Source organism: Cannabis sativa, chromosome 8, assembly GCF_029168945.1.
Source record: "Cannabis sativa cultivar Pink pepper isolate KNU-18-1 chromosome 8, ASM2916894v1, whole genome shotgun sequence".
Taxonomy (NCBI): domain Eukaryota; kingdom Viridiplantae; phylum Streptophyta; class Magnoliopsida; order Rosales; family Cannabaceae; genus Cannabis; species Cannabis sativa.
The window spans coordinates 34083436-34155524 of NC_083608.1; the positions used below are offsets into that span (position 1 = coordinate 34083436).

General features: G+C 35.2%; 5 protein-coding genes and 1 long non-coding RNA gene across 8 annotated transcripts in view; 2 read left to right on the forward strand and 4 right to left on the reverse strand.

Annotated features, from left to right (window-relative positions):
- Nucleotides 1–2980: 2980 nt before the first annotated feature.
- On the reverse strand, nucleotides 2981–4929 carry LOC133030274 (uncharacterized). The gene is made up of 2 exons (XR_009684115.1): nucleotides 4196–4929; nucleotides 2981–4093 (listed from the first exon to the last, which is right to left on the reverse strand). It is a non-coding gene; the product is annotated as an uncharacterized LOC133030274 (long non-coding RNA).
- A 5241-nt stretch (nucleotides 4930–10170) lies between these two features.
- LOC133030069 (uncharacterized) lies at nucleotides 10171–10865 on the reverse strand. The gene is made up of 2 exons (XM_061102282.1): nucleotides 10588–10865; nucleotides 10171–10480 (listed from the first exon to the last, which is right to left on the reverse strand). Exons 1-2 carry the CDS (start codon nucleotides 10857–10859, stop codon nucleotides 10288–10290), a joined length of 465 nt encoding a protein of 154 aa, XP_060958265.1. The 5' UTR covers nucleotides 10860–10865; the 3' UTR covers nucleotides 10171–10287.
- An 11121-nt stretch (nucleotides 10866–21986) lies between these two features.
- LOC115699386 (subtilisin-like protease SBT5.3) lies at nucleotides 21987–29116 on the forward strand. Of its 2 annotated transcripts, none has more exons than XM_030626766.2 (12): nucleotides 21987–22267; nucleotides 22388–22476; nucleotides 22667–22776; nucleotides 22914–23011; nucleotides 23137–23301; nucleotides 24647–24755; nucleotides 26111–26645; nucleotides 26960–27057; nucleotides 27149–27394; nucleotides 27633–27747; nucleotides 27889–28102; nucleotides 28256–29116. In XM_030626766.2, the coding sequence occupies exons 1-12, from the start codon at nucleotides 22060–22062 to the stop codon at nucleotides 28789–28791; spliced, it is 2523 nt and encodes an 840-aa protein (XP_030482626.2). In that variant the 5' UTR covers nucleotides 21987–22059; the 3' UTR covers nucleotides 28792–29116. The 2 variants fall into 2 exon arrangements, with proteins under 2 accessions (XP_030482626.2, XP_060958821.1); XM_061102838.1 differs by having other exon boundaries at nucleotides 22045–22123.
- Nucleotides 28567–32391, reverse strand: LOC115699387 (cytochrome P450 724B1). 2 transcript variants are annotated; one of them, XM_030626768.2, is made up of 9 exons: nucleotides 31926–32378; nucleotides 31495–31819; nucleotides 31213–31365; nucleotides 30765–31016; nucleotides 30583–30669; nucleotides 30414–30492; nucleotides 30094–30200; nucleotides 29829–29950; nucleotides 28567–29659 (listed from the first exon to the last, which is right to left on the reverse strand). In XM_030626768.2, exons 1-9 carry the CDS (start codon nucleotides 32138–32140, stop codon nucleotides 29569–29571), a joined length of 1431 nt encoding a protein of 476 aa, XP_030482628.2. In that variant the 5' UTR covers nucleotides 32141–32378; the 3' UTR covers nucleotides 28567–29568. The 2 variants fall into 2 exon arrangements, 1 of the variants encoding a protein (XP_030482628.2); XR_009684116.1 differs by having other exon boundaries at nucleotides 29643–29659; nucleotides 30040–30200; nucleotides 31926–32391.
- Nucleotides 32392–58154: 25763 nt separating this feature from the next.
- Nucleotides 58155–58826, reverse strand: LOC133030566 (uncharacterized). The gene has a single exon (XM_061103354.1). The coding sequence runs from the start codon at nucleotides 58824–58826 to the stop codon at nucleotides 58155–58157; it is 672 nt and encodes a 223-aa protein (XP_060959337.1).
- Nucleotides 58827–70840: 12014 nt separating this feature from the next.
- The window catches only part of LOC133030275 (eukaryotic translation initiation factor 3 subunit C-like), a 1604-nt gene continuing 355 nt past the window's right edge, over nucleotides 70841–72089 (forward strand). Inside the window, exons 1-2 of the mRNA XM_061102839.1 lie at nucleotides 70841–71214; nucleotides 71319–72089. The exon at nucleotides 71319–72089 is cut by the window's right edge and continues 355 nt beyond it. Coding sequence (XP_060958822.1) covers nucleotides 71191–71214; nucleotides 71319–71519 — 225 coding nt within the window. The 5' untranslated portion in view covers nucleotides 70841–71190 and the 3' untranslated portion in view covers nucleotides 71520–72089. The remainder of the gene's footprint in view (nucleotides 71215–71318) is intronic.

A 72089-nucleotide genomic window follows, 5' to 3' on the forward strand; every position in this document is an offset into this window, starting at 1 on the left:
TGATTGTAATCCTTCTATTCTCTCTTGTAATGAGAATTTTTCCAACAATCTAAAAGTCATTTCGATGGCATATTCTTCTTTCTAAAAGACTTGCCATGGAGGTCAAACAATCAAAGAAAATTATCCATGGGGGAGAGCATCAATCAAGATCATGAGAAGAAAAATAATGTGGTAAGAAATTCAAGCCATCCATGGGTAAGCATGGTGGATTTATTTGATAATAATATATTAACATATTCATATGATGAGATATGATATTTTGGTATAAATTTTTTATATGTTAATATATATTATATATGTGTATATTATATTATTATATATAGTGATATATAATATTATAATTGAGATTATAACATAATAGTATATGTATATATGTGAGAGAGATATATATCATATAACATGTGACATATGTGAGTTATATGTATGTTATATGATGAGCATGCGATATAATTACATATATATTTATGAGAATAAATATGTAGAAATAGTGATTTCTATATACATGCATATATGATATATATTATGTGTATATGATATATATATTGTGTATATGCATATTAATGTATTTGTATGTTATATATATATATGATATGTAACATATATATATATATTTAATTGTGGAATTAATATTGATATTTTGTATATGTTATTTATGATAGTATGATAATATATATACAATATTAATTAACATAAAATTATTTGATAGTTATAATTGTATGGGAGTTATATATTAATTTTGTGTACTAATATATGTATATAAATTATCATATTAATATATGTACTATATGGTATGATAATGGAGATGATGATAAAGAAAATGGGTTCATTCTATCATTATTATTATGAGATTATATCGTGATTAAAGATAATTACTTAGAAATAAAGTTCCATTTTGGTGATAATCATCTCATTTTATGAGATAAGAAAAGTGAACTATGTGAGCTACACTTTTTTGTGTTTTTCTTGTCATAGCAAGAGCAAAGTGATCAAAGTGGATCTAAATTGTGAAATGAGCTCATAAAATTGGAAGGACAATTTTAGACTCAAAGAAAGTAGATCGTTGTGGATTCAAATAATGAGATAAAAGATTATAAATTGGAGAAGCAATTTTGAATCTTTAAAAGTAAAGTGGTGAAACAAAATTGATGAGAAATAATTTTGTTAACATTGGACTAATCTCAGTGAGGAGATAACCATAAAATTGAAGAAGCAATTTTATGCTATCTATTAACAAATTTTAAGTATAATTTTGTTAATAAAGGACAAATAATGGATAAAAATAATTCTATTAATTTGTAAGTGGTATTTTGAGAGATTATCATATGATATCTAAAGGTTCATGATAATTTTGAGTGCACATTATTTTGAAAGATAATGTATAGAGAACAAAATAAAATAAAGAGATTTATTTTAAAGTGATATGGTATTTTCACTTTATAGTCAAATGTGGGGGTGAGATTTGAGTCTAATCAAATTTGTTGAGAAATTATTGATTATCTATATATATATATATGTGGTTTTGAATTTAATATTCTAAATTAATATTTTGCTATGTGCATATAAACATTTAGATATATTTGATGTCAAAAGTTTGGTGGTAATAATTTCAAGAAGGAAATTAAATCTAAAATTATGGGGGTGCATACTCCAATATTAGAAGTTTAGACATGTTTGGTGTTTAAAACTAAAAATGTGTGTATTTGAGACATGCTTGGTGTCTTAAATAAAGTGTAACTTTGACATGTTTGATGTCTAAAGTTAAGTGTGTAATTTAGACATATTTGGTGTCTATATTAATGTTTAATTTTGATATGATTGATATCAAAATTATTGAGAATTTGAGTTGTGTGAAAATTAATCTTTTATGATTGAATTTTCAAAGCTTAAGTACTTAAGGAGAAAAGTGGTCACAAAGTGAACACTATATATTTGGCTAGCATGATTCGTTTGGAATCAAAAGTGTGAGGTTAACAAATCGCTTAATCTTCATACAAAATTAAAGCATGAATTTTGAGGGATGGGACCTAAACTCCCTTAGCGTTTTGCTCATTGATGGTAAGGTGTATAAATGGTTCAAAATCAAGTGGGAATGATTTGGAACACTTTGGAAAAGAATTGGCCAAAGCTGAAAAAATGGTAACTAGTAACTAGTTACTGTTTTTTTCAGCATATTATTGCCCACGTTTTTGAAAGTTTGAGAGTCTTTGTAACAGCCCAAAACTCCTCCAAATCACCCAATTAATAACATAAATGCCCAATTTATGATTGGTAACATCCAAGGGCTTTATGGTGGTCATTCATGTTCATATGAGAGTGAAAACTCTATAAATAGAGACCATATTGTTCACTTGCATAAGTAGTGGTTGAAATTGAAACCATTTGTTGTGGTTAGAACCTTGTGAGGATATGCTCATCCTTAGACACTAGGCTGAGCATATGAGGCTTGATAAATCCTTAAGAGCATTTCTAGAGTTTCCCTAAGTGTCCATATGAGGGAGGAAATGACTTTTAGGACAAAGGTCCTTGAGCCTTAGTCAAGCTTTTTGTGTGTTATCCTTCTTCATCTTCTCTAGCTTTCTTGCAATCTTGATGAAATACTTTTATTTGTATTTTGAGTATTTTGATTGTAGTCTATTCTCTCTTGTAATGAGAATTTTTCCAACAAATATTTCACCTATTTTGTATATATACAATTTACAATGTATATATACATCATACATTATATAACATGGAAAAAATTTGGTACACATGTGAATATTGATGCCGCACGTTGTCAGCTCCAGTGGGGGGAACAAGGTTTTGTGTAGAAGCAATTTAGGGGATTAGGATTTGTTATTATTCCTAATGTCATGCCATGCAAGTCTGGAGGCTCTTATAAGACGTTCAAATTAGAAGGGTTTGTCATTCATGCTATTTAGAGCAATGTATTAATTATGTATACATGGTGCTCAATATTTGATAAACCATTTTGTGATCACTATCATCAATCAATATATTAAATTGTGTTTCATAATCTTAATATGTATTTTAAAATAACAAAAAGCAAACAAACTTCTTAATGAACTTTTACTTTTGGACAGCTGAATTATAAATTAATTCTTAATGAAATTAAACCTGCATGACTCCCGTGATGCCAACTACGAAAGATCAAATATTTTTTGACTAAGTTTCTTAGATGGCATCCAGGGAGCCAGGCAGAGATTATTCTTCGTTCCCTTCCCTTAATTGGTAAATATGTACTCTTTTTGGATCCATAAAATGTAAAATCTCATTACTCATCAATATACAAATATATATATGATGTTACATTATAATGCAATAAGCAATCATGCAATAATTTAATTTGATGATCAATGTATATCTAATTAATTAATTACTCTAACAACCAAGAGGGTCCGGAGAGATAATATGATATGACATATTCATATTTCACAATCAAATTAGATATACGTTCATTAAAGCAGTATGGTCTTTCTACGTGTAAGAAGGATCATGTACGCGTTCCAAACGTTCTCTCAACTTTTAAAGTAATATAAAGAAAAAAAGTTACTTTGCAAAAGTTCTTAGCTAAAAAATCAACTAATTATAATTTTAGTTTCTATGAAAATTGGTTTTTCTTTCTCTTTTTCAAAGTTATTACACTTTTTTTTAAAGAAAACGACAAAAAATATGAATATCAATTCCTATCTTATGCCGTTAACCACGTCTATAAAAACAACAATTTTTTTTTTTTTGAAACAGTTTTTTTTCCTTTTCTAATAATGAAGCATTGAAAATATTTACAGCTCTAGAAGATAAGTATGAACTACATTTATTTGTATAGTAGCATATAACAAAATAATAAATCACAAAGCATATATCATTTTCCAACTAATATGTAACAAAGCATATGTATCAGTTTCAGCAAAAAAACTAATGTAACAAAAACAAAAATGTATGCTTGACAATAATTGTAGCCCAATTAGATCACTTACCATTATTAATGAGGCAATTAAAACCCATGAAAATGATGTAAGAGAGATGCAATACTATATTTTGTGAAAGGAGGAATTAAGTTCAACAAAAGTGGCTCCTCTTTCTTTATAATATGCTCCTGTGTAGAGAAAGAGAAAGATTAAAATTCCAAAGTAAGAAATGATCAACGCAGTAAAGTACAGTGTGGAAATTTATAGGAAATTGAGTGATGATTTTTAACTTTAGGCAAAGACAGCACAAAATCCAGCCGGAGAATTTGTGATGAGATGGGACTTTGTAGAGACGGCTGATAAATTTTTTCTCTTATTTTTTTTCCAATCTTTTTGCCACTTACCATATCATTTCCTGCTAATAATAATTTTAGATTTTGAAGGCAAAGATGTATAAAAACATGTCAATAGCTGTGGCTTTTTATATATAATAAATAATGAAAAAAAAAGAACAAACTGTGAGACGAGAAACAATACTGTACATTAGATGTGTGTGTGTTGTGTGTCCATATATCTGATAAGTTGGCAGCTAAGCAATTTTGTGGGATTATTAGTTTGGCTGTTTCGTGCATTGGAAAAGGCGACCCCCTATGTGCCAAAGCCACTGCATAAGACAAACTTACAGCCTTGGATTGGGTGGTTCTTCCGGATTGTTTCATGGCCGTTTTTGGGCTTTAATTAAATATAGATTTCAAATATAACATAAATATAATATTATACACATTGATGCACTTTGGCTTGGCTTTCTGTTTATAATATAAACTGCTCCTCTCTAATCTCCAGATATATATATATTATTCATTTTGAGAAATACTGAAAAAGGTGTTTAGCTAATGCACCTTAATTAAATATTTTATCTCGTATAATTTAATATAATAATTTTTATAAAATATTACTAGTTACAAAATGTTACCTCTAACAAGTATTAAATACCACTAGTATCTAATAGCTAGCCATGCTTATATATTTTAACTTCATGACAATTTATATAAATTTAAACTCATGTTAGGAATACACTACATTGAAACTAAATGTATAACTTATAAAAATGTTAAGAGGTGTCAAAAAAAAATGGCATTTTGTTATTGATATATTTTAATATTAAATCGCACATATTTTAATTTAAGAAATAATATCTAAATTCGTTAATTTTAAGTCAAATAGCAATACTTAGAGTAATATAACTTCATTTTTACCATTGTAGGAAGGGCATAATAAATTGATAAGCTTATTACATATCCACACGACACATCGCATTGGGCCATATCCACCATAAATTTGATTGGATCATGTTTTCAGTCCGCCACAGGCCTTGCCATAAATTTAAGAAAATATATATTTTTGTGGGCTATTTAAAAATGAAGATAAGTTTTGATATATATGGCATAAATACTTAATTGTACTAAATATTGTATTTTTTAAAAAAATTACAAATATGAAAAAAAAAGTCATGAGTAGTGCCATAAAAATTTTAAATTTGTGTTTCTTTTTATTTATTTTTTTCCTTTTTAAAAAAATAAAGGGAATTTTACAAAAATACTGCTTTTGGACCAAAACTTTACATTTATACTGGGACACGGCAAAAACAACATTTATACTGCCCCAGCCCAATTTCATTACTTTTGTACTGCCCAAGCCCAACATCATTTCATTTCTACTGTGAACAGTAAAACACACGGGAAACAACCTTGTTCGTGTGTGAGGAGACGCCGGAGACGGAAATCACCAAGAAAAAACCATTAAATCCGGCGAAGAGTTTTTTGAAAAGGAATCAGAATTGAAGAACAAGACGTACAGAAAACTGTCCCAACAAAATAACAGAGGTAAACACAACAAACTCAAAAAATAATTTAATTCTTAAGAAACCAAAAAAAATTAAAAATAAAAAAAAAGGATTTAGATCTGAAGTTTTAAACAAAAAAACGAAAACACAACTGTGATATTCTTTAATTTATGATGCAAAAACATAAATGAGGGTTGTTCTATTGTTAATTTGACGTTTGCAACACAAAATGATTTCGAAAAAAAAAATCGATAAATTGGTACAATTATTCAAACACAACATCAGGGTTGTTCAAATGTTGTTTTGCGGTCAGTACTACAACAACATTCATACATATATGTATCAGACAAATATAATAATAAAAACTTAAAAAAAAATAATGGGTATTTCTGTTTGGTTGTTTTTGTGTTGTTTTATTGTTGTTATTTTATTTTTTTTGTTGATTTTTTTTTTGTTGTTTTGCTATTGTTTTATTGTTGTTGTACAATTGTTTTAACATTAAATAAGACCCTGGAATGACAGGTAATGGAACGTCTACCAGTACTCATCAAGAGCAATGGACAATAGAATGAAGATCACAATTATGAGAACTATGTGGCTAGTGGAGAATTCATACCAACAAAATGCAAGTACGAAGAGCTACTGCAAATACTGGTTACTTCATTGGGGTGCGAAAACACCAGCACAACACTACAAATACAGTACCAAGCTAAAGAAGGAATACCACCGATCAAAATATGCAACGATCGAAGCCTCTACTTTTACTTGGAATTGAAAATGAAGGAAACAGATTTCACGACATATCCACTATGTGTGAACCAGCAAAACAACAACACAACACGTGCTGCAACACCAAATTCGATATCCACAACAACACCGAATGAATATAATGTGGCAATGATCGAAAACAACACAACAACGCTTGAAAACAACATAACAACAACAGAATCATACACAACGGGACAGCAAACGGAAGAAGGGGAAAAGTCAGAAACAATAGAAGATGAGGAGGACAAATTCGACATAATTGACTATGCAAATCAAGTTCTTTGAAGAAATGGTAGAACAACTTGAAAACACCAAGAAAAACCGGATCCGTAAAATTGACATCAACAATGCAAAGTTAATAACAGACAAGCAACACCCCGAAGTGGAAAAAGGACAGGCATACAAAGACAAAGAAACTCTAAAAAATGTCCTCAGCTACTACGCAATCAAAAACAACTTTCAGTACAAAGTGTGGAAGTCCTGCTCTCAAGAATACAGTCTGAAATGTGTTTACGAAAGCTGCAATTGGTCACTAAGAGCATCGAGAAATGGGCCAACAAACACATTCATAATCAGGAGGTTGGTTTTTAATAGTTTTTTAATGTTGTTTTTGTTGGCATCCTTAACAAATTACCTGTTTTCACAATCTGTACTGAAATACACATGATTGGTATCTGCAACAGATTTGTTTTAATAGTTTTTTAATGTTGTTTTTGTTGTTTTTTTTTTTGTTTCAATAGGTTCTCAAATATGCACACATGCCCCATAAATATAAGGCATGAAGACCAAAGGCAAGCAACATCGAAACTGATAGGGGAATGCATAAAACCGAAGTTCTTGAACATAAAGACCAAGGCAACAGCGATGGACATAAAAGGGGAGTTGAAATACAGATTTGGCATCAAAATGAACTATATGAAAGCTTGGAGAAGTAAGGAACATGCAGTAAACGACTTGAGAGGTAATGCTAGTGACTCGTACAGCCTAATACCGAGTTTCTTACACATGGTGGAAAAAACAAACCCTGGATCATTTGTGGATCCGAAAACAAAGAAGACAACGGCTTGCTCTTTGTTTTCATGGCGTTGGATGCATCCATAAAAGGGTGGGGAGCATGCGGACCGATAGTTGTTGTGGACGGAACGTTCCTCAAAGCGACTTATGGGGGAACTTTGTTGTGCGCATGCACACAAGATGCGGTCATATTTTTCCACTAGCGTTTTGTGTTGCAGATTCTGAGAATGACCAATCTTGGAAATGGTTCTTCAAAAAATTTAAAGAAGCGTATGGTGTACGGGAACACCAATGCCTAATTTCGACACGAAATGAAAGCCTCATCAAAGCAAGAGAGAAATCTATCCGTAAATTGCACACGATTCTTGCGGTTACCACATTTTGAGCAACCTTAAACCAAGCTTCAAACAACATGCTGCCAAATACACCGCCATTCTTTGGAGCAGTGAAAGCCTACACAGAAAAGCAATTCGAGTTCCACATGGCTGAATTGGATGGATTGGACAAACGCATAAGACCTTACCTCAAAAAAATCGGGTATGAAAAGTGGTCAAGAATTCATAGCCAAAACAAGAGGTATTCCACAATGACCTCAAACATATCGAATCACCGAACGCCGCAAATTTGGCGCAAGGAGCTACCAATTACAACGCCGCTAGAATGCTTCGAGAGCATTGGTGCAACAATGGACGCATACTAATAGGACAAAAGCACAAAACACCTTCACTAAGCTATCACCAACTGGAGAAGACATACTGTTGAAAAATTACACATACTCATTGAATCTGGAGGTAAAATATTAATTATGTTTTTTTTTGTAGTGTTGTAGTGTTGTTGTAGTCTTTGTTTCAATAGTTTTGTATTGTTGTTGTAGGAATTACGGCTATGTTTGATTTTTTTTCAATAAAATTTAAAACAGTTAAAGCAACAACAGATTACTTGTTTGAGGTAACAAGAATGAAAGAATCGTGGGAAGTAGACCTAGAAAAAGAACATGCACGTGCAACGAGTTCCAAATAGATGAAATGCCATGCGGGCACGCGATGGCCGTGATGAGGAGATGAACATGGACCCGTACACCTACCGTTCGATTACTACACAAAAAAAAATTGGCCGGCAACTTATTCGGGGACGCTTACCCAATAGGACACCAAAGTGAATGGGAGGTACGGAAGAAGTGAAAAATATTACGATCTTGCCTCCACATGAAAGAGTAAAATCAGGAAGACCAAAAACATTAAGAAGGAAGGCTGGATGGGAAAGGGATCAACACAACAAGTGCAGCAAATGTGGTGAACTGGGGCATAACAAAAGAACATGCAGCAGAAGACGTAGAAGGGAATAAAAACAACAACAACAACAACAAGTGGAAAAACAAAAGAAAACTACACATACGTTATGAGAATTAGATATTGAGGAATTTAAAGTTCTGAAATACACAGGGAATACGAGCTTTTTATTTGAAAAACATTGATTACATTGGAAATTGTTGATACTCTAGATTGGATATTAAAAGATGTTGGATACTAAATTGAATATATATATGAAGTTTGTTATTGAAACAGCTTTTGTGTTTTTAATACCGAAATGAATATTTGGATTCAAAAACAGAGAAACTATAAGAAAAAAAAAACAAAAAAAGAATGGATTCGAAATGAAAAAACAAACAACTTTAACATACCAACTTGTTTGTACATAAAAATAATAAGAAAAAACATACAAAAATAAAAGATTACATATTGTCCACACAAAGCGTAAGGAAAAACAACAGAACACCAATGTTTGTTTACGAAAAACAACATGAAAAACATTAAAACAACATTAAAAAACTATAAGAACAATGACAATCGATTGAAAAAGCAAATCACTTCTTGGGAAGGCTAGGAGGGGCCTCGGATTCACTTTCAATGTTCTCAGTTTGCTTCTTCATCCCATAATGATAAAATAACGCAGCCAAACGATCGCGGTGAATTTCCACATCAAAATCAGAGGATGGGATGGGTTTGCCATCAATGAAATACTCAGCAAATGATGCAACAAAAACACCACAATCACTGGAAAAAAAAAACAATAAAACACAAAAAAAGACACTATGAGAACACTGATAAAAAACAAAGTCAACAACAAAAAAATAAAAATACAAACAACCAGTGAAAAAACATTGAACACTAAACATAAAACTTACGCTGTGACCTGCTCGGGTAAACCATCAACAACAACAATAGGGAACGGTTCCATAGTGCTAAACTTAGTTTCGTTGCGAAGGCCTTTGAAGTCTAACATAGAGAAGTAATATGGTAATATAACAGAGAAAGGCTTGCAAGCCTCTTTGGCGACGATCATATACCTCCCAGAACGCAGTGAATTGTACAGATATATGCGCCTGTCAACTATGTTAAGACGACCACAAATCCAATGATCCTGTAATTTTACATTGATAGGCATAACAACATGATCAACCAAATGCCAAGGAGTGGCACATAATATCTTACCACCTTGAATGTACTGGGCCACATTGTGAGAAAGAGACAACACCGATATATCGTTGTTTTTCTCAACAAACCTCTCATACAAAGTTGTTATGCTAGAACAAAAGAGGCAATCGGTTGTGGTGACTTTGATTTTCAAATTTGAGTACATTATTTTCTTACGAAGATAATAGAAAATGATGTCAATGTGCTGAACAAACAGATAAAAAAAAGTAAGTGAAAAAACATTCAAACTTATAAAAAACTAACAGAACAACACTTAAAAACATTAAAAAAAATAGATAAAAAAAATAATATGTAAAATAATAATAATAATAAAATAAAAACTTACAGAATTGGTAAGGAAACAATTAGGGTAGGCAAGGTTGTGAAACCACATCTTGTTGCTGATGTCCTCAACACCAAAACGAAATGGCGGAAATATAGTGTCCTTACCCTTACAATACACATTAGTTGTTGTGCTAAAAAAAAAACAAATAAAAAAATATCAAAACAGAAATGAAAAAATAAAAAATAAATAGAAAACAATAACAGATATACAACTGAAAACACCTACAAAAATACTTACTTAGATTTATGCTTTCTAAGACCTGAATCAACCCACTTGACAAACTCAGCTTCCAATTGCGGATCAACAGGTTCACCAATCTTGTTGTCCAACGGGCACAAACCACGCACATATTTAACGACCTTATACACAGAATCATCAGGAGAAACCGAGGATGAACCTGATTTAGATGCACCAGAAGCAAGCTCAATGAATGGGGATTTCAAAACAACTCCTTTCTTCCGATCCCTCTTTTGAGGACGTAAAATAGGAGTCTCTTGAAAAACAACCATTTCAAGATCAGTCTTCTCAGAAGTCTCGAGCGGGAGCAGGGGCATGAGTTGAGGAACCAATCTAAAAAAGAGAAAGGATAAATAAAAAGACTTATTTTTAAATTTCAAACAGTACAATAAAAACACCATAAAAACAACAATATAATACCAAATAAATACAAATATAAAAAAAAAACATAAACACAAACCAAATTCTCCACAGCTTTAACAGCAGATGCAATTGTTGCATCAACATCAATGTTCTCCTCCCCACCTTGAGACTGATCAGCCGATAACAAAAACAAGAAAACACTATTAAAACAAACACAAAACACGAAACACACAAAAAAAAGCACAAACCAAAAATGATGTCCAAACAAGAAACACACCTGTTTGATCTCTGCAATAGGTTCCACAGGGTCAGAATTCTTGGCATCATCGACCTTGCCGGTATCATCATCCCTCGAAACAACCGCGGGGACAACAACACCCTCATCATTACGAACATCGCCCGTGTGAGCCTCATCCTGACCAGCACCAACACCATCTCCACCCAGATCATCATCATCATCATCAGTTTCATCGTCATGATGATCATCTCCTTTGTCATCGTCGAATTTATCATCCTCGTCTTCCTCCGAAGTGGAATCTTCATCATCCTCATTTTCTGAAGTACGAAGAGCATCTTCAGACTGAGATCCATTGTGAGTGGGACCACCTTGGGATGACTGAGAAAAAAAAATTAAGTAACTGTATAAAACAACATAAAAACACTACTAAAAAAATAACAGAAAAAGTAATGACAATTTAAAAAAAAAAAACCTCAATAAGAATGTCCAGCTTCTTGTTCATCTCAAAGAACGATTTCATAAGAATTTCTTGCTGGCTGACAACAACAGATACACACTTTTTAAATTCCTCAAACTCAACTCGGGAGACATTCTCATGAGCGGTTGATGAAGAAGAACCCATCAAGCCAGTTGACCGGCGGGCTTGGAACCACCTTTAATTTTGAATTTCACGGCCTCGGGAGTAGTCTCACCGGAGAAAAATCGGTGAGGCTCAAACTCAATCTCTCAACGGAAGTTGGAGTGAGGTTTCTTAATTTTAACTGAAACAACAAAAACCAACAAAAAACAATATGCACATGAAACTGAAATTATAAAATAACAACAACAATAAAAACATAAAGTATAAATAATGTATACAAAAACAACACTAAAACAACAGTGGAAAAATAATAAAAAACAACAGGATTACCTCTTTCAAAGACCGATCGAAAATGAGGGTGTTCATGACATCCATTTTCACCATACCCTCCTTGTCCTTGGGTAATTTAGGCCAATTCAAAATCCTTGGAATGCCAACATTTGAGTACAAGGATAGTTTCCCAATAACATACGGGCAACACTCGAAAAACCGAATTGAATAGCCAAAGGAAAACCCAATAACCCGTAATACCCACCATCCTCGTCACTACGAACTACCCTCTTATAACCAGAATCTATCTTACCCTTCAAAGAATGCATAGTGATATCAAAACAATGCTTGCCCCACCCAAATTCATTATATCGACCACTATCCACAACATCTATTTCCTCAGACGAAATAACTTTACCCGAGGGACCACCTAACAAATAACACTGCACAAAATACAATACAGCCAACTTGACTGCAAGATCGTCGTTATCCTTAAGATTGTCAGCAATAAAAGTACCGAATAGCACCCTTGGTAATTTTTTTGTACCCGCTTAAAACAAGATTTGACCAATTCATTATCATCTTGCTTAAACCGATAAAAATCGAATCAACATGACAATCTAACCCCGTGACCAACGCAAACTCTTCGATACTAAACCTAAGGTATTTCCCTTGGACACAAACCCAAAACTCCAACCCATTAGGCCGCCGAACCTCCTCAACAAAGAAACAATGCAAAGAATTGGTAATGAATTATGTACTCGGGAATTCGAAGAAAATAACCAAACACGATTTTGAAAAAATTTCCAATTGGCTTTCAGTTAAAATTCTCTTAATGTAACCAAGTACAGAGTAATAACCAGATGTTACTACTCTAGAATGATAAAATTGAGATCGAGTGTACTTGCATTCCCAATCCTAAAAAACAGAACAATGAAAACACTGATAAAACACCAACAAACACTACGAAAATAACAACAACAAAAAAACAACCAAAAAACATAGAACAGAATGCATAACATGACAAACCTCAACAATCCTATTAACAGGAATTTCTTCAGAAACACCTGATGATGGCAACACCTTCACAGGGGATTTACCCTTGCCCTAAAATAAAAAATAACAACACCAACAAAACAACAAATAAAAAATTAACAAAAACACATAAATAAATCGAACAATATATATAAAACAATTACAAATACATAAACAAAAACAAACAAATACCCAGATATATGAACCTCAAATATCGAATTTAACAAAAAAACAAAAAACCTCAAAAACAACAACAGATAAATAGTAAAATACCTTAACAGAAACAAAGCGACTTAAGAAATTCAGAATCCAACTCAAAATCTGAGTCTGAATTTTCAACAACAGTTCGAGGTCTTTTTCCTCGAGTGTTCTTCGAAGGTCCAACAATGGTTTTTCTTTTAACAGAAGGGGAAGTGGGGCTAGGAGGGTTCTCTTTCAGATTTTTTTTACCCATTTTTGATTTGGGTCTGGTTTTCTGCGATTGTTTTCTGGGTTTTGTAACTTTGGCCGGAGATGGTGATGAACGAGTAACGGCCATTATGAAGAACTATGAAGGTATTTATAGACAAAAATAATAAAAATGGGAGGGAAAATGAGAGGGAAGTTTAAGATAGTGGGATGGGATTTGAAATTTTTTAAAATGAAAAAACTACCCACTATTACAACCGTCTAAGCAAACTGAAAATGGGGAAGAAGATGAACAGTTGAGGTGAGAGAGAATACCAATTACAAAAATTAGATTCGAAAATAATATAAAAAAAATAAAAGAAAAATACATAAATACAACACTTTTTGATCAGAACACATAACCGTCAAAATCAAAACAATTAATTTTTTTTTTAAAAAAAAAAAAAACGTGGCAAAACCCTATCGTGACAAGTGGCAATGAAAATCAAACACACGGCTAAAGTTTAAAAGGCAGTAAACTGCCAAAAAAAAAAAAACAGTATAAATGTTGTATTTGCCGTGCAACAGTATAAATGTAATAAAATGGGAAAAAACAGTAGTGGGTGTAAATTTCCCAAAATAAAACATTAAAATAAAAAAAAAAAAAATATCTCAACTGTAGATGCTATTTTTTTTTCAGAAATTAAAACTTTTTTTTTATTTAAACTACTATTTGTTTTAAAAAAAAATTAATTATTTCATTAAAAGCAGAAGAAAAAAAAAACCAGTTTCATCAACATCATCCTGGAAAAAAAATAATATAAAAAATTATAATCTAAAAATAATACAAACTTTAAAAATCAGTTTCATCAACATTGAAAAAAACTAATAATCTCATTAAAAAAATAAAAAAAAAATAGTTTCATCAACAAACTAAAAAAAAAAAATATAATCTAAAAACAATACTAACTTTAAAAACCAGTTTCGTCAATATTAAAAGAAACTAGTTATTTAATTAAAAGAGGCAAAAAAAAAAAAATTCATCAATAACATAATGAAAAATATACAATGCCTAATAACTAAACTTTTACAAACGATACTAAATTTAAAAACCAGTTTCGAACATATAAATTTTATATCAATACCTAATAACCAAATTTCTAACTTTATTCTTTATTTTGGAATTTAATTTTTTATTTGCTTGCTCAAAAATCAGAGTTGATTTAAGCATACAATCTGCAGCAAATATAACAAAGAGAATCAGAAATTAAAATCAAATAGAAAAAAAAGGAAACAAAAAAAAAAAAAATTATAGAGACAAAAATGCAATAAAAACCATAAAAGAATAACAAAAAAATAAATAGTTGAATGTAAGAAACCAGTTAGTAAAACAACCAAAAAAAAATAAACAAATAAAAACAAGCTTCCTAAAATAATCAAATAAAAAAGGGCGAAGATGCAAAATGACCCTAAATCTAACAATAAAGTTAATAAATGTCCCTTTTTTAAAAAAAATTAACAAAATGTCCATTCTCTTAAAAGTTTGATAATGAAATTACAATTATAACCTTGAATAATTAAGTGTTTGGTATAGTTATTTTGCACAATAGTATATCGTTTTTATGTGCAATAATATATTAAAAAAAAACTCAAATGTAGTATATATATATATATATTTTGAAATAACTGAAAGGTAATATATTAGTTTAAGATTGTAGTATATTATTTTAATGTGTTATGGTATATAATGAACGAAAGACAGAAATTAAAAAAAATATATGGAATATTAGTTTAAGTTTGAGGTATAGTTATATTTCACTAGGAAATATTGTCTTTATGTTCATTAGTATATCATGAAGGAAAGAAAAAGAAAAAAAAATGTGGAATATTAAATTAAGTTTTTGGTATATATATATATATATTTTCCACTATACTGGTGGTATATTAATTTTTCACTATAATATTTATGCTTATGATTGCAGAATATAGTTTTTATATGCTATTGTATATCGTGAAAAAAGAAATCATTTAATAGTATATTAGTTTAAGTTTATGGTATATTTATATTGGTCTAAGGTATATCGTTTGTATGTGATATGTATATCGTAAAGGATAGAAAGGAAAAAAAAAACTATTAAATATTAATTTAAGTATGAAGTATATTTATATTTGACTGAGGTATATTGATTTTATATTCATTGGTATTTTATGAAGGAAAGAACAAGAAAAAAAAACTTTTGGAATATTAAATTAAGTTTTTTGTATAATTATTTTTCACTGTGCTGGTGGTATATTAATTTTTGACTATGGTATATCTGCTTATGATTGTGGAATAAGTTTTTGTATGCTACTGTATATTGTGGAAAACAATTCATTTAATAGTATATTAGTTTAAGTTTGTGATATATGTATATTGGTTTAAAATATATTGTTTGTATATCATACGATATATTAATAAAAAAACAAATTATATGCTTAAGTAACATAACCTTGAATAATTAAGTGTTTGGTATAGTTATTTTGCACAATAGTATATCATTTTTATATGTAATAATATATTAAAAAAAACTGAAAGGTAGTATATATATTTTTTTTTGAAATAACTGAAAGGTAGTATATTAGTTTAAGAATGTAGTATATATTATTTTAATGTGCTATGATATATAATGAATGAAAGAAAGAAATTAAAAAATATGGAATATTAGTTTAAGTTTGAGGTATAGTTATATTTCACTAGGAAATATTGTCTTTATGTTCATTAGTATATCTTGAAGGAAAGAAAAAGAAAAGAAAAACATGTGGAATATTAAATTAAGTTTTTGGTATATATATATTTTCCACTATACTGGTAGTATATTAATTTTTCACTATAATATTTATGCTTATGATTGCAGAATATAGTTTTTATATGCTATTGTATATCGTGAAAAAAAAATTATTTAATAATTAATAGTATATTAGTTTAAGTTTGTGGTATATTTATATTGGTCTAAGGTATATCATTTGTATGTGATATGTATATCGTGAAGGATAGAAAAGAAAAAAAAAACTATTAAATATTAATTTAAGTATGAGGAATAGTTATATTTGACTGAGGTATATTAATTTTATGTTTATTGGTATTTCATGAAGGAAAGAACAAGAAAAAAAATAAAAAACTTGTGGAATATTAAATTAAGTTTTTTGTATAAATTTTTTTCACTATGTTGTGGTATATTAATTTTTGACTATGGTATATCTACTTATGATTGTGGTATAAATTTTTGTACGCTACTGTATATTGTGGAAAACAATTCATTTAATAGTATATTGGTTTAAGTTTGTGATATATGTATATTAGTTTAAGGTATATTGTTTGTATATCATACGATATATTAATAAAAAAACTAATTATATGCTTAAATAACATATTAGATACCAACAACAACAGCAAAATCTAAAAGAACAAAACATATAATATATTTTATATAATAAAAAAATAGTTGATAAAAATTTAGTAGAGAGGTTTTGATCTATTTTTTTTCATAATTTATATTAAAGGAATAAAACATACAATACATTTTATATAATGAAGGGTATTTTAGGTATTAAAAAGTAAAAAAGAACATTTGCTTTATTATTTTAAAAAAGGGACATTAACTATCTATAAAGTTAAAAATAGGGTCATTTACTTGCATTTCTCAATAAAAAAAATTGAAACTTAAAACTTAGTTATGAACAACAATAAAAAAAATCACTTATCAAAACTAGTTACTTAAAAAAATCAATTATAAAAATAATAAAATAATATGTGTGTTAGAAACTGATTAATTAAAATAAAATAAAAATTGTTGACAATTTTCTAGTTCCGGGAACATACCTAGTGGGATCGTATGCCCCCTAGTCTCTCCTTCCTGTAATGGTCTCTTATTATTAGTTCTTTTGAAGTTCCATTCAAGAGGACCTCTTCTTATATTTGGATCAGTAGATTGAGTCCCTTGGGAATCTTTTCCAGGGCAATGAACGATTTCTTCTTCCTGTTCATCACGAGTGTCTTGAGGGATATTATTCATAATAAGAAAATTTAATTTTTTCTTTTGAGTAGGGATGTGTGTTTTTAGAGTTTAATTATCAAATGTTCTAATTGAAAGCACCAAACTGTTAACGTAAAATTTAATTAACATAAATGAGGCTTGATAATTAATGAATCTATAATAAAAATTTAAAGGCAATTAATTATAATAGAAAGATAAAGAATTTTTTATGAGGTTTTGTAGTAAAAATCTACATACTCCACAAATCACTCTTATTTCTAGGATTTTTGTTTACAGAATACAATTCGGTAGAATTTCTCTAAGTCAGGAAATCGGTCGTCCCTCTTTCAATGCAATCACTGCTATTTGTAGGATTGAAATAGCAATACCTCAATCTAATCTAAATTACAGTTATGAAACGTGGACATTCTCCACGTTTTATTTATCTATAAATAGATGGGAATGGTTTATACTCCATATTTGGAACAGGTAACTGTTATTCTATGATTGAGCATGGAATTCCTCGTAAATAGACTCTTCCTCGTGATCACCAGGAATAAGATTTGAATGAATTATTTTTCTCCTCATAAGTAAGCCTTTTCAAGTTGTATCTCTTGTGCGAACTGAGTTAAAAGTATTAATTCTCACAACACGCTTGGTCTTCCTCTCCTTTTTTAACATCTTTTCCATTGTGATATGCAAGACGCTCGTTATTAATCTTACATATGTCTCATTGATCACCTTGATTTTCTTAATGTTTACTGAGAGGGTCCTTGCATGTCTTCTTACTGCGAGGAGATCATTTAATGTCTTTTTTTTGTACATGTGTCACGTAAATAGACCCGTTTATTTATTGCTCGAATTACGGGTATAATAGATAAAATAATATAACACTTTTGGGGTAATTACCATTTTTGACCCTCTATTTTGCAAAAATTATTAACAGGACCCTCTATTATGTTAAACGACAATTCAAACCTTTTATTTTTTAAAATGATCTTGAATTTATTTTTTGTCAAATTAAAATTTAATAATAACTTGATTTAGAGGTGTTATATATATTATCTATTCGTGTTAGAAACTGATTTCAAGTTGGTTATATTAAAAAGAATATTTAAAAATAGATTCTATTGGAAAATTTGAAAAACTATATTTTAAAAATCCTAATATTTTATTCTTAAACCAATACATTTTAAAATAAACATATATGATACTTTTATAAAAAACTCAAGAATAACCCTGTAACACCCTAACTACCTTAGGCGTATTACGTGATTTTTAAACGTACTGTGCAGCTCGTTGCTAATCAACGAGGTTTATGGAAAAACGTGATTAATTAAAATTTTGCTTTTTGATTAAACTTGTAAAACATATTATAAAAGACTCGGGATCCCGATTATAAAAAATAGTTACAAAAAGTTTCACTGTTTAACTATTACATCAAAATAAAAGTCGTCTAACGACAGTTACAAAAATCTCAGCCTTGCTGTCCCGAGGATCGTACGCTCCAGGCCTAACCGCCCCGACATGTACAATCTCATAAGCTCGCTCACGGTCCATCAGCTACAGCCTTGCCTTTACCTACACATGAACATAAACTGTGAGTCGACAGACTCAGTAAGAAAAGCATAATAATATCATACATAAAACTAACTGCCGTGTCCAACACGATACTGAGTCCCGCTACTGCCATGTCCAACATGGTACTGAGTTTTGAACGTTCAGGGGACGGTACTATTGACAAGTATCCTCCTGATCGGTCGAACCGGTCATACTCCGGCTGCTGGTCATACTCCAGCCTGTACCGACGGGATAGGTCAATAGCACTGAACCACCAACCAAGTGTCAGCCTGATCGGTCGAACCGGCCATACTCCGCCGTCGGTCATACTCCACCGTACCGACGTGACAGGGGTTGGATGGTTCGAAGCCTAAATACATAACTAATGTACTCTAACAGGCTTCCTACCTGCACGCTAAACATGTAATCTACATATGCATACTGTTATACTAATCTTACCTGGATTCCGATTTCGTGTGTGCCGTCCAACCCGACCGGAACCGAAGCCGAGCTACGGACATCGGCTCCTAAACCATAAAAATCACAACGCTATAAGTGACACGCTAAATCACTTCCCGGGGACTAAAACTTGGAACTAAAAGTTTCCCTATCGATAAAAAGCATGGCAATACCCCTAAAAACATAAAAACGAGGAAAACTAGGGTTCTGAAAAATCCCCCAACCTAGATCGGTTGCCCAACCGAATTCCGGTTCGGGAAATCGGGACCCCCATCCGAATTCCGGATGCACAACCGAATTCCGGTTCCTCGCAAAGAACTTCAAAAAATCATAACTCGACCAATTCAACCCCAATTGGTACCAAACTTTCCAGACCTGTTCTAAACACCCTAAAGAACAAATCTAAGGCCTCAAAACCACCCAGAAAACACAGAGGCAAAATTCACCATTAGAGACCAAGCTTTGAGTTCCAAAACTCAAACTTGGTTAAATCCACTAACATGCATCCAAACCTATTTAATTCTACTCAAATAAGCATGAATAAGCTTCTGAAAACATACAAGAACACCCAGCAATTTCACAGAAACAAAATGAACCATTTCACTCAAAAATCACATATTTGCATAGGAAATTCAAAGCTTTAAACAACACCACTAGCATGCATTAAAACCTATATAATCCAACCATTTAAAACCTAATTAAGCTACTGGAAACAACAATTAAACACAGCAGCAAGAACTTCAAATTAACATGCATTTTCTCAACTTTTTCATCAAACAAACTCAAGAAAACAAGATAGGGAAATTATATAAAGAAATACCTCAACAAAGGGTTACTAGAGCTTGCAATCCAAGCTTGAATCACCACCAAAAATCCCAGCTCTTGAACCCCAAGTTTCAGCCGAAAATAGAGAGAGAAAAGGGAGTGTTTCTTTGAAATTTTCTTTCTTTTTTACACTTAGTCAAATTTTGTAAAAATTGGAGAATAAAGCAAAGTCATTTATCTCATTTATTTCAGCCACAAAACAATTAAAATAAACATTTAATTTCCAAATAAAAGTCACTAAAAGACAAAAAGTCATTGGGGCAAAAAGACCATTTTGCCCCTCCATCATAAAATCACATAAATCATACTAAAGGGGTATTTTAGGGAAATTCTAAATTCCCGGCCATTCCCGACATTCACAATGTCTAAAACCCGTCCCCAAAATACTAACATACTAAGTTGTGATTTCTACTGAGCCAAACGCCGAGTTCCAAAATACCGGACACCGGAAATGCGAAATATAAAAGCTACTGATGACATATTCATGCATTTCTGAATTCCGTAAATAACAGTAATAAATTATTTAAATAGCTATAAATAATTTCATAATTAAACATAAACCACTGCTAATTTCCAAATTAACTAAGCGGGCTTTACAAACCCTCAACCCAACCGAACCCTCAACCTCCTCACCCCCACTCCGACCACGAGACGACCCAGCCCCCTCACCCCCACTCCGACCACGAGACGACCCAGCCCCCTCCTCCGACCGAGACGACTCCGACGGAGACCCACAGCCCCGATCCGACCGAGACGACTCCCACCGCCCTGACCCACATAACCTTCAATCTCAAACTTCAATCCACAACACCATCGGACCCGACTGACATAACCCATCGGACCCCAACCCCACGAGAATGACCATCAGACCCCAACCCACAACCCCATCGGACCCAACCCACAGCCCATCGGACCCAACCCACAACCCCATCGGACGGCATCGGACCAATAGGAGGTCCGATGTCTTCAACCTCAAATTTGAAAAAACCCAAAATCAACCGAGGAAAAACTAACCTTCGACATATTTGCGACTCCGGGTGGTGGTCGTGCATGGTCGGGGGTTGCTGTCGGTGGTGGTGGGTGGTCATCGGTGGCCGGGCGTGGTCGGTGCTGAAGCCATGGTCGTGCGTGGTGGGTGGTCGTCTCTAGTACTGCTTGTGATTAGCTGTCTTAGGTGGGTAGTTTCCATACGATATACATATGCATATGGGCAATTAAATGGGATTTGTTTAGAATTTATTTTTCAAATGGGAGGGGTATTATGTGGGAAAAATTAAATGTAGTCATATATAAGCAATTTTAATAGATATAGATTTAGGGAAATAATTTTAGAGTGTTTTATAGATAGTTTTTTAAATTTTCTATTCTATTTTATACCATTTTTTTAAAACACAGTAAATCTGAATTGTGATTTAACAAAACAAATAGTTTGTTAAATAACTTTTACAAAAACACATGTTCCAAAAAAAATATTTACTCATTTTGTAAACAAAGTCAAACAAAAAGTAATTGAATTATACAATTAATCAACTTTCAATTCCCACTTGAATCTTTCATGGACTTCCACGATCATTAATTTATGTATTTGGACTAACTACATAACAATTTTAATAATAAATCAGGTAACACAATATAATACAGCTGATATCCAAAATATGAAAACTATGTAAGAAGATATATATAAATATTATAATGAGCGCAGCTCCTAAATAATAATATATTAATAACGATATTGATACATAATGTGCCAAGTTAAAGATTATAATAACATTTCTTGCCTCTCCCCATGTTCACAGTTGACACTAAGTACATATCAATTCTCTCATATAAGAAAGATTTTCTTTTTTTATTTTGGAGAGAGCTTAGCAAACCCACTCAGTCAAGTACACACTGTTGCTCTGTTCCATTCGAGAGAGAGAGCAAGAAACAGATCAAGAAGAAGAAATAAATGTATTATTACTATTGTTATTGTTATGGCTTCTGTAATTCTGCTAGCTAATAAGTACTAATTAACATTGTCTTTTGGCTATAAAAGCACATCTGATTAGCTATTCTATTTCTAATTTGTAGCTATGGACCAACCAAAACTTGCCCTTTATCTTCTTTTACTTCATTTCTCTCTACAATTGCAGATACCTACTTCTTTAGCTATTCAAAAGGTGAGTAAATAGTTTTCATTTTCACTAAATCTCTCTTCTTTTCATTACCATTGAATATAAATGAAATATAAATATTAAAGTCAAAGTTTATAAATATATACATATTGAATAATGTTCTGATTGATATTTCGTTATCTGAATATATATATTTATATATTCATATAACAACTCCTTTATTGTGTTGTTTCAGTCTTATGTGGTTTACTTGGGAGCTCATTCTCATGGCCCAAATTACTCACCACTTGACTCGGAGCGTGTGACTCAGTCTCACTATGAGTTTCTTGAATCGTTTTTAGGAAGGTAAAAAAAATAACAGTACATATACTTTGTACATTTTTCTTTCTTTTCTCATATAATACCATATCTCTTCTTAAAACCTTATCCAAACTATCTTATATTTTGTCTCTTTTCTAATTTTTTGATCTTATTAATGCTAGCCATGAAGTTGCTAGAAATTCCTTATTTTACTCTTACACAAAGCATATCAATGGCTTTGCTGCAACCTTGGATGAAGAAGTTGCTGCCAAGATAGCTGGTATGGGTTTTATTATTTTATTTAGATTATAATTAAAGATATAATATCCTCTGTTTTGAGATGTTTTCTAATTGATTCCCAGAAAAAAAAAAGGTTTGATTGATTATGTGAAATTTGTAACGCAGGTCATCCGAATGTGATATCGGTATTCTTGAACCAAGGAAGAAAACTGCACACAACTCGTTCATGGGATTTCTTGGGATTGGAACGAAACGATGTCGTTCCTTATAGTTCAATTTGGAAGAAAGCCAAATATGGAGAAAATACTATTATCGGAAACCTTGATACTGGTTAGTGTTTATTATTATTATGATTAATTATTAATTATTTTTATTTTATTTTAATTTTGTGACGTTTGATTTCAAATATAATATGTTCCTCCTTCTCTTTGAAGTCAACCTCACGTTTATGTGTAATCATTTTGATAAAAAAAATGGGAATGGGATCTTTAATCGTTGACTTATGTATCATACAAAGCTATTTTCCTACATCTAAAATTTTCCACCGAAAAAAGATAACATTATTAAAATTGTGTATTTATCAGCAATTGGTTTTAAAGTTCACAGCCGTTGTATTCAATTTTTTATTTTAATCCTAACAATTGGAGGCAGACCAAATTTTTGAACTTAACCATTGGTCATAAATGTCTTCCATTAAAATACTAAAAAAACTCATATATATGTGTTATTGAGTTCAGGATTCTTATTAGTGTTAAACTCATAAAGTATTGGATTTGGACCACCATTAAAAATTTGTGTGTACAGCTACTAAAAGATTCTTCCCTTTTTAACTTTCTTTATTCTTCCCATGATTTCTTTATGGAAAAAAAAAATTCAAAATCAACATAAAGAAATGAAATGAAACTACACACTTATTAAGAAATTTTGTTATTATTATTATTATTATTACTTCTAAGTTAACTATCCACCACTTAATTACTTGCTATTAGTGTTAGTGGACCCATAAGGTACTGTTGATAAGCCAGTACTAAAAAATTCTTAAGCTAATTATCTAAAATGCTGCCTAATCCAACTATAAAGTAGTAATCACTAATAAACATTAAACCAGTACCTTACACATGTACTTTAGCGTAGCTAGAATTAGTAACAATATTAGTTGGAGTTACATTTATTTAAGGCTTGCAAGGGCCAAAGGGAACATATAATGGAAGCCTAATGAAGAGTTGCCCATGTGAAATTAAGCATACTATTATTACATATCATTATTAGTTTTGCGTGTGGGGATGCTTGTTTAAAGTTTAATACTGTACTAAACATTGATTATCTAAATTTATTAAAATAAAAATGAAAGTGAGAAATGATTGAAAGCTTCCGACAATTTGAATTGGGAAAAAGTGCTTCTGTGCTAGCTCAGTATCTGTAAGAACTAGTTGTTATAGCAAATAACAACAATAAGAATTTAACATGTGGATAGAATTCTTATGACACTTGGTATATATTGCAATATTCATATGATATGATAGTTATTTTTTATTTTATTTTTTTTGGTATAGTTTGGAAGATGAAGTGGTGTGATATTGATTATATGTTGCTATGTATGTATTGCTTTATTGGGGTATAACTTTCTGGTGCTTACTGTTTGTCACAATTGGATTATTGCTATTGCTATTGCTAGGTGTATGGCCTGAATCTAAGAGCTTTAGTGATGAGAAGTTGGGACCAATTCCCTCAAAGTGGAAAGGAATATGCCAAAAAGGCATTGATTCTTCTTTTCACTGCAACAGGTATCCACTATTTTACCACATTATCTTTCTTTTCCAATTACCCTTTTTTAGTCTTTAGTTTTTCTTGGATATTTTACTAGAATCAAGGTCTTACAACCCTTTTCATTTGGTGATTAAGAAACATAGGGTGCAATACCCATGTGATAAATTATTATACAAAGTTACTTTCCATTCTGGCAAAAACCTTTGTCCAAACTTTGGTGATGGTGATTTGTGAAACTTGTGATATAAAAAGTGGTGAATATTTAATGTTTTACTTAGATAGTGGAGTGGGATGGGTTGTCCATCTAAAGCACCACCATTTGGATTTGTCTGACCATAGAGATGAGGTAATACTTATGTCAGACTAGATTAGTGTTTTAATTTGTTTTCTGGAGTTTATTTCTTGAGCTTCACTACGAAGTTCCCTTGATTTGTTTCAACCATACCATGGTAAATATATTGCATTAATGGCAAAGCTAGTTGTCATGTAACATAAAACAAAAGAATCCCATCAAGTTGATCCTACCCTGGTTTAAAAAATTCGACTACATAATGCAGTACTGTTACTCCAACTCTTTAATTTTTTTTGTAGCCCATAAAGAAGACATCAGAAAGCCAAGCACAATTCTTCTTCAGATCAAAACGTCTTTATTTTTTCATCTTTCCATTGCTATTAACATTGTACTGTAGTCTTTGGGGAAGACCATTACATCATCATAACGATTTAGCAGTATCAAAATCTTGAATATATTTAATGTACACTTTTTAATAGTGCAAGAGAAAACAAATTTGGCAATTTCTGAATCTCAATCAAATTTCGCTTTGACATTACCTTAGTTTTTTCTCTCCAACTGGTTTTCATAGGGGTTTTTCACAAGTTAAGAAATCTTATTTCTCAAAATCATGTATAATTGCACACCATAAAGCCTGAAATGTAGATAGTTTTGTCCACATTTTTTCTAGTACGAATATATTATTTATGATCTCATTTGAATTCTTACTTCGCAAATTATCTCACCATATTTTCTTATTCGCCATTATTTAACGGCTAACCTTTTGCCTAAACTTTACATAGAACTTAAGATTGTGTCTTTTACCTAAATATCACTCGGCAAATTATTGCTCAGAAGTGGTGAATGTTGTCTAATCAAAGTAAACTTTTACCTTTATCTGCAAATATATGAGAAATTATTGGTTACAAGTGGTGAATGTTGTCCAATCAAATGAATCAATTATGTAAGCGTCAGTCTGCTATGGTGTAACAGCTACCCTCTTGCCTAAATTTCACATAGATATTGAAAATCTTATCTTATGTACAAAGCATTACAGCAAACTTATTGGTAATAACTGTGGTATATTGTCTTCTATCAAAGGAAGCTAATTGGAGCAAGGTACTTCAATAACGGTTATGCTGCAGTTGCTGGTCCACTTAACTCCTCTTTTAACTCACCAAGAGACAGTGAAGGCCATGGTTCTCATACCTTATCAACTGCAGGCGGTAACTTTGTCCCTAAAGCAAGTGTTTTCGGTTTTGGCAATGGAACAGCCAAAGGTGGATCGCCGAAAGCCAGGGTTGCAGCTTACAAGGTGTGCTGGCCTCCAGTGGATGGAAACGAGTGCTTTGATGCAGACATCTTGGCTGCATTTGACATAGCCATCCATGATGGTGTGGACGTTTTGTCTGTCTCTCTTGGAGGAGCTCCAACGGCATATTTCAATGACAGTGTCTCCATTGGATCGTTCCACGCTATCAGGCGTGGTATTGTGGTAGTTTGTTCTGCTGGGAACTCTGGCCCAACCGATGGCACTGTGTCTAACATTGCACCATGGGAGATCACTGTTGGTGCCAGCACTATGGATAGGGAGTTTCCAACCTACGTTACCCTTGGCAATAAGAAGAGCTTCAAGGTTGGTATCTGTCCCTTTTAGCACTCATAAAGCTTATAAGAAAGTCAATTCAACATTTTTGTTTCCATGCTTTTCTATTTGTGTCCAAAGAGAACTTATTTGGTTCCTTGAAAAGAAAGAAGAGAGTGATGCTTTACCAACAAAATTTGTTGCCACACTACCTTACCAACACATTTTCTTTATGTAGCTCAATAGGGGTAAAGGAAAAAAGAATAGGAGGATTTGATATTTGAGAAATTGATCATTGTCAAACATGGATCTCCAAAGACTAAATTACAACATTGACTAATGGTTTCATTTGTTTTATTCTAAAGGGACAAAGTTTATCAACAAGAGCTTTGCAAAGTGGCAAATTCTACAGACTTGTTACCGCTGTAGATGCTAAAGCAGCTAATGCATTGGACGAAGACGCGTAAGAACAGAACAATAATAAGTTGAAGTTATTTGATTATGTTTGACTAAGAATGATTTTAGTAATTTTCTTTTTGAACCAAATAATGCAGTATTTTATGCAAGCCTGGAACACTTGATCCCAGAAAAGTAAAGGGAAAGATTCTGGTATGCCTTAGAGGAGAAAATGCAAGAGTGGACAAAGGTCAACAAGCCTTACAAGCTGGTGCAGTTGGGATGGTTCTTGCCAACAATGAGTTGACCGGAAATGAAGTCATTGCTGATCCTCATGTCCTTCCGGCTTCGCACATCAAATATTCTGATGGCCTCATGGTCTTTGCTTACATTAGATCAACTAAGTACGATGACAAACTAATAACAAGAACCAATAGATACAGACATGATAGAAAAATAAAATCTTAAGTTCACTTATTCTTAAAGATCATGCATAACATGTAGAGAGGAACATGTTAAGATCTAGCACTAGCAGTACTCTCTTTTGTCAAGGTTCTAGCTTCATTTTACAGTGGCAACATTCTTATTGTCTGGTTTTTTATAAGCTTTATATGAAGAGTACAATGTCAACGTTTCTTACAGGTCTCCTAAGGGATACATTACACCTGCGAGAACGAAGTTGGGCTCAAAACCAGCTCCATTCATGGCTGCATTTTCATCAAAGGGACCTAATACTGTTACGCCAGAAATCCTTAAGGTTTTGTTTTATTCTTTCCCTGGTATTTGATTGGAATCTGAAAAATCAAAACTACCAGCCTAAGTAAAAACATTTAGAAGAGAAAAACTGGTAATTTTGTTTTAAGGGTAATCATCAAATTTGGTTTGCACTTGCTTGCAGCCTGATATCACTGCACCAGGAGTGAGTATCATAGCAGCCTATAGCGAAGCACAAGGGCCGACGAATCTAATCTTTGACAAGAGGCGAGTTGCGTTCAATTCTGTATCAGGCACATCAATGTCTTGTCCTCATATTTCTGGCATTGTTGGCCTTCTGAAAACCCTCCATCCAGATTGGAGTCCTGCAGCAATTAAGTCAGCAATCATGACCACGGGTGAGAAACTTCTCTATAATATATTGCTTTACAGTCTTAATCTAACATACATTAGTGGACATGAAAGGCCTGAGTTTTTTTGTTTCAAAAGAAATGAAAATCTGCTCCTGAAAGTTCTCCTGTGAATCTCTTATCTGCTATTGTCTTTCGCAGCAAGAACTCAAGACAACAGAATGCAGCCACTGTTAAATGCTTCCAACATCATGGCTACTCCATTCAGTTTCGGAGCAGGACATGTTCAGCCGAACCAAGCCATGGATCCAGGGCTAGTTTATGACTTAACTGTCAATGACTATCTCAACTTTCTATGTTCACTGGGGTACAATGCAACACAAATTGAAACTTTTTCAGAGAAGCCTTACAGATGCTCCAAGAAAATTACACTCACCAACCTCAACTACCCTTCAATCACTGTCCCTAACCTCTCTAAATCAATCATTGTAACTCGAACCTTGAAAAACGTTGGCACACCAGGAACTTACAGAGCGAAAATCAAAAACCCCACCGGAGTAGTAGTTTCTGTTAAGCCAGAAAGCTTGAAGTTCAAGAGGGTTGGTGAAGAGAAGAAGTTTAAAGTCACTCTCATGCTCAAAAAACTTAAGGCAGCCAAGGATTATGCGTTTGGAGAATTGATATGGTCTGATGGTAAGCACCATGTTAGGAGTCCTATTGTGGTGAAGGAAGCCTAAAACAAATATGCCATTTTGGGCAGCTAATTGCATGTTCTTATTCTTCAAAAATGCTTACTTTTAGGCTGATTCAACTTAAGAATAATGATTGGTGAAAGTGGAAAGAAATATTAGTTGCTTATAATTTAGCAATACTTTTTCTCTTCTTCTATGTATTCTTCCAATATTGTCAAGTGTCTCTAATTTAAAGAGACTTGTACATTGTTTCATAGTGCTCATTACACTTTAAGGGGCAATAGAGCCTTTGAAATAATAATAATATAAAAAAATCATGAGATGAAACCCAAAAGAAAAAGAAACAAACGGCTCTTAATAATTCCTAAAAGCCAACCTATGCTATGGCTTTGGAGTCTGAATGTTAAACTTAGAAAGGAAACTCAGAAGCAGACTCTTTATTCCCAATCCCTTGATACCACACAACTTCAGCTTTTGATAAAAAAAAAGAATATAAGTAGGGAAAAAAAACATTTACAAGAAGAAACGTATACAGAAACCAAACATTAAACAGCCTATCACTGTGTATTGTGTAATGGAAATTAAAATCTTGTTCCTTCCTTCTGCCCAAGAATATTGAGGTGGGTGCCTAATTCTTGACCAGGGTGAGCTGTGGTCGAAGAAGGAAAAGAGAAATGATCTGCTGCTCTGTGGCTTCTGATTTCTGAACTGTGTGAGTTTTATTTAGTCCAATATGCCCCTTTTTTAGTCAAACTCTCGAACTGGTAATTTTTTCCACCTCAAACTACCAAATAAGATCTTAAAATCCACTAATTGACCAAATTATGAGCAACTTTCCAAATATAAGACCAGCTCTTTCTTAAATTCTACATATGGATAGGCTGTAGGTTGTTCATCATCTTCAACTTTCCACCTACAAAACCAAAAAATAGTGCAATTTTTCACATAATTTTTCTAATTACATATTTATAATATTCAGTGGGAAGAGTATGTGAAGTAAGTTTATGCTCATTTAAACCTCTAACTTACTTCGCATGGAAATAAAGATTTCATAAGATCAAACATTCAGTATGATGAATTACCTGAAATTTTGCACAAGGTGATGAAGGAAAAATGCCACTTCAAGCCTACCAAGTTCAGAACCAGGACAACATCTAGGCCCTCCCCCAAAGGGAGTATATCTTTTGGATACTTGATTTTGGCTCTGCATGTTCAATTTAATGGTGGATTATAATTAGCAATTAATCATAAAAGTAGTTTTATAAATATTCTTGTATTAAGAGAAGAAACTACCATCAATTCCAGAATTTAATGGGAATTACTTGTATTAAGAGAAGAAACTATTACCTCCCATCTGTTGGGATCAAACTTAAGAGCATTTGAATGGAGAGAAGAGTCTAAGTGAACTGCACTAAATATAGGTAGGACCTTCCACCCTGAGGGAATTAGGTAATCTAAAAAATAATATAGGAAAAGAAAAGCAAAACTTTAGTTTAGTATTTTATAAAATAAAGGTCCTAAAGTGCTAAACAGTACAGAATTAACAAATAATAAAAAGAAAAGTCATGCAGTCCTAATTTTTATTTTTTGACAAACATGCAGTCCAGATTTTGTCAAAGGGGTATTGTATTTATTTATACTAATCAACTTTTTTGTATGCGTAGTACCTTTATATCTGACATCTTTTATGGCCTTTCGGTGCACAAATTTTACAATATTTCCCAATCGAAGAGCTTCATTTATGACCTTATAAATAAACAGTCAAACCATCCATTATAATACAAGTAAAACAAGTAAGAGTACTTAAGGAAACTATGATATAAAACTTTGTCCTACTTTCTGGGTGAAATCCATTCTTCTGTAGTCTTCCCAGTTCAAATGCTCATCTTTCTGCTTCATGCTCCTAATACTGTCATGCTCTACCTATAACATAATTCAGAAGCAAGTTAAATCATTTAATTACTTGTTCTATATAAAGTATAGATAGATTTTAGGCCAAATTGTTTTCAAGTCATTACCTTTAGTTGTTCTAATGCAGAAGGTGATTGAGCAAGAAAATAAACAACCATAGCTAATAAGAGAGAGGTGGTCTCATAGCCACCCAAAAGAGAATCCAAAACAAAGCTCACTTTTTCATCTTCAGATAAGGTATCAACAGTTAGAAGTATCTCAAGGAAATCACTCTTCCTTTTCATAGAACTATCATCATAAGAACTTGCTCTTCTTTCCTTTATAATTGCTTTGACAGTTGAAGATATCCTATGTCTAGCCTGTAAAGACAATGTTCACATGCCCTTTAAATTTTTTATTCTTTTTTATTTTCAGCACAAAAAGAGAAAAGAAGAAAGCCATTCATATAGCTAGATTAACTTTTCTTTATTTAAACATATTTATTAGCAATCAAAGGCTAACATGAATTATGCACCATTTAATATGTATTTCAGCTTAAAATGAAAATGATTTTACCTTAACAGCTTTTGCATAAGGAGTTCCAGGAATATAGAGAGGAGGTGATATGAGCCCTTTCATGAAAGTGCGAAAATCTTCAAGAATTTTTGTTGTCTTTGAATCTTCTGGGGTCAAACCAAGCACTTGTTTTATAATCACATTGAGTGTGAACTGCAAAGAAAATAAATAAACAAATATAGAGTACAATTTTTAAAGCAACTCAAAACCCAGAAATGAAAAGGCAAACCAAAACTAAGAGATGAATTAATCCATTATATGATAGGATAGATATAAAGATACCTTTCTGGCTTCCTCAGAGAAAGCGACATGTCGTTTGTGTTTCCAGGAATGAAGAATACCAATAGCCGTTGTCTGAATGTCGTTGAGAAACTCAGGCTTGGATTTGGTTATGGAGACAAGGGAGAGAGCCACATTTCTGAGCCTCTTGTGAGTGTCACCAGCAGTTACCAACATGGAGAACTGGCCTAAAATTCCATGGATGGATTTTGGATAACTACACTCAAACAGTTTGCCTTCATTCTGAAGAATAAAATAGTTCAGCTCTTCATCACATGACACAACCGTTGGTGAAAGGAACAAATGGGATGTGAACACTTTTCCGTACCTGAAAAGAAAACAAAAATAAACTTAACTACGATTATGGATAGTATTTGTACTGATCAAGATGTATATATAAATATAAATATATATACAAGGGTTGTACTTGTCACCTTGAACAATGGTCTTCAAGAAAGTTGCCAATAGAATTAGAAGAGTGTGGCTTCAAGAAACCAATTGTTTCTCCCACCAAAGGCCACCCAAAAGACCCTTTAGGGACAGAGCATGTCTGAAAGAACAAGGGTGAGAAATGGTTCCAGATGGCACCCAAAACACAACTCAAAAGGCCTATTACCACAACACTAAACCAAAACTCAGTTATACCCATGAACAAGATAATGGAGAGCAACAGTGTATATAATATGAATATATATATATATATATACACACACACCAGTACACCACCACCCCAGACTTGAAAGAGAGAAAGAAAAAGAAGGAAAGCAGAAAAGCTTTCGTTGAATGGCGTAGTTTACTTTAGTATGTGCATTGTAATTACAAGTACAACATATTTATACATAAAGACAGAAGGAAAGATTTTATATAGTACAGAGTAAATACATTAAATAAATAAGAGATGACATTTTATTCCTATAAAAATATTAAAGGAGAAAGAGGAAAAAGAAAAACATAAGGTAAAAATAGCAGGCTTTTAAGTTTTGGTCCAGATATTTACTGTCGGTGATATGATTAATTTTATGTGGAGTAGCTCATAGGAAATGGAAATTCAACTGTTGTAGCTGCCGAGCAGGGACTAGGTTAGGTTCTATAGAAATTACTAGGGATGCAGAACACAGACATAGATAGTACTCATTTCGTTTATTCACACAAATTTATTACTGTACTGTACGCTTGAACCAGCACATTTCTTTACTCCATTGTTATTGGCTATAAGTGTCTACTATGTTTTAGATGTGTCTTCAATGTGTAGTAATTTATTTTTTGAAATTATTATATTAAGTTATATAAGATTTAATATTTAATTACATTAATAATAGTACCACACTACAGAGGGTGATGTACTTTTTAACATAGAGAAGTGTTAATTACAACTTATTAGTCAATCTTCACGTCTAAAATTACATGTCAGAATATTTTTCTTCATAGCGGTATTTGTTATAATTACAATATCATACCTATAAATTTTTGAAAAGTTTTAAATAGTTTGCAATACCGAAAATAGAGTTTCTTATATTTTAGTCTACCACTCGTATTTAAAAAACTTTAAACCTATTGTGTACCCAAATTTTAACGATGATGACATGTCAAGAGTAGCAACACATGGAACAAAAATACCGAAACTAAATTAATGAAGAATATGTAAAGTCATGACCGTTGGGATGACCATTAGTCATAAAGGGTGGTCATGACTGTTAGAATGGAAGTTAGACGGTTACCCTTACCCCTAGCTTGAGTAAGGTGGGCATCTCCAAAAAAAAAATAAACTAACACCTTCGTAAGCGGAATGAACAATCACCACAAACCTACATGTTAAGTTAGTCTAAGGGGTAGATGACTGTAACGCCCTGTCCAACAGGGACGCCACGTGTGTGCAATTTAATAAAATACTGATAATTATATAATATGTAATTATATTAAAAGTGTGGGTAATTAAATTTTTTATAATTAAAATTCAACTTTTAAACCGTTTAACAAAAGATAGATAATATGGACTACGGGGTCCTCCTATTTTAAAAATATTTACAAAATAGTTTCAAAGTATTTTACAACATAAACTTTATATTTCCCAAAATACAATCAAAATAGAGCATCATGTTTACTGGGCTGCCTACGGCTGGTATGTACATTGCTGTTGTGACCACAAACTCATGGTTGCTCAACTTTAGCTTTCCCTTTACCTGCACCATAAAGCACCCGTGAGTCACAGAGACTCAGCAAGAAAGTGATCAAAACAATAATTGAAAGAAAAGTGAATATCAACTTGATCTTATGCCATCATGTTTACTCACTATACAATTTAATAAGCATTCCTTTAAACATTACACAGTCCTGGTACTTAATAAAGTACCCCTTTTTACCACTCGTCACTTACGAGCTGAATATGTCACTATCGTTGCCCGATAAAGCAAACGATAAGTAAGAAACCTAACCGCGGTTTCAAGAGTAATTACTCATAACAGTAATAACCGTTTCCAACCCTAAGTCATAACCTAGGCTTATTAAATATTTAATAAAAATCTTGATAATAATCAAGATCACCTCCATTCAACCAATAAACTTTAACCACATAAGGTGCTTACCACTTTTCTTACCTTAATTCAGAAGTCAAGAATATGGCCGACCTGGGTGGAAAAACAAGCTAGGCAATCCCGGTCCTATGTCACGACAATTGAAACACAATAAATACCTTAACTTAATATTCCGGATTAAAACTCTAATTTAAAATTGATTAGACTTAGCCTTCACCAACTATATAATAATTCAAATAACTCAAAATTATTCAAAGGCAGGTACTAGGTTCCACCCCGAGCTAAACAGGGTTCAGAGAAAAACCCGAGAAATTTTCCCCGTCATAATCGGCCGACCGGTTTCGTACATCGAACCAACCGCCGACCGTCGTCGTACCGTAAAATTTCGGGTTTTCTTCCCGCCTCGAACCAAAACCATTTCAGACCTAAATATCATTTCCAGAACAGTTCAATATACCAAGTACAACATATTCAACACATCACTCAATCACAATTCATCACTTAACTCAAAATCACCATCTCACATGAAAATTAAGCTCAAATTGCTTAATCAAATACATTCAATCTAAATAGCCATTAAAATCACATGATACTAACTTCAACACACCCCAAAAGAGACCTAAAAACTCCATCACAACCCAGACTAAACCTACAGCCACGAAATCCTACAACCCTCATCCAAAACCAACCTAAAATAGTGAAGTTTTCAATCCCCCAAGGAAAAGAACTTACCTTCAAAGCTTCTAGGATGATCTTGGGTATCCAATTTGCTCAAAAACAGAGAAATCAAAATGAATCCCCTGGTTTTGGCTAGCTCTAGGTCACGAAAGAGAGAGAGAGAGAAGAGGAAGGAGAAGAAGAAATGAGGCTTCCTTGCCTTGGAAGTTTCCTTTCTAAAGAAAATGAGGTTTTTTTCCATTTTTTTTCCTATTCATTTCTTTCCTTAAATAAGTAATAGGCAGCAGAAAAAAAATAAAAGAAGAAAAGTCAAAAATACCATTGAATTTCCTAATTTACCCCTCTCACATAATTTTTTTAAAAAAAAACCTTAGGGGCATTTCGGTAATTTTACTAATTCCCCAATCCGACATTCTAATAAAATTCTAACTTAATCCGGGATATTCTCAAAATAATTCTTTCATTTAATGTCGTGACATTGCTAACCACATAGCTAAATTTCCACAATTGTCGGGCCCAAAAATAACGTATTTCATTAAATAATTTCTCAATAATTTACCTAAGTAAGATCATAATCCTACTTCATTTCCCAAGTAATTACATATTTAATAAAATATGTCCATTTAAATATTATTTATTTTCTGGGATATTACAACTATCCCCCACTTATAGGAATTTCATCCTCGAAATTTACCTGAAAAGCTCGGGATACAACTCCCGCATCTGCGACTCTAATTCCCAAGTCGCTTCTTCAACTTTGTTGTTCCGCCACAACACTTTGACTAGTGGAATAGTCTTGTTTCGCAACACCTTTTCTTTCCTGTCTAAGATCTGTACTGGTTGTTCTTCATAAGACAGGTCGGTTTGAAGCTCAATGTCTTCATAACTTAAGATATGAGTTGTATCAGATACATATTTCCGAAGCATCGAGACATGAAACACGTTATGAACCCCAGATAAAGCAGGAGGTAGAGCCAACCGATAAGCTACCTGACCTACTTTCTCAAGAATCTCAAATGGACCAATAAATCTGGGACTCAACTTTCCTTTCTTCCCGAACCTTCGAATTCCTTTCATTGGGGACACCCGAAGAAAAACAAAATCCCCAACTTGGAATTCAACATCTCTACGCTTTGGATCTGCGTAGCTTTTCTGTCTACTTTGGGAAGCAAGCATACGAGCTCGAATCTTTTCAATAGCCTCGCTCGTTCTTTGGACAGCTTCAGGTTCAAGGTACCTACGTTCACCAGCCTCATCCCAGTGAATAGGTGATCGACATTTCCTTCCATAAAGCATCTCATACGGAGCCATGCCAATGGTACTCTGATAACTATTGTTATAAGAAAACTCAATCAGAGGTAGGTACTTGTTCCAAGAACCTTCAAAGTCCATTACACATGCCCTCAACATATCCTCAAGTATCTGGATAGTCCTTTCAGATTGACCATCGGTTTGAGGATGAAAAGCTGTACTGAATTTCAACTTAGTACCCATTGCTTGCTGTAAACTTTCCCAGAATTTGGATGTAAATTTTGGATCTAGATCTGAAACTATCGACTTTGGGGCACCATGAAGTCGAACTATCTCCTTGATATACAAATCAGCATATTGATCCACTGTATATGTTGTCCTCACCGGGAGAAAGTGAGCGGACTTTGTATATTGATCCACTATCACCCAAATAGAATCATAATACCCTACTGTTCTGGGAAATCCTACCACAAAATCCATGGTGATGTCTTCCCATTTCCATTCAGGAATCTTTAGAGGTTGAAGCAAACCTGCCGGCCTTTGGTGTTCTGCTTTAATTTGTTGACAGGTTAAGCATTTTGACACATATTCAACAATATCCCTCTTCATACCGGCGCCACCGCATGAAGCTTTCACATCATGATACATCTTGGTTGTTCCCGGTGTAAGGAGTACGGTGTAGTATGAGATTCATCAAGAATCTCCCCGTCCGATTTCTTTATCAACCTAAGCATACGTATTCTCGTTTTTGTATCGCAACAACCCATCAGATAAGCACGAAAAGTCTCTTGCCATTCCAGCCTCTAACTTTTCCTTATGTCCCTGTAGCTCAAGGTCACCTTGTTGGGCTACTCTAATTCTTTCCAATAGGTTAGACTGTATGGTGATATTAGCAAGTTTTCCAATTACAAATTCAATTCCCGCTCTCGTCATATCCTCAGCCAACTTTGCTGAGATTTCCTTTAGTTCACAAACTTGCCCTGGTCCTTTCCGACTTAGAGCATCCGCTACCACATTTGCTTTACCAGGGTGGTAGAGAATCTCGCAGTCATAATCTTTGACTCGCTTCTAACCATCGCCGTTGCCTCATATTTAAATCCTTCTGAGTGAAAAAGTACTTGAGGCTTTTGTGATCTGTATAAATTTCACACTTCTCACCGTATAGATAGTGACGCCAAACTTTTAGTGCAAAGACAACCGCTGCTAATTCAATATCATGGGTAGGATATCGTTGTTCATACTCCTTCAATTGCCTGGATGCATAAGCAATCACTTTCCCTGACTGCATAAGAACACAACCTAACCCTTGTTTGGATGCATCACAATAAATCACAAACTTTTCATCACTTTTTGGTAAAGTCAGCACAGGAGCGGTAATCAACCTTTGCTTCAATTCCTGGAAACTACCTTCACACTTGTCAGTCCAAACAAACTTACAATTCTTTCGGGTCAATTCAGTTAAAGGCGTAGAAATCTTTGCAAAGCCCTCAACAAATCTTCGATAATACCCTGCTAACCCCAGGAAACTTCTAACTTCGCTTGCCGACTTAGGTCGAGGCCAGTCACGAACTGCTTCAATCTTTACTGGATCCACTAAAATACCATCTTTACTCACCACATGCCCCAAGAAACTCACCTGAGGTAACCAGAATTCACATTTCTTAAACTTGGCATACAGCTTATGCTCCCTGAGACGTTGTAATACCATTCGAAGATGTCTTTCGTGAGTCGCTTCCGAGTCTGAATAAATTAGAATATCATCAATAAAGACAATAACAAAATCATCCAGAAAATCTTTGAACACTCGGTTCATCAAGTCCATAAATGCTGCCGGGGCATTTGTTAATCCGAAGGACATTACCAGGAATTCATAATGACCATACCGGTCCGAAAAGCCGTCTTGGGAATATCCTCCTCTCGAATCCTCGCTTGGTGATAACCGCATCGAAGATCAATCTTAGAAAAGACAAGCCTTACCCCGCACTCGATCAAATAAATCATCTATTCTTGGCGAGATGGTACTTGTTCTTCACTCGTTAATTTGTTTAACTCCCGATAATCTATACACATTCGTAAAGTTCCATCTTTCTTTTTCACAAACAAAGCGGTGCACCCCAAGGTGAAGTACTAGGTCTAGTAAATTTTAAATCCATCATCCCCCGTAATTGAACTTTTAACTCTTTCAAATTTCCGCAGTGCCATCCCGTAGGAGCTTTCGATACATGTGCTCACTCCCGGTATTAAATCAATCTCAAAATTAATTTCACGTTTTGGTAGCAACCCTGGTAACTCTTCTGGGAACACATCCAGAAATTCTCGAACCACTGGGACATGCTCCGGTCCCGCTAGTGGTTCCATAGTAATATCCACAATACTTGCTAAGAAACCAATGCACCCCTCACACAACAAATCTTTTGCCTTAAGAGCTGAAATTAAGGGAATCTGGGATCCCTGCATCTTACCCACAAATACAAAGGGGTCCTCGCCCTCAGGCTGAAAAGTTACCATCTTTCTTTTACAATCAATGGTGGCGTTGTATTTAGCAAGCCAATCCATCCCCAAAATAACATCAAAATCCTCCAGTATTTAATTCTATCGTATCAATCGATAACTCTCTTCCTTCCACAAACACCGGAAGGGATCGAACCCACCCGCCGGAGATAACCAACTCCCCGCAGGCAACAAGGTTCCAAAACCTCTAGAAAGCACATCACTAGGTTTATTCAGCCTTCTCAATTATTCTACTTGAAATATAAGAATGCGTCGCACCGTAATCAATTAACACGATCAATAAAGTACCAAAGAACGAAAAAGCCGAATTCCGTCACGGTAGAAGGACCGGCATCGGCCTCGCCTTGAGTCGTGGCAAACAATCGGGCAGAGCGGGTGTATCATCCTTCTTTTGCTCTAGCCGTAGCAATTGTGGACAATTTCTCTTCATATGACCCACCATTCCACAATGGAAACAGGCCCTAGCCTGACACTCGCCTGTGTGATGCTTTTTACACCTCGGACATTCAGGAAAAGTCCGCCAGTTTTCGTTTCCACTACGACGGAAACCTTGGTTACCCTGGAATCTTTTGTTTGGGCCTGCTGCTGATGATTCACTAGGTCTTTTCTTGCGGTCACCGGAATCCGCACTCCCTACCCGAACCAAGACTCGCCGTTTGCTTCCATGAATCTCTTCTCGACAATATTTTTCTTTCGTATCCGAGCTTCGCACCCTCGTAAACTAAGGCCAACTCAACTATTTGAGCATAAGTTCGGCAACCCCGGTTGTTTAGAAGCAACAATCACATCCCGGGCGATGTGTTCATCCAGCCCCCGTATAAACTTTGCTTTTCTAGCAGCTTCAGTAGCCACCTCATCTGAGGCAAACTTTGCCAGTCGATCAAACTTAGTAGCATACTCTGTCACAGTCATACTACCCTGAGTTAACCGTATAAACTCTTCTGCCTTTGCTGCCTTAATAGACTCATTATAGTACTTCTCATAAAATAAGGCCCGAAAAGTTTCCCAGGTCATGTTATTCAGATCATGGCCCTGAGATACAATCTCCCACCAAATACGGGCATCATCTCGTAGCATATAGGTAGCACACCTGACTCGGTCATTATCTTCAACTCGCATAAAATCGAAAATGGATGTTATCATACTCATCCATTGCTCCGCCTTGAGTGGATCAGCACCACCCTCAAACACTGCGGATTCTGCTTCCTGAACCGCTCATACAATGGTTCCAAACGATTCCCTGCATTCGGTGGCACTACTAGAGGTGCCGGAGGATCAGGATTAAGATTTACAGCAGGCTGAGCTCGCTGCTCTCTTAATTCTCTGATTTGCTCACCCTGCTGCCGAATAGTTTCTTGCATAGCAGCATATAACTCTTCCCAATTAGGTGGTGGTAAAGGGTTCTCACCCTCACCGGCAGCCCCGAGCCCAGCTAGCTCGCGGGTACCCCTACCAGTCCGCCTCGGGTGCATAACTATACACCTGCGATCACATTCCAAGTAATAACAATGCTGATAAGTATCAACATAATTCAAATAATCAGGTAATCAGAAAATTAACAAGCTATCTTTTAACTTAAAGCTTACTAAACCATGAGTCGATCAGGTCCTTGCAGCCAATGTACATATCAAACCAATCTTCAGGATCTAAAAACCTTGGCGCTCTGATACCATGTTGTAACGCCCTGTCCAACAAGGACGCCACGTGTGTGCAATTTAATAAAATACTGATAATTATATAATATGTAATTATATTAAAAGTGTGGGTAATTAAATTTTTTATAATTAAAATTCAACTTTTAAACCGTTTAACAAAAGATAGATAATATGGACTACGGGGTCCCCCTGTTTTAAAAATATTTACAAAATAGTTTCAAAGTATTTTACAACATAAACTTTGTATTTCCCAAAATACAATCAAAATAGAGCATCCTGTTTACTGGGCTGCCTACGGCTGGTATGTACATTGTTGCTGTGACCACAAACTCATGGTTGCTCAACTTTAGCTTTCCCTTTACCTGCACCATAAAGCACCCGTGAGTCACAGAGACTCAGCAAGAAAGTGATCAAAACAATAATTGAAAGAAAAGTGAATATCAACTTGATCTTATGCCATCATGTTTACTCACTATACAATTTAATAAGCATTCCTTTAAACATTACACAGTCCTGGTACTTAATAAAGTACCCCTTTTTACCACTCGTCACTTACGAGCTGAATATGTCACTATCGTTGCCCGATAAAGCAAACGATAAGTAAGAAACCTAACCGCGGTTTCAAGAGTAATTACTCATAACGGTAATAACCGTTTCCAACCCTAGGTCATAACCTAGGCTTATTAAATATTTAATAAAAATCTTGATAATAATCAAGATCACCTCCATTCAACCAATAAACTTTAACCACATAAGGTGCATACCACTTTTCTTACCTTAATTCAGAAGTCAAGAATATGGCCGACCTGGGTGGAAAAACAAGCTAGGCAATCCCGGTCCTATGTCACGACAATTGAAACACAATAAATACCTTAACTTAATATTCCGGATTAAAACCCTAATTTAAAACCGATTAGACTTAGCCTTCACCAACTATATAATAATTCAAATAACTCAAAATTATTCAAAGGCAGGTACTAGGTTCCACCCCGAGCTAAACAGGGTTCAGAGAAAAACCCGAGAAATTTTCCCTCGTCAGAATCGGTCGACCGGTTCTGGTACATCAGAACCAACCGACCGACCGGTTGCTGTCAGACCAGAAAATTTCTGGGTTTTCTTCCCCAGCTCGAACCAAAACCATTTCAGACCTAAATATCATTTCCAGAACAGTTCAATATACCAAGTACAACATATTCAACACATCACTCAATCACAATTCATCACTTAACTCAAAATCACCATCTCACATGAAAATTAAGCTCAAATTGCTTAATCAAATACATTCAATCTAAATAGCCATTAAAATCACATGATACTAACTTCAACACACCCCAAAAGAGACCTAAAAACTCCATCACAACCCAGACTAAACCTACAGCCACGAAATCCTACAACCCTCATCCAAAACCAACCTAAAATAGTGAAGTTTTCAATCCCCAAGGAAAAGAACTTACCTTCAAAGCTTCAAGGATGATCTTGGGTATCCAATTTGCTCAAAAACAGAGAAATCAAAATGAATCCCCTGGTTTTGGCTAGCTCTAGGTCACGAAAGAGAGAGAGAGAAGAGGAAGGAGAAGAAGAAATGAGGCTTCCTTGCCTTGGAAGTTTCCTTTCTAAAGAAAATGAGGTTTTTTTTTCCATTTTTTTTCCTTAAATAAGTAATAGGCAGCAGAAAAAAAATAAAGAAGAAAAGTCAAAAATACCATTGAATTTCCTAATTTACCCCTCTCACATAATTTTTTTTAAAAAAAAACCTTAGGGGCATTTTGGTAATTTTAATAATTCCCCAATCCGACATTCTAATAAAATTCTAACTTAATCCGGGATATTCTCAAAATAATTCTTTCATTTAATGTCGTGACATTGCTAACCACATAGCTAAATTTCCACAATTGCCGGGCCCAAAAATAACGTATTTCATTAAATAATTTCTCAATAATTTACCTAAGTAAGATCATAATCCTACTTCATTACCCAAGTAATTACATATTTAATAAAATATGTCCATTTAAATATTATTTATTTTCTGGGATATTACAATGACACTACCCCCATCGTAGACATAAGGATACTCTCAAAGGTAGATGAGAACATCTACATAACACTATGACTACTAACAACGTACAAAGGGTCTCGGGGGTCACCCCAAGATGATGATTGTCACCCTCCTCAAGCTAGGTCTCGGGGGTGTCGCCCCCAAGTATGGGCTTTCATCCCCGTAGGTGGTCAACGACCATGTCACACCCTTAGGAGACCCTCGTCGTCAGTGACTATTTCAAATATTCAAATCCCATGAAAGGCTCAAAGACAGTGATCAACCCACGAAAATAGCAGGATATTATCATAAAAATCAAACTTCAACTAACTCCAAAAATCAGGAATGGTTGAGGTAGCTCCACGTTGGTCGCGTCTCTTGAAGCGAGAAGCACTGACCCTTTCCCCTTTATAAGTGGTCGCCCATGACCTGGGAAAGGGATCTGCGATTTTGAGAACTTAGAAAAAAAAAACAAACATTTTTTCATTCTTTGTAATCAAGAGCTTGTTTTTAACTTTTGCAACTTTGATCAATAAAACACAAGGGGAGTAGGCTATTACCGATATCTGGGGTTGAACCTCTTGAAATTCTGGTATCTTTCTTTATACTTATTGCAAATTCTGGTGTCATTAATTGCAATTATTGTTAAGATTTTTATTTAAATCTCATTTATTACGACTCAGCGTCGGATGGCTAAAAATCCAACAAACACCTATTTTCAGCATTATTTGAAATTTTTTAAAAATTTATAGAGATAATGTTGTAACTATAACAAATACTATCATTAAAAAAATTAAAAAATATATATTCTGATATGTATTTTTAGGTACAGAGGTTGACTAAGGTCATCTCCAATAGTAAAACTCAAATTTAGTGTTAAATCAATAAAACTACTATTTAAGCACTAATTTTTTTTTTTCAATTCCAACCACAACACTAAAAATTACACCATATTTTATATTCTTTATTATTCTATTATTTTATTAATATAATAAGAATATTTTAATACTAAATATTTATTAAATTCAATAAATTATATTAGTAAATATTAAATTTCTTAATTTGATGTAAACATTACATTATTTTTTACTCTTAAAAATAATATTTAATTTACTCTAAAAATTAAAACACTTTAAAAATATCAATTAAATTTTATTTTTGAACTATTCAATTAATACATTTTAAAACTCAATTAATTAATAAATCATTTATTATATAATAATAATTTATTAGTCAAATATTTATATTAAAAAAATATTAATATTACTTTATTTGCAATAAATATTCCATTACAATTTTACTCTTACAAAACAAATTACATTTAATTAATTTCAGAAAATAACACACATTAAAGATATTAACTAAATTATACTAATTTTGAGAATTAGTATAGGGAAATTTGATTAATTATGCTTGCATTTAGTTAAAAAATTTCTCAAAAACTCATAATACCCAATATTTGTAATATATGACTACATTTCTATTATGCCCAAAATACCCTCTTTATTTACTTTACCCCCTCTCTCTTCTTCTCTCTTTCCCTCTCTCTTCTTCTCTCTATCCTCTTACTGCCCGAAGCTACACCACAAAGGGAACTCAATTTTTGCTCTTCTCTACCCTTATTCTTTTCAGCTCACTACACTAGCAGCTACTACACTACAAGGCTCACCACATAATTTCTCTCATCTTTGGACGAGCATCATTCACTAAGCTCATGGGTAATTTTTTTTTTTGTGTGTAATCTTGTTTGTTGTTTTTATGTTTAATTTAGAATGTTGTTTTTATGCTTGATCTGTGGATTGTTGCTGTTATTTTGTTGTTTTGTGTGTTAAAAAGCTTGTTGTCTGTGAATACTGTATTTTTCATGGTTTCTGCCAATTTTTTCGTCTGGTCCGATGGGGTCCAATGTACCCCCGATGGTGGTCTGATGCCTGTCAAAGTTTCGTTGATAGGGTTGAAGGCCCGATGGGGCCCGATATTGACCGCAAATGATGGGGTCTGATGGGCCCCCGATGGGTATCCAAAATGGGTCTTTTTTTATTGAATTTGTACGAGGGTCCAATTGGGTTCGATGTCCCCCAATAGGAGGCCCGATGGTGCACCAAAAATGGGTTTTTTCTTTGATTTGTATGATTGGGTCCGATGGCCCACTGATGGGGTCTGATGGTGTACTGTAAAATAGGTTTTTGTTTGATTTGTATAGTTGGGTCCGATGGGGTCCGATGGAGTGTCCGACTGGGCCCGATGGTGTCCAAATTTATTGCATTTTCAAGATTTTGGATAACTTTTCTATGATACTTTTGTTCTAAATTTTAATGTATGTGACAGGTTCAACTTTGGGAGCGTTTGTAATATATAATGGTATTTTGGAGCTTGAAGGTAAAGATTGGGTTTATAAACGGGCTGAAAATTTGACATTTGGCATTGATCCGAACGTAAGCTACTCAGGTTTGGTTGATCTTTTGTATGAAAAACTAGATGTTGACAAAATGGAGTATGACTTGAAATTGGAAGTAAATTACAAGTACATGAAAGGCTACACGTATCGCCCTGAAGTTATTGGAAATGATAAGCGTGCAAGGTACTTTTTGTCTACACTTGCGAAGAAGTCAGATGAATTTACTCCCTTGTTTGTGACTTTGTTAAAGAACAATGTTTGTGTCGATCCTAGTCCCACACCAAGTTCTGTTAAGGACAATCGTAGAGAGGTTGGGAGTTTTGTTCCAGAAACAAATCCAGAGGTGTTGGTTGCCGATGTACTTGAATTAAACACTATGATGTCGAGTGCTGATATTGTAGCAAAAATGCCCTTCATTGATGGTTTTTTTGATGGTCCAGACCCTGAATGTTATGTTGAGGGCAATGATAACGTAAGAGACGACCAAGGTACAAAGGTCCCTGTTGCTGTAGCTTTGAACTTAACTCCATTATCGTATTAAATACCACTGAGGCCACCGACACGGATAAGAATGTCCCGCAGAGAAAATCGCCAAACACCTGGTACTAGTAGTAGTCATCCAGACGAAACCAGTAATGCCAGAGGAACCACTGACAGTACAGGTCCTAATAATGCTGGGGAGACCAATGATGCTAGTGGTCCTACTGATGCTCGAGGGACCAATGTGACTGGATTTAGCGAACCATAAGCCCAATATTGCAAATCTACAACATATCAATAGGCCGAGTACTTTGACTCCTTCTGAGTCGTTCCCTTTTCAATCTTCTTATCCATATGCTTCTTCTTTTCTACGAAGTCCTTACTCCAAGTCTCTTTCAACAAGTTGAAAGAAATTTTTCCCCATGGGTACTCGTAGAAAAAAGGGAGGTCGTCAGCCATTCTAATGATAAATGGGGAAACTAGGGTCTTCTTTTCTTTCCCAGTCAGAACACCCATCACAAACAACACCAAACCCAACTTGTAAACATCATGCTTCTCAGTGTAACTCTCAAAGACGTTGCGCAGTCAACCAATGTTGATGGATGGATCCCTATTAAAGTATTCTACTATCAAACGGTCTGATGTTGCCTTCTCCTCAACCTCAGCCTCAGTAGTTCCACGTAACATATTAAGCCCAATCACCAGGGCAAACTCAACTCGAGCGAATCGACATCTCTTCTTTGCAATATAAAAATGCACCTCATCATCCTTATCTGATTTAATCTTATGCATGAAGAGCTGATGGATAAGAGCACCCGAAAACGCTAATGACTCTCTCTCAAAAAAACACTTGAAAGGGGATTTCTCCTTCACGATTTCCAATAACTGCATTTCCACAAACTTGGCTTTCACTTTGGGGGGTAATACGAACTACCGCCCTGCCAAGTCACACGACCAGTGTAATGTTCAGACAGTAAAAGTAAAAGTCGTGGAACTTTGGAAGACTGTAAAAAAAAAAAAAACAAATAAATACATGTTACAAAATTTATAAAAAAAAAATTATGACACAAAATTAATAAATACATATTAAAAAATTTCAAAAAAAATGAAAAACTTAAAAAATTCAAATAGGCATCGGACCACACATCGGGCCCATCGGACCACACATCACGCCCACCCCAAAATTATAACAGAAAAAAATAATATAAAAATATTAATTATGTATCGGGAACCCATCAGGCCAAGTCAAATATTCCAACAAGTCAGACCACCGGACCCAATATCGGGCCCCTATCGGGCCCATCGGACCACTCCAATTATAAACAGAATTTTTTTTTAAAAAAAAAAATAAGTGGGCATCGGGCCAATCCTAAATTATAAATAGGAAAAAAAAATTGAAAAAAATTAAAGTGAGCATCGGGCCCATCAGACTAGGTTTGACTTTTTTTAAAAGTCAAACCATCAGGCCATGCATCGGGCCCCTATTAGGCCCACATCGGGCCTTCATCTTCAAGCTCAAAATAACCCAGATATCCCGATGCATTGGACTTGCATCGAGATGCATCGGGCCAGCCTGAAAAATCAATTTCTCGCCCAAATTCATCACAGAACCTAGATCGACATGTTCTAACCCTAAATCTAATCATATTAGACCTTAAATCTATCAACAAAAAATATTTTAACCCTAATCAATAAGAAAAAAAAATCAACAAATGAAAGGGGGAAAAATTACCTTGCTCGCATGCTCATTGGATGGGTTTGGTCCGTGGGGTGGTGGGTTCGATCCGTGGGGTGGCGGGTTCGGTCCATGGGGTGGTGGCTTCATCGTTCGAGTGGGGAAATTCGGTTTCGTGGGTGGTGTGATTTCAACCGGTTAAGAGAAAGGGGAGGAAGAGAGAGATAGTCACTTTAGAAATGAGGAGGGTAAAATTGGATTTTAGGAAAAGTTATCCCAGTTTACAAATTATGTATAGTTTTAAAGTTATCCCATTTGTGTAAAAAGAAGTCTAATTTTTATTAAAAAAAACAAAACAAAACAAAATTTCCTTGTAAATATTATAATTAAATGACTTTACTGTTAAAATAATTATAATAGGGATTTATATAAAAAATTATTTATAATTATTAGTTGTTAAAAAACATCTTATTAAATATTCAATTAATTATTTTAAGAAAATAGTTAATTATAATTAATTGATTCTAAAAATTAAAGTTTTACTTATTGGTAACCTACTATTATAGATAAAAGAAAAATATATAAAAATGTAACCATTGAGTAGTTACCCTTTATAAATATTATATTTAATTGTTAAATTTTTTAATTTCAAAATGCAATAGCAACAGAATCCTACCGTTATTATCAATTTTTTAATGAATAATACTAACCACGTATTATCGGCAGGTCAATAACGTGGTTAGTATATCTAATATTTACTGACTGAAATTAGCCTTTTTTACCGATAAACTTCTCTATCAGTATATCTAATATTTCCTGTAGTGAATGTCTCTTAAACATCAAAGCCATTAGTAACAAAAAAAATTGAATTAAAAATTTTGCAGTGTAACCAAAGAAGATCGCAACACTATCTGAGGTGACAGGATTCGTTAAGTTGCACAAGTATTTCCACTAATATATGTGCACTTTGGTGAACCTATAAACTTTATTTTTGGATCAAAAAGTATACATAATTTTATAAAAATTGAAGAGGCGTGTCGTGTATTAGTATAACTCAAAGACGAGTCGCATAGAGCGACTGGAGTGGTCATGTCAACAGCAAACAAGATATGGGTAAGTACAAGTGGCGCCATTGTTGGCAGCACTAGCTACTAGCTGGTATATAGCTAGTGCAAATACATTATACAGTAAGCCCCGTAGTCATCACCTCAATCAATAATGGTCAATGATTCATATGCAGCAGCTTTCTTTGACCACAAAGTTAACTCTTCAATTTACATCACAAGCCTGTATTGAGAATAGAATAGTGTGTCCAGATGAAAAGATAATTCAATTCAATTGTATACAGCATATAGAAGTTTGTGGTTAGGCACTTAAAGTTAACCAGCAACTAAACCGTAGAATAATTAGCACCATTTTTTATAAAATATTTATATTTTTAAGTTTAAAAAATATTTTTTTACATTTTTATAATTTTTTAAAAAATAACACGAAAATAACATAAAATCAATAAGAAAATTACATAAAAGTAACATGAAAATAACAACAAAAAATAACATACATATAACACAAAATCAACAACAAATTAACTGAATACAACATAAAAGACTGTAATTTATATAAATAAAATCAAAAAATTCGTAAAAATATTTAAAATTCCGTGAAACTGTATTTTTGTTATTTTTTTGTTGTTTTTATGTATTTGTGAAATTATCCCTATTTTCTTTAGAAAATAAATTAGAAAAAAAAAATCACGCCTCGTGTGCAGTTGTATTTTTATTTAGTGGTAATTATGTTATAAAAATATATCAAATTTTAAATTTTTTTTTAGTCAATCAGTAAAATTCATTACTCTAAAAATATCAATTTATATCCTACAAGCATCTTCATTTGAAGATATGATTTCTTTATATTTGTACAATCTATAAAATCAATGTATAACCATGCAACAAAATATGTTAATCAAATGTTTGAATTACAATTTTAAAAACCAACAAGTATCAGTCGGGTTGACATGTTTGGGCCAATTGCAGATTACTCTTCTCTTCACATCTTCTTTTGTAACATGAACCACTTGTTCTAGTGATTGCTTTGTCGAATTCCACAATGTGTCATTTCGAATCCTCCATAATTGATACACTAGGGCAGCAACAGCAGCAGCCAAGATTGCCTTCCTAAACTTGCTGATTTTGGCTCGTTCTATCCATCTTAACAGTCTACTTAAGGCTATTGTTTCAACTCTCCAACCGAGCCAAGCATTTACTTGAGATAAGCAAAGGTTAGAGAAGGAGAAAGAGAAGAATTGATGATCTGAAGATTCTGTTTGGTTTCTGCAGATTAAGCAGAAATCTTCACCAATAATATTAAGTTTATGCAGCCTTTCTCTGATTTTGAGCCTATCTTGAACAGCAATCCATAAGCAAAAATTATGTCTAGGAATGTTAAGTCTATTCTATACCGCATGGCTCCAATTCACTTTGTATTGGGGGGGACAAAATACTTTGTAACCATTAGAGATCTTTTATTTAACAGATGCAAATTGATGAATGTCCATAGAAGCTTTAACTTGATTTTTGACAGCAACCAATTTCTTCCAATACCAACTAGCTTTTGGGGGAGCTTGGTAGTTCCACCAATCTTCACCCTTAATATACACACAATGAATCCATCTAATCCACAACTTGTCTTCCTTATTCGCAATTGTCCACACATATTTTGTCATCGCTTCTATGTTCCATTCTACAATCATTTTCAAACCGATCCCTCCTGCTGCTTTTGGTTGGCAAACATGGTCCCAAGCAATTTAAAAGTTTGATAATTTAATACTTTTGATATTATTTTTTTTTACTAATAAATTGACTATTTTACAATATTTTTTACTTAGAAAAATAAATGAATATCTTACAAAATAAAGTCATGAAAAAAAGACTGTTGATCGAGATTTTCGGCAACCAGTTAAATAATATATGAGAAAAGCTGTAGGAAGTTTAATGCATGAGATTTTTACGTGGTTGGGGCATTAAACGAGCCTTAGTCCACGAGTCTTTGTTATTAATGAGAGTATTTATTACAGAAAATGTTCTTGGTGAACTTCTCTCCTATTTTCTCTCTTTGATTCATTTTTCCCAGAATCCTCGACCCCTTTCTCAATATGTTTGTGGGGTATTTATAGTGTTTTTATGGGGTGATCCCTAGGAATGGATCACTTGTCTTTCTGTGGAGGCTTCATAGGGGCACATATTCCCAACAGATACAAAATGGGAAATACATGACCTATACCGTAGGTATCTTAGGAGTTAGGTAGATATAATCTTTTATCCCCTCTTGATTGATGTGATTCCTCATAAAGTAGCTGTCACAAGCCTTATTGATCATAGCGTAATAGCTGAAAAAGGGGGGTTACGCCATCTGTCATGTCGTTTATGGTGATTTCAATACGTCTTCCCCCATGCGACATTAAATGCGAGGTGATTGTTCAATAGATTCCAGTACCTCTCGAAACTGTCTTAGTATGTCCCTGGCCTCCGGGAGCATAAAGATCCTTCTTATGTCTCCTCCGGGAGACACCTTCCCAGAGACACTCCTCTTTTGTCTAAGACTTAGTTGATTTCTTTAAGAGCTGGTCCTCTCAGCTCCACGTGTCATCCTTATCCAGGTCCACATATTTTGGGCAAAATCAAGGGCAACATTTACCCCTAAGCCTTGTTTGGTGGAGAATAAACGAGGCTTGTTTGGTGCCTCCGATTGGCTCATCGGTTTAGTGGTATGTGCTTCAAGCACGTGGGCTGCATTTATGATAGTCATCATTAACATTTATTTCTTTTTGCATGCAACGATTCGCTTCCCGTCCATTAATGATCTGGCGCATTTAATCGGTGTGTCAGAAAAGTACTCAAGCATTTTTAACTGCCCTGATGAGCATTTATCCCAACCATTGGATCTGCAGAATGTGAATCAATTACGATTCCCACTATACGATGGCGCCTGATCACAGCTGCCTTGCAACCTTTCTAGTCTATAAAAGCCAGCCTTTTTCTTCACTGGGTTACTTTCACCACTTCGCCATTTCACCTCAAGAACACTTTCGAGAAAAAATTCCAGAAACCATAGATTTCTTACTGCTATTTCTTTGTCGCTGTCAATCCGCGTTCTACCGTCGATCAACACCAACCCCCAGTTTTCAACCTTCCTGTAAGTTTTCTTGGTACTTTATGTTTTTGCTGTTCATTTGCATGTTAGGGTAGAACTTTTTGTTAAGTGCTTGATTTTTGGGAAATGGCTTTGGCGAAGACTGTCGTATGGTGTATATACCCTCTCTTATTTGTGTTTTGCTACTTCACTTTCTTCTATTTTGTAATCGACCCCTCTGTCAAAAGATTACTTAGGATATGGGACATTTTTCGTTCCCACGATCTATGTCTTTTATTTTTCCTCTGCTTTCGCTGCATCTGAGATACTTGCACCCGATGTTTGCCTAGGAGAATCCTTGAAATTTCCATCTTTGGCAAGCATCTGGAGGGGGCCTCTTTCCAGCGGTTAGGGGACCCCCATTCCCTCTTTTAACATTAGAGTTTGGTTTGGGGGCTAATTGCTGGATTTTCCTTTTACAGAACCAAATATCTACCTCTGCATCCGGAAGCAAATCTTCCCGCAATGGGGCAGTTACTCTGGCTACCCTAGAAGAAGTGATGAAGGGCTCGGTCGTCCACGAGAAATACACGTGTCGATCCAATGGTTGGGAGGCGGATGAGCTTCGCTCAACCTTGATCTATGCCCATCAGTTGGAGAAGATCGTGACCGTGGCTGGTATCAAGCCGTCCGCTTCTAGGGTTTTTCACCGCCTGCCTCGAGACGAAGAGACGCCCAACCATAACTATGGTGGTTTTGGAGCTTGGAGCCAGACCCACCTCATGTCCGGAGCCATGCTCCCACTTCAAGATTACTTCATAATTTTTTTAGTTTTTGTTGGCCTTGCGCCTTATCAGCTTATTCTTCAAGCATACCGCTTGCTTTCAGGCTTGTTTATTTCTTATGTAGCCGGTCAGGCCAACCGAAATTTTGTATTTTTATGAACTTCTGTCTGTCCCCAAGAAGGGGGATAAACTTAAAGACGGGTTTTTTACACTCCGGGGCCCATCTTGCCAATGAGGGTCCGGTTCTTTATAATTTCCAAAAGAATGTCAAGGAGTATCGTCACCGATTTTTCTTCTCTTCTTGTTTCCAAGCCATGGAACGCCCAGAACTGCTCACAGAGTGGGTCAGGGTTCCTCCGATGCACCGCACCGCTCCTACCCAACTCTTCCTTCAGCACGCCAAGGTCTTCTCCACATACGACAAGGACTGGCTTAATGTGGGGGACTTAGTCGTGACGGTGCACTGCAGGAAGGCTAAGCTCATCACGGAAAGCCAATCGGTGGATGACTTCAACCTGTCCAAGGTTCTTTACCCCAATATTCGTACCCCGAATACTGAAAAGGCACTCCGGGCGGACATTATCGCCTTAGCGGAGGACCGGTATCAGAAGTACCTCTTTAGGAGGGAACAAGAGTTAGCTTATATTAAGGCTCAAGCTGCTGCCGTGAGGACTCTCTGGGTAGAGGCTGATAAAGAGTGGGGGTCTTCTCGGCCTAAGCTACGGCTCCCGGTTCCCAACACTGGGGCTCCTGACACCAGTACCTCCGGATCCGGTAAGTCTCCCTTAGTTGTTCATCATGTCCTTTCTGCTCAAGATTATTCTCGATGTAGGCCTATAGAATTGGACGAACGTCTCCTTAGATTTAGAATGTCCCCTACCCGATGGGGTGATCATGCCAAAGGCTTTTATTTTTCCAACTTAGGTCATTTTCTAGGCCGGTCCTGGATGGGGTCCGACCCTCCCGCCCCTATCCTTATCGATCATTCAGCCTATCTGTCTTCCAACTGGTTCCTCCCCTCAGACAGCTTTCTTGGGGATGACGAAGCCAGTATTATAGTACAGGACTTTGCTAGGGCTGAATTAGATTTTTTGGGTAGGATTAGTTTTACTACTTTGTTCTTGTGTACATAATTTCTCATGACCGTTCTGATACTTATTTGTTTGTTTCTTGAAGCAGCTAGGCCAATGGACGAGCTTTTAGCAACTCTTGCCAAGACCTACAGTCCCGACCCAGCCTTGCCTCAGGCACCTGACCAGACGGTGACCCCTGCGAGGTCTTCTTCGAGCATTCCCTTAGGTCAAATCGTCTTGATTGATGAGGACAGGGAGGTTGAAAAGGAAGAAGAGGGCGAGATTTTTGCCCCTCTGGACCAGAAGCGCAAGGGCAAGATGGTGGAGGTCGAGGCTACCAAGAAGCCTAGAAGAATTGATACTCTGAGCCTCAGCTCTTACTCGAGGATCCCACCTGAGGCGGAGGAATATACTGTGCCTCCCAGCATTGTCCTGACCCCTGTTCTTACTGATGAAGAGAGACAACAGCTCCGGATTGCCAAGCACAACTATGCTATGGCTGAATACACAAAGGGGAGTGCGAAGGTGGAGGCGTTGAAAAAGGTCCTAAGGGAGGCCCAAGACAATTCCTCACGCAGTGAGTACTTCGGGAACGCCTGGGATTTAAACATGGACCCCCTTACAGACTGGTTCAATCGCTTCATCGGGCCTACCCTTTCAACTTTTGCCTCAGAGTTGATAAGCCACTTCGTCTCTAATCTGACCCAACTCCCGGCCAAGAGATATGCAGCCTGTGCTTCCACGAACTCAATCTACCAGATTCAGGACATCAGTGCAGCCATGACCGCGGTAAGTCTATCTATTAGTGTTCTCGGGCCTTGTTTTTTGGCGCTTGGCCTCCCGTACTTACACATTTTTCTTATTTTGCCAGATTGCTGCAGAGACTGGTCACCTCTCAAAGACTCTAATTGACCATGGGTACATCATGTCCGAGTTTGGGGGCATGGATGAGGCCATGAAGAGTCTAAGGGACTTGGCGGCACAGAGGAAAGCTATCCGGGAGGAGGCCCAATAGAGGGAGGCTCAGATGGATGGAGTCACTAGGAGGCGCTAAAGGCCAAGGCTGAGGAGCTAAAGGCAAAGGACGATGCTCTGAAGACCAGGGATGAGGGTGTGACCAAGGCGAGGCGTGAGCTTCTGGAGGCCAAGGAGGCGGTTGAAGAACTGACTGCCGAGCTAAAGTCCCTAGAGGAGCTGCACCAGGCTGATTTGAAAACGACAGCCAACCTAACCGTTGAGGTGAATGAGCTTCGTGATTTCAGGTAGCAGGCTTTAAAGAAGGCAAAAAGAGATGTCCTCCTGGCCCCAGTTACCTGCCAGCACTGCAATAAGCGTTTTGATGATGGCGTCTTCATGGCTTGGCAGACCAAGGGCCAAAATCATAAGCTTGACTTCTATCCCAAGCCTGAAGAGGTCCTTGTCCGCTTCTGGGAGAAGAAGAAAAGACTTGACGCACTACTAGAGGAGCGTAGGGGCCCTCGTCTTCCACCCCGTATTGACTAAGCCGGCTGTTCACCACCACTATCATTATCATTATTTTCTCTTTTTTTACATATTTAATCCTTCTCCCTTCTCTAAGACAATTCACTTATTTTTTCTTAAGGGGAGACACTTAAGGCCCGTCCCCTGGCCCCTATCTTTTTGAAGCTTTTCTTTGGGATCCAAACACTTTATATTTACGTTTGAATACATACTTAGCTTTTAACTTTGTCAAATTTGGTCTGTTTTACATTTGTCCGTGTGATATGCTTCACTACCCCTTGAGTGACATGAAAATTAATTTTAGGTCACTCAGTTTTACAAACTTTAAATTAGAGGTTGCATATACTTGTCCGGTACAAATTTACTTTACAGAACATAAACTTTATTTTTCACAACTATTGGTAATACTTTCGGAGATGATCGGCATTCCAGGCTTTAGGCATCATGGTTCCGTTTATTCTTTTTAGCTTGTAGGTCCCGAAGCTGATTTCGTCCTCAATTTCGTACGGTCCTTCCCAATTTGGCCCAAGTACCCCCACTCCGGGCACCTGAGTAGCTGGAAAGACCCTTCTTAGGACTAGATAACTAATAGTGAATTTTCTATTTTTGACTTTCGAGTTGAAGTGTTTGGCCACCTTCTTTTGATAAGCTGCCATTCGTATTTGAGACTCATCCCGGAGTTTGTCAATTTGATCTAGTGCTTCTTGTAATAAAGCCTTGTTTGTTGCTGGATCGTAAGTTGTCCTCCTATGAGATGGGAATAGTATTTCCATCGGGACCATTGCTTCACAACCGTATGCCATTGAGAATGGCGAGTGTCCAGTTGTGGTTCTTGGGGTGGTCCGGTAGGCCCATAACACTCTTGGCAATTCTTCAGGCCAATTGTTTTTGCAGGCCAGCAACTTCTTTTTTAGGGTGACCTTTAGGATTTTATTGACAGCTTCTGCTTGTCCATTTGTTTCTGGCCTTGCCACTGCGGAGAAGCTTTTGATGACTCTGTGTTGGTTGCAGAAGTCGGTAAATTCTTCGCAGTCAAACTTCTTCCTGTTGTCTGAGACTATCTTATGAGGCAAGCCATATCGACTCACTATGTTTTTTATAACAAAGTTTAGTACTTTTCTAGCAGTTATAGTCTTCATTGGCTCGGCCTCTATCCATTTTGTGAAGTAGTCTACTGCTACTATGGCATACTTTACCCCTCCCTTTCCTATTGGTAGCGACCCAATAAGATCTATCCCCCGTACCGCGAAGGGGGAGGGGCTAGTCATCAGGGTGATCTCGCTACGTGGGGCTCTTGGTATGTTCGCGAATCTTTGGCACGAATCACATTTCAGGACATAGTCTATACAATCTTTTTTCATTGTTGGCCAGAAGTATCCTTGTGTCAATATTTTCTTTGAGAGACTCGGACCTCCAGTATGATCTCCGCAGAACCCCTCATGGACCTCTAACATAATTTGCCTAGCTTCCGGGTCCGATACACACCTTAAATACGACATGCTGAGTCCTCTTTGGTAGAGAATATTATCCATCATCACATATCCATGCACTTGATAATGTATCCTTCTGGACAGCGCCCTTTCTTGAGGCAACTCGCCTTTGGTTATGTATTTGATGATGGGATTCATCCAGTTTGGTTCCAGCTCGACTGTAGCCACAATATCTTTAATTTTAATGCTTGGTTCCGTGAGGCGTTCAACGGGCACCACCCCCAATTTCTCAACCTCGCTATCTGATGCTAACTTAGCCAAACAGTCTGCGTGGGTATTCTTTTGTCTGGGGATTCTTTCCACTTTATAATCTGTGAACTCATGGAGCAGCTCCCGGACGATTCCTACATACGTAGCCATTTTTTCTCCACGCATTTGATACTCTTCGAAGACTTGGTTTACCACCAATTGCGAATCGCTGAAGACTTCTACTCTCGTGGCTCCCACGGTTTTTGCTAATTTTAGCCCTGCAATCAGGGCTTCATATTCAGCTTCATTGTTAGAAGTCGGGAATTCGAAACGCAAAGCCGCCTGGAGTCGAAGTCCGTTCGGAGATATCATAGCTATCCCTGCTCCGGATCCGTTTTCGTTTGACGCTCCGTCCACGAATAGTTTCCATGCTGAAGTTTGTGGTACTGGTGCATTTGCGCTAGCTTCTGCTTCGTTGCATTCTGTTATGAAGTCAGCTAGGGCTTGTCCTTTTATAGAAGTGTGCGGTATGTAGTGTATGTCAAACTGGCTTAATTCCATGGCCCACTTGAGGAGTCTTCCGGATGCTTCCGGCTTCTGCAGGACTTGCCGAAGCGGATTGTTTGTTAATACCTTGATGGGGTGAGCCTGGAAGTAGGGCCTTAACTTTTTTGAAGCCATCAGGAGGCAAAAAACTAACTTTTCAATCAATGGATACCGTATCTCAAACCCTATCATACGATTGCGGACGTAGTACACCGGATGTTGGACTTTTTCTTCTTCCCGGACTAAGGCTGCGCTGACAGCGTTCTCAGAGATGGCCAAGTACAGTAGCAAGTCCTCTTCGTGAACTGGCTTTGATAGAATCGAAGGTTTGGCCATATGTTCTTTTAGTTTTTTGAATGCCTCCTCACATTCTTCTGTCCACTCAAATTTCTGACACTTGTTTAAAATGTTGAAGAAAGGGATGCACTTGTCTGTTGATCGGGAAATGAATCGGCTAAGGGCGGCAACTTTTCCGATCAAGCTTTGCACATCTTTGTGTTTCTTGGGGGAAGACATGTTTAGTAAAGCTTGAATTTTTTCAGGATTTGCCTCTATTCCCCTTTGGCTGACGATGAATCCCAAAAATTTCCCTGATTTAACCTCGAAAGTGCACTTCTTCGGGTTAAGTTTCATTCCATACATCCGGACCACTTCGAAGCATTCTGCGAGGTCGTCCGCATGACTCCCACATGCTTTAGACTTGACCAGCATGTCGTCCATGTAAACTTCCATATTTCTTCCCAAAAGGCCTTTGAACATCCGGTTAACCATTCTCTCATACGTTGCACCAGCGTGTTTTAACCCGAAGGGCATGACCAAGTAGCAGTATACCCCCTTATCGGTCCTGAAACTAGTGCATTCTTGATCTGCAATGTGCATCTTAATCTGGTTATAGTCGGAGTAGGCATCCATGAAGGACAATAGCTTGAACATAGAGGAGGCGTCCACCATCTGGTCAATCTGGGGTAAGGGGAAGCAGTCTTTTGGGCAGGCTTTATTGAGATCGGTGAAGTCTATGCACACCCGCCATGTCCCATTTGGCTTTGGCACTAGTATCTAATTGGCTAGCCACTCCGGGTAATACACATCTCGGATCAGGCCATTGGCTAGTAGCTTGTCCACCTCTTTTTCTAGGGCCTCCGCTTTTATTGGAACAAGGGGACGCCACTTCTGTTGGACTGGCGGCATATCCAGATTAACGTTAAAGACATGGCTAATCACATGCAGACTTATGCTGGTCATATCTCCTTGGCACCACGCAAAAACATCCCTGGCTACCCTTAATGCTTTAATAATTTTGTCTTTCTCCTCCAATTCTAGGCTATTTCCCAGTCGGAGTTTCTTGGTAGGGTCGAGGTCGCACACTGGCACTTCCTCGACGCCTTCCATGGGTTCTACAATCTTTTTGGATTCCACAAGGGGATCCAACTCATCTTCTTCTGCCAACCTTGGCTCAATATTCTCACGGACCATTAACACCGGTAAATGAGCCGCGACATTATAACACTGCCTGGCCTCTCCCTGGCTACCCCTCACGGTCCCCACCCCAGCTTCATGGGTAGGGAATTTAAGACACAAGTGTCGGATGGACGTAATTGCACCAAAATCAACCAAGGTCGGTCGGCCAAGGATTGCGTTGTATGCAGTTGGGCAGTCTACCACCACAAAGGTGCAGTACTTGAAAGTACTCTGGGGTGTATCCTGGCATAAGGTGACTAGCAACCTCACCTTTCCCATTGGGATAAGTGTGGTTCCATTAAATCCTGTGAGTTGGGAACCACTTGGTGATAAATCCCGGTACCGTGAGGCCTATCGCTGTGAAGGCTTCTTTGAATAACAAGTTCACGGAACTCCCATTTTCGATCAATATTCTAGCCACAATCTTGTTGGCAATCGGAGTCTCTATGACCAGGGGGTCATGATGAGGGAAACGCACCAGTTTTGCGTCTTCCTTCATGAAAGTAATTGGCTGATCCACGAGTCGGGGCCTTTGAGCTGGAAGCTGGGTGACTTCCCACACTTTGTCATGTTTGATGGCCCCTGCGTAGTGCTTTAATTCTTTTCGGGTGGTCCCCCCAATATGGGGCCCACCAGAGATCATGGCCACTCTTCCGTTGGGTCTTGGTGGCAAGCCAGGGGTCTGCTGAGGGATCGCTCCCCCTGAGGGTACAGCTGGTGCCAATGCTCCAGGTGTACCTCCTGGTGTCCCTTGAGGCAATGGACCGCCTGTTGGAACCGGGTTGAGATGGGGTAGCCGGTTCTTGATCCACTCATATAGGTGACCTAATCGGATCAAGTTTTCGATCTCATCTTTCAGATTCTTGCACTCATTGGTACTGTGTCCATTGTCGTTGTGGTATTCACATCTCTTGCTGGGATCCCTTCGCGAACTGTCCCTGTACAGAGGAGGAGGCTTCCGGTAGTGCATATTTTGCCTTGTGGCAAAATACACTTGCTCCTGCGTGTCCGTCAACTCTGTGTACTGGATATATTAAGGAGTATACCCCCTTTTTTGGCGCTTGTCCTCCGCCCAGTTGCTGCCTTTTGAGGACCTCTTGCTCTGGGAGCTCTGAGGAGGTCCGGTTAGGCTCGCAGCAGGAGCGGAGTGAGACGGGACTTGTCCACTCATCCTTGAGGGGTTACTTAGGTGATTCCCATAATGCGAAGATGCAGGAGCCAAACCTGGGCTCTGGTTGTACCCTGGGGTAGCGGAGAATTGTATGCTGCTCATTGGTAGAATAACCGGAGGGAGGGTTCCCGAGAGCGGAACTCCAGGTGCATATCCTGCCATTCCGGTTGGATAGTATCCTCCGTAAGCCACTATTTGGGCTTCTTCCAAGTTAATGTACTTTTGAACCCTTTTCTGGAAATCCTGGAGGTTAGCAGCTCCTTCCTGATGCAATTCGTTCCAAAATGGGGTTCCTGTACGGATTCCGGCTTGAAGAAGTGCAAGCTATTGTCCGTCATCAACTTTCTTGGTTTTCGAGGCTTCTTCCTTGAACCTCTTTATGAAATTCTTCAAGGTCTCTGTGGGTAGTTGCTTGATGTTAGTTAAAGCACTGACTTCGAGATTGATCTTTCTCGCCGCGACAAACTGTCTTCGGAAACTAACTTGCAACTTGTTCCAAGAATCCACAGATCCTGCTTCCAATTTTTTGAACCATTCTTCTGCAGAACCGCTCAACATTAGTGGAAAGCATAAACACTTGGCGTCATTACTGACCCTCATAACCGTCATTACTCAGTTGAATCGAGACAAATGATCGCTAGGGTCTGAATCCCCAGTGTATGCTGCCATCTCGGGCATCTTAAAAATTTTGGGGAGCTTTGCTTCCAATATGTGTTGGGCGCATGGCTCTCGGTCCTCATAGTCAAAGTCCGAGTCATCCCCTTTTTGCCTCCGGGAGACCCGAGCGATGTCTTTGCGCAGTGTCACCAATTCTGCTAAAATTTCTTCATTCAGTGTTTCCGCAGAGACCGCTGGTATATGTTTCTTTTTGTCCAAGTGATCCCGCAAATCACCGTGCTTTTTGTTGATTTGGTGTCTTAAATCAACGGGAGGGTATCTTCGGTTCCCTCTTCCTCCTTCCCCGGGTTCTTGGTGCACAGAAACGCTTTTTCAGTCCTCTTGATCCTGAGGGCCAAGACTCCCCTTTTGAAGTTCGCCCCTCTGCGGACCTTTCCCTTTCGATAAATCTGAGCGAACCTTTCGCGGATCCTACACCTTTTTCTTTCTCCCTGGGATAAAGGTAGGGTTTTTTCTTTAATTTTCTTTAGAGGGATACCGTATAGGACTTGGTTCCCTGGACTTGTGTTTCTGAGTGCTTGGGGAGGACTCTTCCGGCGTTTCCTCGAGTCCAGCTGGGATGGCCTTAGGGTGTATATGAATCACTGCTGTCTCCATGGATTTTTGCATGGTGACCATAACCTCTTGCATCTTTTTATTTTGTTCTTTTTGGGCTGCGATCTCAGCTTCATGATCAGCAGCCTTTTGCCTTAAGAGCAGCAGCTCTGTATAACTGCCTTCGTCGTAGGCGTCATACTCGTCAAAGTTTTCCTCGTACTCGTCATCGTTGGCCTCATCTCGCTCCTCAGAATCCACGTTGACTCTTGAGGCTATTGGGTTTTGTGCCCTAAATAAAACCCATTTCAATATATTCAGATTTACTTATTAATAAATATTAGAAATAACATTTTATGTTGCATGGTTCACATGATTTATTTCATGATTATATATATAATGTATGAATTCCATTTAAGTCCAGAACATATGAATTTGTTAATGATTACAGTGTTGTCAGCACAGTAGAATATAATCTTAATTATATGTTCGAAAGTTTATTCCCTGATTTTTCAAAACACTGGATTTAGACTGACATGGTATAATCAGCGATAGGTATTCTTACACATTGGAAAAGTGTTATGTCCTTTCCAGGACATTGACAAAGTTTACCAGTATCGGATGTATGGGGTATACATCAGAAGGGACCGATATTGAACTTTGATTAGATATATTAAATTTACCGTAATATCTATTCAATTCAATATCAACTGTTGATCCTAGATCAAATGATCTTAATCCTGATATGATTAGGTTCAATCTCAAGAGTGTTATTCGTGTTCTTTGATTTGTTAGTTAAGCCTACTTTTGGGTCAGGGTGATACGTACATTTTGGGAACACGGTAGTGCAATTGAGTGGGAGCGCTAACATAAATATGGAATCTATAGCTTCTATCTGGCGAATAGAAAGTAAAGGATGATTTCCTTCGAGTTTAACCAAACGAAAATAAATGGTGGAGTACTCATTTCACTTAGCTGAAATATCATTTATACAGGGTTAAGTGTTTTAAGTATAAAATACATTGTAGGGTGTTACGGTAATTTAATCCCTTTACAGTGTAAATCATCTATATAGAGGATCATTGATCAAATTAGGATTATAACAATGGATAACTAATGACGTATCTATATCGTGGAACATATAGAGCGTTCTATATGACTGAGAGTGCAATTCCAAGTTCTAAGTGTGGATTCAACAAGGAATTAATAAGTTAGGGAATTTACTTGGTAAATTCAGTTCGACTTATTAGAAGCTCGGTTATATAGACCCATGGTCCCCATACTAGTTGAGACCATACTGCTTGTAAGAATCAGTTAATTGATTTTGATTAGTCAATTATAATTCTAAAGTTAGACTATGTCTACTTTATGAATTTTCACTAAGTAAGGGCGAAATTGTAAAGAAAAGAGATTCTAGGTTTATTTATTAATTAAGATACTTTATATGTCTAAATTAATAAATATATTAAATGGCAATATTATTTAATAATTATTTTTAAGTTATTAAATAATTAGAATTGGCATTTAAAAGGTTAAATTGGAAAATTGGCATTTTTGAGAAAATGGGAATGAAAAATAACAAAATGGGAACTTTGCAAAGTGAGGCCCAATTTTCTTATATGGGCCGCCCACTATGCATAAGCTTTTACCATTTTAATTTTTCATTATTTTAATGCCACACAATTCTAACCTAAACCTAGAGGGCATTCTATAAATAGAAAGTAATGGCTTGAGGAAACAACACACAATTGCATCTCATTCTTTTCAGAGAGAATTCCTGAGCGCCACTTTCCTCTCTCTTTTCTTCTCTAAATTTCGAAATCCCTTGAGTGAATGAGTAGTGCCCACACACATCAAGTGGTACCTCAATCATAGTATGTAAGACTGTGGAAAATCACCAACAAGAAGGAGAGAAAGAGATCCAGATTCAGATCTTGATTATGCTCTGCTACAGAAAGGAATCAAGGGCTAGAGATCTGAATGGAAGGAGTCATAATATTCCGCTGCACCCAATGTAAGGTTTTTTAAACTCTTATGTGTTTATTTCATTGTTTTAGAATTCATATTAGGATGTTAATCAAACATACTTGGTAGTAAATCTAGATCCTGGTAAAATATTTCCAACAGAGGCCACTTCCTCGTCCTCTGGATTTTGAGCGTCTTGAGGAGGACGGGGCTGACGTGTGTTGCGAGTTTCCACCATTGTTGCTTCAATTTATAAGATTGTTGTCTGTTTGAAGACGCTTCCCTCAGCTCTCAATGGAAGCACCAAAATGTTGACCGAGGTTTTTGGCAACCAGTTAAATAATATATGAGAAAAGCTGTAGGAAGTTTAATGCATGAGATTTTTACGTGGTTGGAGCAATAACGAGCCTTAGTCCACGAGTCTTTGTTATTAATGAGAGTATTTATTACAGAGAACATTCTTGGTGAATTTCTCTCCTATTTTCTCTCTTTGATTCCTTTTTTCCCAGAATCCTCAACCCCTTCTCAGTATGTTTGTGGGGGTATGTATAGTGTTTTTATGGGGTGATCCCTAGGAATGGATCACTTGTCTTTCCGTGCAGGCTTCATAGGGGGACATATTCCCAGCAGATACAAAATGGGAAATACATGACCTATACCGTAGGTATCTTAGGAGTTAGGTGGATATAATCTTTTATCCCCTCTTGATTAATGTGATTCCTCATAAAGTAGTCGTCACTAGCCTTATTGATCATAGTGTAATAGCTGAAAAAGGAGGGTTACGCCATCTGTCATGTCATTTATGGTGATTTCAATACGTCTTTCCCTATGCGGCATTAAATGCAAGGTGCTTGTTTAATAGATTCTATTACCTCCCCGAATTGCCTTAGTATGTCCCTGGCCTCCGGGAGCATAAAGATCCCTCTTATGTCTCCTCCGGGAGACACCTTCCCAGAGAAACTCCTCTTTTGTCTAAGACTTAGTTGATTTCTTTAAGAGTTGGTCCTCTCAGCTCCACGTGTCATCCTTATCTAAGTCCACGTATTTTGGGCAAAATCAAGGGCAACAAAGACCATTGATAAATCTATAGAAAACTTATGATATGATTTCAAAACTGGTATTATTACCGTACCTCACTTGTATATATTCGCTACAACATTTAACTTCGTTGTTATTACAGTATCTCAATTATAGTCGCCAATTCTACTTTTAGTTGTAACTAACCTTACTAATAAGTTTGCTCTGTACATCAAACATATAAGCCAATTAGTTAACTACCCACTTTTTACAAATAAGTATATTATTTTATTCTAAATTCATCACTTGTGTATTCCCAAATACGTTAGCAGATGAATTACTCAATAGATTCTGAATCTCAAAGAAATTTCTAAGCATAGTCATACACAACTAAAATAAATAAATGAACGTTAAAAAGATAAATAAATAAATAAATTTCTTTCTTAATTAAAATTAAATACCAAAGTACAATAAATATATTCAAATTGGAATTGTGTTTTGAAATAATATATGAAAAAACTAAGGTTGTTAAGATAGTTTAAATATTTAAGTAAATATTTTGTTCTTTAATTATTAATTAAATAAAATTTAAATTATGTTGGTTGAAGTCTATCAAAGATACTTTTAAGAAAATAATTAGTTTTTTTTTAGGTGACATTTGGTAATATTTTATTTTTAAATTTTTTAATCACAAAAATAAAAGTAATTTTTTTTTATTTTTTTTTTAAAATAATAAATGTGTTCTACAACTATTTTTGTTTTTATTAACGCAAATTTTCATTAACTAAAAATAAGCCCTTACGTAATAAATTTGTCACAAAAGTAATAAGAAATAATATATATATATATATAACACTAGATATTTTTACATAGTTTTGCAGTTAAATCTGCATACTCCACAAGTCTATCTTATTTGTGATATTTTTTGAATTCAAGATACAATATGTAATTGATAATATATCTTTTTCTCTCTAAAATTCTCCGTCCCTTTTTCTGTAGAATCTACCCCTATTTATAGAAATATAGGTTGGCTGTTATTTATATTTGGGATCAATTTGAAATGTAACCGCTCATGAAACATGAATAATTCTTACATTTTATTTAAATGCATGTGGGATAATACAGAATAATTGCTTAACTATTTTTTATTCTTATCCTTATAGAGGGTTAATGCTGATTTGAACAATTGTATCTCGCTTAATTCCGAGTTATTATCCTTGACTATCATAATGTGGAAAAAACGCTAAGTGTTAGCAGATAATTCGCCTCGTCAAGTTTTTTTATTTAGAATTGCGAGGTAGCTGTCTCGCTATTTGTAATCCAAGGTTGCTTTGTACGACTGTATTGACTCCTTTGAATAAATGAATTATCTTCTTTGACTATGTACTCCGAGGCAGGTATGTGTCTCGTCAATATAAGTTTTAATAGTCTTTTATCCTTATCTCCCTTAAGACTATGTACTCAGCGAGTTATAGATATTTTCTATTAATCTTTTATTTAGCGAATTATTTTTTTTCTTCATATTAAATGATATAATTTCATTATATCAGGTGGTTCATATTTGACAGGAAGATACGTGTCACTTTCTGAAGTGAAGCTGAATTTTGGGTATAACAATTGCCCCTTAAAAGGTTCTTTTTTTTAATAAAAAGAGCTTTTAAATGATCACCAGAGTATTTTTGTCTTAATCTCAGTTTAAAAAATGGCATCCTTTGAGTTTTGGCAGTTTATGATTTCGAGGCACATCATTAGCATTAAATGTCCATCTTTTCCAATTCTCCCTTGTTCCCATCCTTTAGATCTTTATTCTTTCAATCTAGCGATATCATTCTTAAAGTATAAAACTCAAGTGAAAACATTTATTTGCCATTTTTGCCTTTCAAATCTTTAAGCTCTTCTACAAAAGATCATCTTTATTTTTCATCACCTTGCATGCCCTCATTATCCTTGACCTATTTTATGCGTATTTCATCACATTTCATTTTTAATCTTAGAAATTCTCAGAGTCCATCATCACATTCGTCACGATCCCAATCGCGAAGTTACTCACTGCCCAAAAATCTTCAGAAATATAGTAAGTGGTTTATTTCTTACTCTCTGTTATTCCCTTTTTCCTGAGTTGGTACTTTTATTTTTGCGTCCAATTGCATCTTCTTTTACTGTGTTTGGTTTAAGTATTTTTTTATTTTATATTTTGGGTAATTTCTAGGGCTTTAAGGAGTGAACTTAGGTTTATTTCAAAATTAGTTATGTTGCTAATTCTATTTTAATTAGGTTAAACTAGTATAATTAGCCTAATACAATTATTTAATTAAGGCAAATGGGCCTTCACAATTGAGGTTGTTCATGTGAGGGAGGGTTGGGTTCAGTATGTCGTACCCACTACTAATAGCCCTCTAACTCTCACACAAGGCCCAAAGGAGAGGAATTTAACCTTTCATTAAATAATTGTTATTTATTGAATAAGCCCAATACTAATTGGGCCTAAATAAAACTATCAAAAGTGATATATTATTTTAGCAACCTAGTCCATTTATCTATCTAGAAATAAATGGGTTTTATATATGCATCTAAGCCCAAAAGAAAATATATAGGCTCACACATGTTAAATTGATTTGGATGGGCCCTATCATGTTTCTAGTTTTACACAGATGAAACAAATACAAAATTTACCTGTTACAAATTATTTATAAAATCTATTGACAATTGGACTATGATTAAAATCAGATCATTGGATCTGTCAACAAAGTTAATCATAACAATTTAGATCAAATAATAATAAGTTTGTTAAAAAAAAAGTTTTTGAATAAACAATTTAAATAAAACAAACACAATATCCATGTAACAAATTGTGAAGATATTAATATAATTCAATTATTATTTTAGCTAACCAACTAAATTTTAAAATTTAGGGTTGTTAAAACAACCTTAAATATCTTTCAAAATTTAAAAATTCAAAATGAAACTAATTTTAAAATATCTAGGTTTTGTTTAAATTACTTTTATCAAATTAAATTAAATATCTAATAAAATAAATAATTTGAAAATAACCAAAAAGATATTATCAATATCATTTTCTAATCTTATAATTTAATAAAATTAAAATAACAAAATAAGCTAATTTTAAAATAAATATGGTTAGGCTAACATTATTTTAAGAATAAAATAATAAACAAATAATAATTATCCAAATTATATGTCAAAATGTCTCAAATTAAACCTTTTTAAAATTTCTACAAAAATATCTAGGTTATTTAAATATTATTTATAAATTTTTGATAAGTAAAATGATATAAAATATTATTTTTCTAACTTATAATTTATAAACAATTAAATATTTCACAAAATAACCTATTTTTGAATTTAAAACTATTATGGTTAGAATGTCTATAAAAATATCTAGGTCAATTTCAAATTTATTAATTATTTAATTTATTATATAAGATAATTTTAATATAATATTTCAAATTAAAAGGATAATGTTATCTTTTAATTTAACATACCCCTAATATTAAAATATCTAACCTTATAATTAAATAATATATAAATATAAAAAAATTAACAAATTTTTAAAATCTAACCATAATTAAAAAATAAAATAATTAATTTTTAATTTTAAACCTCAAAATATCAGAAATAAATAATAATTTATTAAAATTAAATATTATTAATTTGTAAAATTGATATTTAAGTTTAAATATATTTAGAATAATATTTTATTTTGAAATTAGGGTTTGAAATTGGAAAAATTCGAAATTTTTGGAAAAAATCCACAAAAATTGGATTTTGGTGCAAGATACAGTTGCTGCCCACGAGGGTGGGACGTGCGGCATTCTTCGACGGATGTAGGATCCTGGAGCACGAACTGCAGGGTGATCCTACGTGCACCTCGTGTCTGAGCATGGTCCATCAGCGTGCGCTTCAGACAAAAAATGTCTGAATTCGCGCTCGCATGAGTATTTCTTGTTCGAGATGCTGGTGCGATTGGCACCATCTCGACACCATGTGCACCCGGTTTTCAAACCTTCATAACTTTTTCAGTTTTTATCGGAATCGAGTTCCGTAAAAACTAAAATTGTTGAATTTTTCACAAGGAATCTAAATAAAATATTTTCAAAACGAACAATAAAATTATTTTCATGAAAAAATTTCGTAATTCACATACATTCATCAAAAACCAACATGAACACATCCAAATCAACAAATAAACAATATTCATCATTTTAAATCCATATTTCATGAAAGTAAATTATTACCATGGCTCTGAGGCCAGTTGTTGGTAATATTTTACCATCATCTAAATTTACTAATGAGTATGTTTCATTAACATCCTAAATAGTGTAGTCGATACGGGCCGGACTTTTTGACACGACACGAAATCGATACGAATCTGAGAGGCACGAGCACAATCTGACACTAAAAAATATAGGCTTGAGCACAACACGGCATGATACTACAAATTAGCACAGCACGAAAAAATAGACTTAAGCACGACACGACACGACAAGCCTGAATGCAGGACACGTAAGCACGAATATAAAAGCCTTAAAAGTACAACACACAAATAAATATGATTTTTTTTTATTTTGTAATTCATAATTATATATTTTGATATTTATATACATTTTTATTTTTAAAAAATAATTTTCAAAAAAATTATTTATGTATAATACTATTTATATGTATATTTTTTACAAAAAAAAAATAGTAATATTATAAGTATATTGTACATATATGTTATAAATTATATTATAATACAAATATATTAATGATATATCAAATAAAATAAAGACCGAAGCTCATATCTTTTTCTTTAAAAGCCCATTTTTTCCTAATGCTCTTATTTACTCCTACACCTATTATAAATATATGTTTTAACTCATTCAAACCCTAAACCAAATTTTTCTACTCTAACTCCAGCCGCTCTAAGTCTCAGCCAAATCTCTTTATTGCTCTCATCTCATATCTTCTACAACTCAGTCTCACTCCAATCTCTTAGTCTCAGTCTCAGCCCCCTAGTCGTAAGTTAATTCAATCTCCTCCTTCTATTTTTTTCTTCTCCCTCTCTTCCTAACTTGCTCTATGCTTCTCTCTCATTTTTTTTATCTCAGGTGAGGCATTACTGTTTCGGGCTCCTTCATTGTAGGTGGCGAGCATGGCTTGTTAAAAAAAATCTATTGGTCGGTTTAACAAAGCCCATTTAAAGCACGATTTGGACCCGGGCCCAGCACGATTTTTTCATGCCCATGGACTGTGTAGGGCTTGACCTATGGAAATATGGGCAAGCACAGCACGACTCATATTTCTATATGGGCCAGCATGGCACGACCCATATTTTTTGGGCATTTTCAAAACGGCCCAAGCTAGGCCGTGCCAGCATGAATTTATAGCTTTAATCCTAAATATGAATAACTCTAAAATAATGAAATTAAACACATAAGAGTTTAAGAAAACCTTACGTTGATTGCAGCAGAATATAATGACTCCTTCCGCAGATCTCTAACCCTTGTTCCTTTCTGTCGCAGAGTATTATCAAGATCTGAGCCTGGATCTCTTTCTCTTCTTCGGGTTTGGTTACCACCGTCTTACTCACTATGATTGAGTACTTGACTTGCTATGTGTGGGCATGACACTCTTTCAGTAAGGGTTCAAATATGATGAAGAACAATGAAGGAGGTGAAATCACTATGGAAGGAACTCTCTCGTCTACTAGTTGTCTAACAGAGAAAACTAGGTTTAATTGGTTGAAGGCATCAAGTGGATGAGTGAGAGCATCATGTTTTTTTATATTGTTTTAACTAGGGCTTAGGGCTGAATTATATGGATTAAGAAAAGATAAAATATTGAGCAAAAATCAACACTAGGGTTGGCTATGTAATGGACCAATAGTTACAATTTTTCTACTCTATTTCAACCACTTATTCTTCTTTTAATAATACCATATTTTCAATTCAATCTTATAAATGTCAAAACTATTTATTTAATAATTATAATTAATTATCAAATAAAATTTTTATTTATATTATTTATTAATTAGACCATACAAAGTCTCTTAATTAATAAATTGACCTCAAAGCCTCTTTTCTTCACAATTAAGCCGTTACTTAGTAAAAATTCATAAATAAAACATAGTCTAATTGTAGAATTATAATTGATTAATTAAAACCAATTAATTGAGTCTGCAAGCAGTATTATCTCAACTAGTGAGGGGACCATGGGCCTATATAACCGAACTTTCAATAAGTAGATCTAGAATTTACCAAGTATATTCTCTAGCTTATTAATTCCACCTTGCGCCACTATAGATTTAGAATTGAATAGCACTCTCAATTATATAGAACGCTCTATATGTACCACGATATAGATACGTTATGATTATTCATTGTTACAATCCTAATAATCAAAGATCCTCTATAGATGATCTACACTGAATAGGGACAAATTTACTGTTCTACCCTTCAATGTATTTTATCCTTAAAACACTTAGCTACCTATAAATGATATTTCAGTAAACTAATATAATTACTGAAATGAGATCTCAATCATTTATCTTTATTCAGCCAAGCTCGAAGGAAATCATTGTTTCACTTCTAAATACTTATAGAAGCTATAGATTCCATATATATGATTAGCGCTCCCTCAATTAAACTACCATGTTCCCAAGATGTAAATATCTGCCAAAACCATAAGTTAGCTTCCACGAACAACTTGAAGAACATAAATAATATAACTAAGTTGAACCTAATAACCATATCAGGACTAAGATTCATAGACCAAAGATCAACTATTGATACTGACATAGAAAGATATAACGGTAAGTTTATGATATCTTATCCAAGTTCAATATCGGTCCCTTCCAATGTATACTCCATACATCCGATCCGGTAAACTTTATCAATACCCTAGAAAGGACATAACACTTATTCAAGGTGTAAGTATACCTTATCACTGATTATCATGTCAGTCTAAATCCAGTGAACTGACAAATCATGGGAATTAAAATTTTGAGCATATAATCATGATTATATTTCACTGTGTTGACGACATTATAATCATGAACAAATATATATTTATATCTGTTCTGAACTTAATAGAATTTATACATTAAGTATAATCATGAAATAAATCATGTGAACCATGCAACATAAAAGCGATTTATGATCTTATATTAATTAGTAAATTTGATTATATTGAAATGAGTTTTATTTAGGACAAAAAATCCAACAGAATTTTAAGGATGTGGTACGATGATAATCAGAAATTATTTTTGCTACCGTGATTTAGTACCACAAAACCAACAAATTATCCTCTTTGTTTGACCAAATCAGGCATCATTACAGTTCTACGTATGATGTTCGTCATTACCCTTTAAGGGGAATCAAGTGATGTCTGCCTCTTTGTTATGCGACCATATGGGTTCTATATTTTGTAGGTTAATTATTTATTGTGTACACTACACATGTCACACGACTATACTTAATTTTAACTGAGCTATTAACTCTTTTAAATTTACCACGTGTCAAAATATTATTGGTCCAAATTATTATTTTAATTTTAACAAATAAAAATAAATAAATAATTAAAAATATATTTTTTTCTTTTTTTTTTCTTCGTCTTCTTCGTCTTCTTCTTCTTCTTAGGCCAATCCAGCCCAATCCAAGTTCAAGCTCTGGCCAATCCAGCCCAACAACCCCATATCCCAGCTCAGGCCAACCAACCCCATCTCAAACTCAAACTCAAACTTCCCCTCCTCCACCGCAGGACTCAAACCCAGTCCCACCTCCGCCCAACGCTAACCCCGTTTCACAGTCTCCGCCGCCACTTAGTCCCGACCTAACTCAGCCGCCGCCATCACAATCGCCGCCGCAAGTGGTTGTTTAGGCATATTTGATTGAAACAATGGAACCTTTTTTTTTTCGAATGTAGATTTTTGCCCTTTGATTTTGAATAGTTTTTCTTCTGCGAAAATATGGCATCACGATTCTGGACCCAGGTATTGATTTTGAATGAAAACCAAATTTTGTGTTGGATTGAGAAAAAAAGAAATTAAACTTAGAAACCCTTTTGAAAATATAATTTTTTTGTGTTTAATGTCAGCCTGAAAATGACTTTGAGGAGGAAGAGAGTGACATTGATGAGGAAACTGAGATTGGAGGTGGTGAGCCAACCTCCGAACCTACTGTTAATAGATACCTTAGGGAAAATGCTAGTGACAGTGATGATTCTGATGGGCAAAAGAGGGTTGTTAGATCGGTGAAAGACGAGCGTTTCGAGGAGATGGCTTTAACTGTTGATTAGATGAAGAATGCAATGAAGATTAATGATTGGGTTAGCTTGCAGGAAAGCTTTGACAAGATGAATAAATAGCTCGAGAAGGTTATGCGTGTTTTATTGGTTTAATTCTTTTGCTGGTCTAATCTGGGATGGGTCAAGGTTAGGGCTTAAGAGGCTATCTGTGTTCATTCTAATGAGATGGGCATTGAGAGATGCATTGACTCAGCTTCTTGGTTTGTGGTATTTTGGAGAAATTGAAGACCAGTATTGATTTTTCAAGCTGTTTGTGAGGTTGAAACTTATGCCATTCTCTGTTATGTCTCCATGGATTCGTGCAGAGAAGAAGAAGAAGACGAAGGAAAAAAGAAAGAAAAAAAAAGAAAAAGAAAAATTATTTATTTATTTATTTTTATTTTTTAAAATTAAAATAATAATTTGGACCAATAATATTTCGATACGTAGCAATTTTAAAAGAATTAACGGCTCAGTTAAAATTAGGACTAACAGACAAATAAAAAACATGAGTTTGAGGACTATTACCGCTATTTTTGGAGGTTGGGGACTTATTTATATCAAACTGAACTTTTTGAGAAC

What these genes read in the sequence shown, in the direction of transcription:
- LOC115699387 (XM_030626768.2), bottom strand. Translation starts at nt 32,140, where the DNA reads ATGGGTATAACTGAGTTTTGGTTTAGTGTTGTGGTAATAGGCCTTTTG. An exon ending in CTTATGCAAAAGCTGTTAAG is followed by an intron (nt 31,017 to 31,212) that starts GTAAAATCATTT and finishes TTGTCTTTACAG; the next exon opens with GCTAGACATAGGATATCTTC. An exon ending in CTGCATTAGAACAACTAAAG is followed by an intron (nt 30,670 to 30,764) that starts GTAATGACTTGA and finishes ATTATGTTATAG; the next exon opens with GTAGAGCATGACAGTATTAG.
- LOC115699386 (XM_030626766.2), top strand. Translation starts at nt 22,060, where the DNA reads ATGTGCCAAGTTAAAGATTATAATAACATTTCTTGCCTCTCCCCATGT. An exon ending in CTTGAATCGTTTTTAGGAAG is followed by an intron (nt 22,777 to 22,913) that starts GTAAAAAAAATA and finishes TATTAATGCTAG; the next exon opens with CCATGAAGTTGCTAGAAATT. An exon ending in AATGCATTGGACGAAGACGC is followed by an intron (nt 27,058 to 27,148) that starts GTAAGAACAGAA and finishes CAAATAATGCAG; the next exon opens with TATTTTATGCAAGCCTGGAA.
- LOC133030069 (XM_061102282.1), bottom strand. Translation starts at nt 10,859, where the DNA reads ATGGTTGTTTTTCAAGAGACTCCTATTTTACGTCCTCAAAAGAGGGAT. An exon ending in CTTAGAAAGCATAAATCTAA is followed by an intron (nt 10,481 to 10,587) that starts GTAAGTATTTTT and finishes TTTTTTTTTTAG; the next exon opens with CACAACAACTAATGTGTATT.
- LOC133030566 (XM_061103354.1), bottom strand. Translation starts at nt 58,826, where the DNA reads ATGCACTACCGGAAGCCTCCTCCTCTGTACAGGGACAGTTCGCGAAGG.